Source organism: Lepeophtheirus salmonis, chromosome 5, assembly GCF_016086655.4.
Source record: "Lepeophtheirus salmonis chromosome 5, UVic_Lsal_1.4, whole genome shotgun sequence".
In the NCBI taxonomy this organism is placed as follows: Eukaryota; Metazoa; Arthropoda; class Copepoda; order Siphonostomatoida; family Caligidae; genus Lepeophtheirus; species Lepeophtheirus salmonis.
This window is the reverse complement of record NC_052135.2, coordinates 15,227,933-15,297,881: the sequence shown is the minus strand read 5'-3', so window position 1 is coordinate 15,297,881 and position 69,949 is coordinate 15,227,933. Positions and strand designations below refer to the sequence as shown.

General features: G+C 31.4%; 4 protein-coding genes and 1 long non-coding RNA gene across 13 annotated transcripts; 2 read left to right on the top strand and 3 right to left on the bottom strand.

Moving 5' to 3' along the window:
- Positions 1-11,027: 11,027 nt before the first annotated feature.
- On the bottom strand, positions 11,028-13,278 carry LOC139905354 (uncharacterized). The gene is made up of 2 exons (XR_011780019.1): positions 12,294-13,278; positions 11,028-12,234 (listed from the first exon to the last, which is right to left on the bottom strand). It is a non-coding gene; the product is annotated as an uncharacterized lncRNA (long non-coding RNA).
- A 131-nt stretch (positions 13,279-13,409) lies between these two features.
- LOC121117878 (uncharacterized) lies at positions 13,410-16,727 on the top strand. Of its 5 annotated transcripts, none has more exons than XM_040712396.2 (5): positions 13,410-13,604; positions 13,903-14,037; positions 15,547-15,761; positions 16,109-16,250; positions 16,460-16,727. In XM_040712396.2, exons 1-5 carry the CDS (start codon positions 13,452-13,454, stop codon positions 16,658-16,660), a joined length of 846 nt encoding a protein of 281 aa, XP_040568330.1. In that variant the 5' UTR covers positions 13,410-13,451; the 3' UTR covers positions 16,661-16,727. The 5 variants fall into 5 exon arrangements, with proteins under 5 accessions (XP_040568330.1, XP_040568331.1, XP_040568332.1 ...); XM_040712397.2 differs by lacking the exon at positions 13,903-14,037 and adding an exon at positions 15,025-15,060 and having other exon boundaries at positions 13,412-13,604; XM_071888310.1 differs by having other exon boundaries at positions 13,437-13,604; positions 13,903-15,060.
- LOC121117877 (mitochondrial nicotinamide adenine dinucleotide transporter SLC25A51) lies at positions 16,282-18,505 on the bottom strand. The gene is made up of 2 exons (XM_040712395.2): positions 17,550-18,505; positions 16,282-17,300 (listed from the first exon to the last, which is right to left on the bottom strand). Exons 1-2 carry the CDS (start codon positions 17,894-17,896, stop codon positions 16,718-16,720), a joined length of 930 nt encoding a protein of 309 aa, XP_040568329.1. The 5' UTR covers positions 17,897-18,505; the 3' UTR covers positions 16,282-16,717.
- Positions 18,506-19,538: 1,033 nt separating this feature from the next.
- ctrip (E3 ubiquitin-protein ligase ctrip) lies at positions 19,539-26,698 on the top strand. Its single transcript, XM_040713341.2, has 4 exons — positions 19,539-20,340; positions 21,013-21,825; positions 21,889-22,144; positions 22,199-26,698. The coding sequence occupies exons 1-4, from the start codon at positions 19,913-19,915 to the stop codon at positions 25,874-25,876; spliced, it is 5,175 nt and encodes a 1,724-aa protein (XP_040569275.1). The 5' UTR covers positions 19,539-19,912; the 3' UTR covers positions 25,877-26,698.
- Positions 25,529-50,016, bottom strand: LOC121118757 (protein turtle). Of its 5 annotated transcripts, none has more exons than XM_040713342.2 (6): positions 49,824-50,016; positions 38,877-38,999; positions 32,093-32,202; positions 27,223-27,657; positions 26,792-27,014; positions 25,529-26,506 (listed from the first exon to the last, which is right to left on the bottom strand). In XM_040713342.2, the coding sequence occupies exons 1-6, from the start codon at positions 49,876-49,878 to the stop codon at positions 26,403-26,405; spliced, it is 1,050 nt and encodes a 349-aa protein (XP_040569276.1). In that variant the 5' UTR covers positions 49,879-50,016; the 3' UTR covers positions 25,529-26,402. The 5 variants fall into 5 exon arrangements, with proteins under 5 accessions (XP_040569276.1, XP_040569279.1, XP_040569277.1 ...); XM_040713345.2 differs by having other exon boundaries at positions 38,916-38,999; XM_040713343.2 differs by having other exon boundaries at positions 38,877-38,996.
- Positions 50,017-69,949: the final 19,933 nt, after the last annotated feature.

The following is a 69,949-nucleotide window of genomic DNA, read 5'->3' as shown; positions in this document are numbered from 1 at the left end:
CAATAAGGACGAGTTTTCGCCCGTTTCTTAACCTTGGACGAAACGTTGTTTCACCTCAACACACCAAAAGCCAAGCAGCAGTAAAAATAGTGGGTTTCTACTGACAAATCGACGCTGAATAAGCCCAAGATGGTTTGGTCATTCAATAAATTCATGGCGACCGTTTTTTAGATGCATGCAGTATAATCAAAGTTGATAATTCTGTAGAGAAAAACGCGTGCAAGGAGAAGGGGGGGAGGGAGAAAGACTTATGGTATCATTGTTTAAAATACTGATGTGATTATCATATGTCTTCTTTATTATGATTTTTGAGGGTATAACAAATTTAATGAAGATATACTACGTATAATTGACTTAGACGTTTTTTATCCGTTACAGTAGATTTTATAAAGTAACACTCCATGAAATTGTAATTCATTATGAACCATATTCTTTAAATAATAACTAATGAAACGACAAAGTAGAGTATTTCGAAATATATTTGCAGTTCTATGTTTAAAAAGAAGGCTTAAATTAAATATAATCTACATAGTAAAAAATAAACCATCATACATTTATGTTAAATATACAAAATTAAACAATTAGAATCATATAACTAATAATAACAATAAATTATAAATACAGAATATTGAAATAATAGATTGATCCAAATAATATTTTCTTGTTCTGACATGAGTTCAGTTAAATAAGTCATAACTTTAAGTTGCTAAACACAAGCCAAACGTGGAGTTAAATCAAAAAGATAATCACCCCTCTTCTTCTTGTGGAAGTCGCTATATACAATTGTGCACATGATAGATATATCTCAACAGATGAGTTCTAAATAATTATTAATAATAAAGTAAATGTCAAAATCATAAAATTAGACACTAAATATACTAATAAAAAAATGTTGGAATTAAATCCATCGTAAAGATTTAGAGCAAAAGCTAATTATTTAGTAATGTCCGGCGATATTACTCCTTATTAAGGGCATCAAAAAAAGATTTCACCCCCGCCCCCGTTATTCATGCTTGTGTAACAACAAACTATTGTCATGAAGGATACACACAATTGCTAATTATAATGCTTCACCCAATGCAACTACCCCCGTTGTTGTGACCATTTAAGCATTTGTCTATGCCTTTTGTGAGTTTTTTGAACACCATTTCTTGGGATTATCAACCATAGCTAATTCTGTAGTCATAAAAAAGTAATTTTTATTGACTATGTAATATTGGAAAGCCTAATGATAATCTTTAAGTGAAGAAACTAATGTCAGACAAACTAGTTGCGAACCATCCAAAGCTACTACTCCCGTTGTCGTGACCATTTAAGCACTTCTTTTTGCCATTTAATGAGGTGTGTATCATAATTCTTGATAATTTTAGCTAAAATAGAATAATATTTTATGATTAGATTTTAAAAAAAAATGAATACTTACTGTTAGATGGTACAAAATTTCAGAGTTCCATTTTGTGATTTGGTGTGGATGACTCTAAACATGCTGAAAATTATCTTAACTTCACAATTTACATTGGAGGTATTTCTATAAATGACATCATTACCAACATCCTCCATTAATTAATGATGGTTCCTGGGAATGGGAAAAATTTACCCGTGTATTTCTCCATAAATTTTTTGAACGTAGGAGGATGAGCAATGGATAAGGTTATATTACATGCAATAAGCATCCTTGTGAGATCAAAGTTAAAGTCTGATTTGATGCATTCATTCTTAACTTGATTTTATAGATGAATATCCATACTCTTTTTATGTAATTCTAGACAGGGACTAAAGGCACATTTATATCGATAAATCCGACAAGCCATGTGTTTCTCATCTGATAAGTATTTTACAAATTACTGGGCCTCCATTTTCAGAAATCCAGAAAGAAGGCGACGTTATTTTAGGCATTTTATTCAGTTCTCTATCTACTATCAGCATCTAATATTATACTAATATTGAATAATAAAGGCGGGAATGATAAAGTTCTTGATAGAGGATGTATATTATTTAATCAATGATGCCATAAGTATTTCTTCTCTTCTCCTCGCACGCTTTTGTATTCTTAACAAAATTATTAACCTCAAAAATTATAATAAAGCAGGCAACTGATAATCACATCAGTATTTTTAAAAATGACACCATAAGTCTTTCTCCCCCCCCAACTCTCCTTGCACGCGTTTTTCTCTACATAATTATCAACTTTGTAGCATTAAGGTAAATATTATTTTCTTCTTTTCTGTTACTCTCTCCTTTTATTCGGCAGACACGTTGCCCTTCTAGTTCTTTAAATACATTGATGTAAATCTGGGTTTTTTAGCTGGCCTTTTAATTTGTAATTGGTAGTATAAAGAAGAAATTTTCTTTTCCTTAGCAGTTGTCATTATTATTTCATTCCTGAGTATTGAACATCCTTTCCTAAATAGATTCAATTATATTCAAACCCTGCCTGAAAAGTTCCTTGAAGTCATCTCCTCGGATTCTGATTAACGCTCTTGCCATAAAGCACCAAGTAAGCCGTGCAAGAGTCCCTAGGGACATAAAAACTCACATGAGGATGAAGTCATACCACCTCACCAAAAGACACATCTTTAAAGACAAAATGAAGGCCACACGGGGCGCCCACGTAAGAAAATTGCTAAACAATGTTGGTATGACGGTAACCAAATAATCTTTTATTCGGATGAGAAACAACGAAATATGAAAGATTCCATTTTATCCAGAACGACAAGTGGTTGCGCACAGAGAGACCTAATACCCCCCACGTCTTTAAAACCAAGTTTCCAGCCGACATCCTAACCCTTCAAGTTCATTGGGAGCAACGTCAGTGTCATGTCCCACATCTTTTTTTAGTAAAAGGAGAGGGTGAGTGCCGACAGGTACTGTGAACTCCTGTCTGACCTAGTGATTTCTTGAATGAAAGCGGGGACCAATGTTGTCGAGTTTCTGATTCAACAAGACTCAGCCCCTCTCACAAGGTCTGTAAGACCCAAAACTTGTTTAAAGGAGATAAGGTTTAACTTTGACAAGCTTACTCACCCTATATGAACCCCACGAATTACTTATTTTTGTGGGAGTTCGAGAGGAAGGTCTCTGCCAATTCACACAACAGCATCGACTCCTTGAAGGCCCCCATCATCAAGTACTGGAACAAAGTCTCCCCCACAGACGTGGTCAAGGCCTGCAAATCCTGTAGGCCTCGTATCGAGCGAATGATTGGCAAAAATAGCAAACACATTCAATGATTTTTGTCTGTATTATTAAAACTTGTGAATAAAATTTCAAACCTCTACTTGGTTCCCTTATTGATCAAGATGTAGCTAAATGTAGTGCATATTTACCTGAACGAAGCTGTATGTTGAATAAGAAAAGGGAATTAATATAAGTAACATATTTCTTGGCATATTAAGATAATTTTTTTTATCAACTATTTAATTATAAACTGCGAGACTTTTTAATAATTTCATTTATTTACAATTAGAGCTAAATTATAATATAGTATGTATTTGTATACACATAATTAAAATACATAAAAATGGAGGATAGCTTTTTAATTTGTACAATTAATATGCTTATAATTTTTTTATGCTTTTCTCTTTACATAAATAAATTAAATGCAAATCCTCATTTTGCTGAAATTGATCAAGTAGGTTCTTAAAGCTCAAGAAAGGGTGCTGGTAACAATTTTTTTCCCCATTAAGGCCCTGGTGATCTTAAAGTACAATTTTTCTAAGAACAAATTTTTTGACAAACAAAAGACTCCTTCATATAAAACAAAAAATAAAGACCATTTAATTCTAAGAATTATTCTTCCTGCATCTTGGTTGTATCTTTGCACAAGTTTTTTAAACGGAGATTATAAGGTTTAAAGAAGAAAAAAGGAAGAGAGAATAAGACAAAGGATTATTATTATTATTTTTTAAAAACAATAATATGAAAGTTGAGCGACGACAGTTGAACTTTAATATTTTTTCTTCTCTAAACCTTTAAAAAAAGTTCAGAATTCATGTTATTTTTTATTGTCCACGGCAATGCCGGGCAAACCTACTCTAATATAAATGAATAATGTTATGTGAACAACTTCTCCACAATTTACATAGAAGAAATTCCATAAGGGAAAAGAAGACAATTTATAAAAAACAACAACATCTGCCTCTCTCTTCTATCCTTTTCCTTCCCTGGACCTTTTTTAACTTCTGTGACGATGTATAAAGTTGTAAATCTTAAGAATGTTTAGTGTCCGAGTTATTTTGAGGTTGACAACCTGAACAATGCTTTTTTTTTCTATAGCTTTTTTCATTGTTCTTTCATTTCTGAAGAGAGAACATATAAGTATAAAGTGCTACCAAGGGTAAGTAATTGTGGAGAGAAACGCAGATTAGAATTGAGTTTCGAAAATGGAGTAATTCCTAACTATGTCCTTGATCGATACGGAGAGGACTTGAATTTATTTGCTTCAGCTCACAGCTGCTCGGAGCTTATTCGGTCTGAAAATCTTAGACTGGTCTCAAAGAAAAATTGGTTCTGGATTTTTTCCAAAGAAAAATTTGATGAGGATTGGTCTCATTTAAAATTTGGTATAGACCAATTCTATTGATGAACTGTGTATTACGTCATGTATGATTTAAAAATGTGAACATAATCACAATAACGTCATATTACGTTATTGGACCATTTAATATTCAGATCGAAAAAGTCAGTTCACGACTGGAAAACTACTTATTTTCGGTCTACAGTCTGAGATCGCAGTCTGAACTGACATATCCTTTCAAATCGTTATAGAAAAATTGCCCATACACCAAGTCTCAAAACCAATATGTACATATTACATTGTATTTCTACACTAAGTATGGAATAATGATTATAAATAATATATTTAAAAGTTTTATTGTAAGCAATAAGTAGGATTATTTGCCCATAAAATTCCTGGCAATGAGTACCATTCGTTATACATTCGAAACTTGCAAACTTGTCCCCATTTACACTTTTCCTGTTCATTTGTGATTAAAAAAAAAAAACGAAGTTGTTTCAACTCTACTTATACAATCAAGATAACCTCATCAAAATACTTAGAGAGGAGGAATATCCTCAGGGATGGAGATATTATCTAAAATGTGGTGAGCGTAAAAAACCATACTTTCCATTAGCACACTTCAAGCAGTTGGGCATCTCCAGAACTACCGTCCGCAAGTCCGAAACGTTGGAGAGGAAGAAGGATTCTATCAAAAAGGCTAAACTGGATCCGGAGGAGTTGAAGAAAACAGCCGAGGCCAATCCCATGAAATCAATGAGGGCTCATGCAAGAGATTTAGGGGTTTCACAACAGGCTGTCCAGAGAGCTATAAAAAAGTGAGTGGAAAGAGACTTGTGAGGGTGGAGAGTCCACTTTTGACACCAACAATGAGAAAAACCATCTCCTCCGTTGGAAAAATCTTTTAAAATAAGTTTTGAATAAGTCTTTTGAGTTCTTTCGAACGTTTTTTTGATACTTTTGGCCCCCTATATCTCTGATGCCAACCCGTTTCGACTACTTCTTTTCTTTTCTTTTAAAAAAACAACAACATAAAACACCGTTTGAGCTAAGCATGGCTTTAAAAGTGTTATGGGGACACGGCTCTATAAAGCAAATAACATAAAATTAAAATAAATAAATAAAAAATAATAATAATTTAGAAAAAGCCAATTTTGAACGAAAAAAAAACCGTATTTTCTTTGATCAGCGTACCAGTTTCATAAAGAAGTAACTCCTCCGTGATTTCTAAATGCCTACATATTATGCGTCTAACTGAATTCGATGAAAATTTCTGCAAGGAAGTGAACAAAATTCTTCAAGGATTCCTTGATCTCAGCACAAAATGTAACATCTGGATGAAGAGAATATTGTCTTTGAAGAGGTGGGGAGGAATTAATATTTTCCGAGACATATGGAAAGCTATGATAGTAAAAGGGGTTGTTGGGTAAAATGCTTAAAAAGAAAGGACTTATGGAACCACTGTGTCATAGATAACACCCAAAAATGAAGAGAAGTGTCATTAAGGCATGAAGTCGATTTTTCAAAAACTAAGTGCAGTTGGTTATATAAATAGACTTATTGCTAATACAAAAGAAACTTTCTAATTGCTTGAACTATCTTGTGGACTAAATGCACCCCTAGCTGATGTATTTAAAGAACTGAATCCTTCGCTTCTGAGAAATGACGTGGAAGTTCATGGATACCTGGAGAGATTGCATCACAATCTTCTGGCTACATTGGCTTTTAAAATGCATTTCAGACTACCTTGTTTAAATGAGTCATGTAAAAACTTTGAGTGTTAAATCGATTCGAAGATTATGGTTGCAATCGTCATTGGACGTGGTAAAGTCGGTATTAAATGGCAGGAGAATTTATGTTTCCGATCCTCAGGCTTGTATGAGCTACACCAATCATCTCCATACTCCACCTGATAAATGGTTCACGTATGGAGTAGTGACATGAACAATGGAGGTATTCGGATGTCTATCAGATAACCCTAATTACTATTTCTGCAATTAGGAAAGAGAGACAGATTCACTCCTTCTGTGGGAGTGAAGCTGTTTTAAAACCTTTTTACTCTACTCTTGGAGAGCTGGTAGACCTTGGAGACTCAGTGAGCAGAAATGATTTTTTCACACTAACTTCCAATGACAAAGTATATCGTCATGCAGGAATCGTGAAAACTCAATCCTGCATCTACACCATGAAAACATCCAGCTCCAAGCTTGACAGTGGTGTGATAAAATATTTTAAGAAACTATATAAGCATTTTAAATAAAATTAAGTTTAGATCCTCAAGATTTTAATGATTTTTTGTTTGTGTTTTATATATTGTTTATTACTCTATTGTATCATTCTGTAATATATTTCCAGTATTTCGAAAACTTTGAAATAAATTCTGGTTATGAAAAAAAGAAAAAAAACCGTATTTTCTTTGTTAAGCCCGGGACTATTAAATACGTCACAAAAATGGCATGCTTATCGACTTTTTTTTTTTTCATTAAACTGTGTCTTTGAATTACATTGTCTCTAGATATATTAAATAATCCAACAGGGCCGAATGAGCGGATTTAGCATTATAATTAAAATAATGCAAAAAAGAAAGCTTTTCATGCGAATGAATAATACTAATGAATTACTTTAATATTATAAGATTGACTTAGCTTTAAATCATAAAACGTCTAAAAACCATTAAATGGGAAATTTTATGTATGTGAACAAATACAACCTCTCATATTTCCCAAGCCGATATATTTACCTATATAGATCGTTCAAATAAGGGGTTTACGAACTATAATCGAATACCATAGGGTCTTCAAGATGATTTTGTATCAAATTCACCTTGAAAAGGAACTCAGAGCTGGATTGAGTTACAACAAGGTTGTGCTCCGTTCTGGTTCAGCGGATCTATTGGTCCCGGTCTCGATTCTTTATTTCAACGGTTTCAGTCTCTATTCAGCTTTATGGGTCTGGTTTCTTCTTTATACAGGCTCATTTTGGTGACAGGCACTTAAAATAAGGGGAATAACATATAATGGAGCAACTCCAATATCGATTCTCAATTCTACCCTGAATCCAAAGAGGACTTACCCTTAGAACTCCGCAACAAATCATCGTTGTTACTCCTCGTGTTTTGCGTACTTGCGACTACTTTATATTTAGATGTGCTCTCTTGAAGAATAAAGTATAGTTTAAGTATAGTTTTTTTTTACTTCATTACAGTTTTCGGAAAATAAAAAACCAGTTCAGTTTGCAACTACAAAAAGTCCCGCACTCATCTTGGTCACATTTTTTGCAACTATTGGAATGAAAGGTTCAAATCCCTCAGATAATATGGTTTAATATAGAAAATCAACAAAAAAATTCACAAAAGATAAATCCATTTTTCCTGAATTTATTTATTCTCAAAAATTATATACATATGTATAAACAACTACCAAAAGTGTAGAAATAAACGAATATATTTGATCAATCCTAAAAACTTGACTTGGCAATGAATAAACTAATTGAAGTTGACAATTTAAAAAAGACTATTTTATGATGTATTATTGATGTTTTCTCCATTTCTTACAACCCAAATATCATTTTCATTATCTAATCAATAATAAATAGAATGATTGATTGATAGCAAACTTATACATATGAATAGTTTGATTCGAACTCGAGTTTTTATATCAAGACTTGAGATTGGACATAGGCTAGTCAGCTATTAATAGACAAAATGTATACTTTTTTACCTTGTATCTCGCAACCTCTCATAATAATAATATATGTATATTAAAAAAACAAAACAGAAAAAGGGACAAAACCTGTTCGTAGTTAGCTAATTCTTCCACTATGGAATCATTATTCAATAACTGTCAATAATTGTTCACAGCGTAACAAGAGAAAATTCAACAAACAATGTTAAGAATAAACCAAAGGAAAACTGGGACCCTAATCTTTTAATTAAATTACTAGAACTTTTTCATTAAGCTCACTAAGTTTTTCCAAAAATGTGATTGAAAATGGTTTCAAGACTTTTTTTAATCTCGGTTGGTAGGTACTATTGACAATTTGCAAATACATACAATAAAATCTCTGCATAGTAATAGTCTTAGTCACTCCTGTAACTTCGACCCCACAGTAATAAAATATTGTGTATCTATTTGACACATTTATATTTTATACAATTCCAATTACTATTGAGTCACTCCGCATTAAATCGCCCAAAAACGATCATTTTTAAACCAATCATTTCAAAATTTAATGAAATTAAATACACATGTACATGTAAACTCAAAATTTATATATCTTTTTTTATCAAATTATTCTTGTAGTCCATAACAAATTATTAAGATAACATTTGATCCATGAGGTCAAATATTAGGTCATGACTCCAAAATGAATTAATGTTAAAAAAGGTTTGTAATAATTTTTTTTTAAATTATATTGTTACTTTAAAAAAATACTTTATTTGTTCAAATTGAACCACACATTTAGAAACTATGAATATTTGAAACTCGGTGTGCACTCTGGACATGAGCTGATATAAAAATATTACCCAATCCGATATAATTGTTCTTTTTCTGATCTTGCATCATATAAATACCAGAGAAAATATTGAAATTTCTATGAATTTTCTACTATGCCTCAATTGAATATTGTGAAAAAAATATTGGGTTTCCAATTTCGATTTGATATATCAGCTCACGTCTAGTGGTCCACAGTTTTTCTACAGTTGAAAAAATTAACTAATTCCTTTGCCAAAAATATAGATTTGAAGTTTTCAGTTTTCAGTTTTCTTTATTTTTACTAAAGTCAACAAATAATGTGTTTTCAAGGAGAAATTTTTGAATGATTTGATGTCTAATCACCGTATGACACTATTTTAGTATGAAAGAAAATATAAACTTGCTATTGAGTAAAAAAACCAAAAATGGCATTATAGTCCGAAAAGGGTGTGTTTTTTTTTGTGGACAATAAGAGGTTGTTTTTGGTAATTAACATTTTTTTGTAGGTGGATTTTCCACTAAAAAAAGCTGATTTGGATATTTTTAAGACATCTTCATATGAATATTTTATCTATCTTCCAATTTGACCATTTTTTATTCATAAACTCAGACTTCGACGAAGTAACGTTTTTGTTGTTGGTTTGTAAGAAGGATTAAACAAAAAGTTACTGACTGATTTTGGTAAAACTTTTTTTAATTTTATTAATTTTTATGTCCTTAGGATTTTTTTGATGTTTCTTCACTGGTACATAAAATATTTTCAAAACAAAACAAAGTATAAGTAAACATTCTATTATTACAAATACTCCATCTTACGTAGGAATTGTCTTTGAAGTCTAGATAGAATAAGTATATTCCCGGCGTGTATACATTTGAGCAACATTAATTTCAGCAAATCTCATCTTATTAGAATTCATTTGAGCAAGTATTTATTTTTGCGAGCCTCTTTTCAGCGTCGTTCATTTCAGCGACATTTTCATATAGTAAACCAAGAGTAGCTATAGACTATTATATATATTGGTTGTGCTCGGTTCAGGTTCAGCAGTTCTATCGGCCCCAGTTCTGTCATTTGAACGGTTTTGGTTTCCGTTCAGCTTTATAGGTCTCGTTTTTTAGACAGGCTCAGTTAAGTAGCATGCACTTAAAACAAAGGGCGTCACTAGAAAATTTGGGCCCAGGAAAAATATTAGACAATGCTGCAGCTACCTTATACGCAGAGTGCCCCAAGTTCCAACAGGAGTCCTGAAAACTAAGGTTGCTTAAGACAGTGGTTTTTAAAGTGGGGCCGTGAGTGAAGGCTTTAAGATGGAGAATTAAGGATTGCTGCAGTCTACAGATACATAGTACACATGTTTTTTTTTTTTTTTATAAAGGGGGTCCCAGCTAAAAATGCATTAGTATAGAGGGACCTTGCCATAGTAAAGTTTGGAAACTGTGGCTTAAGAAATATTATAGTTATCATATTATAGGGCCCCGACAAGCTTAGTAGCGGACCTGGATTCATAATTAATCTATCCCACCCCTTCCCTCTTTTATTTGCACAGTCACATCTGGTGTAAATAAATAACATCCATTGATACCTACTCTTATCATCGTTAAACGAAACAAAATATTTACCATGATTTGACAATCCACATTGAACAAGGCATCATAAATGGTGGAGGTAGAATAAACTCCTCTACTCCTCAGCCGTTGAATTTATCTGACCAGTGTTACTTAGTTATATCAATAAACATAGGACTTGAGGTGTTTTATAAAAGATATTTCCTTTATGTCTTCTTTTATTATCCTAAATTGGGGGTAATGGTCCAAGCTATATCTAGGGTTGTAAACCCTAAACATTTTTTAGCGTAGGAATTTTTTGTAGTTGGAAGTTGAACAGTGTTTTCTATTTTCTGAACCTGTTAGTATCATTATTCCTTATTCTATTCCCAAGAAAATAACATTTAAGAGCAGTAAGTATGATCTATCACGGAATCATATTTGCATTCAAGAACTTTCCGTATTAGAGAATTTCCGCTAGCGGGAATTCGAGGTTGCAAGACCAAATATATTTTGCAAAACAAAGGTACAGATTTTTTTACATTTTATTTTATTTACTGAAGAAATGCATAAATGCTTATAAATTATAGTACATAAGGTGCCATCAATTGGCCATGGTAAACTATTAATCATTTTCTAAGGCCAAGAGAAAAATAAGAGCCAATACTGGTTTGCTTAGGTTTAAACTTTTGGTTTGCAATGAGTGATGTCTTGGTATCATACAGTTTGTTAGCTATCTCGAGGAAGTCAGCCCTTTCATCTTTAGGGAGATTGCATGACTCATTGGGATATAGCAATATCTTTGATGCCATCTCCATCAGCTCTTTGATGGATGGGGGTTCTTCACTGGCTCTTCTTTAGTAAACTCTTCATGATGACATGTTGAATGATTCATGCATCTATAGGTTGCAGATAGGAAGTTGTATTTGGGAGGAAGAACACCATCTTTACATTGGAGAGTGTTATCGGTGGATGAGCTCCACTGTTGTACATAAATAGCAAGATGTTTCTATTTTGGAAGACCATTTTGTTGTTCAGGGACTTCAACCAACGCATAAATATATCAGTGGTCATACAAGGTTTTGTTGTCTATATACTTAACCTTCATCTGACTTCTGGAACGTTGAGTGAAGCATCTTGGATTTTGACTTTTTCCTATCACTAAAGGTCGCAGCTTCTCACATAACTTGGAAACTGCCAACAGAACTGGGATGCAATCTTTGGCCATTTTCCCATTCTTTGCACCTTCGTTTTTGCGGACATAAAACTTGCTTGGAAGTGTTCAGAAAAAAAGTCAAGTATCGTCATAATTGAGCACATCTTTAGCTGGATAACCTTTCAATTCTTCAATATTTTCTGGTTGAACTTCCACCCCTTCACCACACAAAACAGCACTGCTGAGTTGATCCCTTGAGATAAATTTCTGCAGCCATCCTTGAAACGCTTCAAAGTTATTCAAATCCATAGACAAAGGAAAAGTAGCTCCGTTTTCCCCGATGAGAGGTCCAATCAGTTGGAATTTTTTTGAACGGCAGGGCATAAACCATTACATTACTCATTTATTCACTGCAGAGTATTTGGAACGTCAATCAACGAGAAGTTTACAATTACTAGATAGAGTACCAGAATGATAACCACAGAGGAGTTTCTCTTTATTTTTCAGCGTTTCATATACTTGAGTTTTGCCAACACCGAGAATCTCTTGAATTTATGTAATCTTAAGATAATATAAAAAACATTCGTATTCTTTATTTAACTACCTATGAATTGTGTGCTGTACAAACCATGGACTCTCTTCGTTCAGTTTGATGCACTTCAATCGCTGTTTCACCGTCAAGACAATCCTCTTTCGTGTATTCATTAACGACATTTTTCTAAATTCTGAACAATTTTCTAAATAAACTTTATGTGTTCACTTCATATAAATATGTATGAAACAAAACAACAAGCGCATGGGTTGTTGTATCATGTTATGTGGATTAACTAGTTGATCCAAAAATAGAAATATAACTATGTCTTTGTCTTGTTTATGCATCTCATGTGGTGGTTCTATCCATACATATCATGAACTTAAAATTACTCTTCTAGCAAGACTTCATTTCCGTAATTCGAATGTGTTTATGACATTTGTGTACCTCAAAAGCTTTCCAGATTACGGAATTTCCGGTGTATGGAATTAAAATTGATATAAAAAAGAAGTGAAATAATATAATGCAAGAGAGACTCTTCCAGGTATCGGATTATCCGTTTGAGAGAATTCTGTAGTTTGGAAGATTTAATGTATAATCACAAGTTCTCTCATAAATAGCAGAGAGTAACGTTAAAGCAAAGGAGTTATAAATTACTCATAATTTATGACTGAGTCATAAGTATAATAGGCTAGCAGTTGATTCAATGTCAGTGAACTCACATGGTTAGTTGATCGAGATAGTTTTTCAGAATTAAACTAGGTATTGTTTGTTAATAGTTGGAACTGCATATATCACAGTTCCGTTATAAAACATTATGAGTTATGACTTATCTATATATTTCGCTAAATAATATAATAATTATTCAGCGTGCAATGATTCCATACCCATGTCAAGTTGTCCTAAAGGAGGCATCAGGGGTGTCGGATGGATTTTTTTTGAGGGAGGGGGGCTACCACAGAAATTTCATTATGGAACCTAATCACAACACAAATAAAATATGTGCTTTAAAAAAAAGTGAGGGCTAGGGGTTAACACTACATGGTGCACCTCCTGCAGACACCCCAAATGTATAAACGATCTTGTATTTCAAGGTTTTTTTTATTACAAATTTTCTATAAAAATTAATAGAAAGCTTCTACATTGTCACATTGGAAAAATAAAAAAAGAAGAGGACTAGTTTGTTTAATCAATTTTTTCAATAGAAATATATCCAGTCCCAAAAACAATATGGCGGATGCCAAGTTCAAATTGGATGATATTTTAAATAAACAAAAGGCCCCTCCTCAGATATTAGACTTGGTAAATTTGGACATTCAAACGGAGGAAGAATACCAAGCCATTATTGAAAAAATACCGGATTATAAAATACGCCCCGAAAAAGTAAGGGAATAAAAATTGTAATGTGGTCACCCCTTAAAAAGAATTTTAAGTAAATAACGTAATGATAGTTGGGAAATCAAATACAACTGTTACTTTAAAAATACCTTTCATTTAATGATAATTATTCGTTGTTAAAGCTCATAAACGGTATATGTAAGTGATAAAATTAGGTATAAATTGTTAGATGAAAGGATTACATGTGCATGTACCGAAAGGATCATGAAATCATTCCACTGATATTTGAAAAGAGTTGTCCATGATATTATCAATGAACTCTTCTATTATATCATTTGCAAAGCCTGAGGAAATTCATCAGCAAATTGAGGCTCTCTCCAAATCTTTACGAGAATATAAATTGATGAGGAAGAAGTTAGATGAAGCAGAAAAATCCAAAACTAACTCAACAAATTTTGATCATCAACATGAACCATTTGTAACTAGTCTTCTTTTTTTACATAAAAAACAGTCCCTGTTTTCATATTCTATTTCGCATATTTTATTTATTTATTGCATTATAATCAAAGATATCTGAGGGTATCTTAATGGTTCACTCTTGACTTCATATTGTTTCTATTGTAAATGTCAAGACTTAATCATTCAGATCACTGTTATATTTTTCTAAATAATGATGTAGATTAATTTAACAAATATAACTACAAGGATACAACATATTAAAGATTTAAAACGGCCATTAATTTATTAATAATATCTCGTACCTACAAATGCATAATATAATAATGAAATAAATTATCGTCTACACACAATTATAAATTCCTTTCTCTCTATGAAACATAAATATATTTCCTGGAATTTGAGTGAACTTATTAGATATGACTTTCATCTAAAATTGAGTACACTCTACATTTCAGGTACAAATTTTGTTTTTGGAAGAATTCATTAATTTTTAACAAATTTAAATAGTTGATTCTTGTTCTTAAAAATACTTCTGAACAAGGAACTTTCGAGTTGACAGCTCTTTGTAAAAAAACTTTTTTACATAATATATAAGAAATATCCATTTAATATTTACTTCATGCATGGCTTTTTTTTTTGTGTGTGTGTATTTCTAAAGAACAATATGAGAGATAAACACAAACTGATGATTGTGTTCATTAAGGGATACTCTATACGGTAATGACTCCATCCATTCCTTTTTAAATTTGTTTTATTCCATCCATAAACCTAATAAAACAGTTCCATATCTTTATCTGTTCCAGAAAAAGAAGAAAATACTACATAATTAATTCCACATGCTGACTGACCTACTTAATTATGTTTTATAGTACAAATTCATTCATAAATTCATCGATGGATATATGCAAATTTTTACTGAGAGCATGTATCTCATCTCTGTATTTATTAGCTTTAATTTATTGCACTTATGACTCCAATTATTTTTATTCATTTTTCTATGCTTCAGCCACAGGATGTTCAACACACGCTTGCATTGGAAAAGGTATACAATATTAATATAAATAACTAGCTTTTTATTTGACTTTTAAGACAAACAAAAATAACTTTTTCTCTACCTCAAACTAAACCATTTCTTACAATCAAATCTTTAATGAGAAGCTGAATGGAGTATTGTAATTTAAATGAAGATCAAAAACAACTTATTTAATATAATAGAAACTTGTGTAGGTAAATGTTAATAAATATTTTTGTAAAATGGCACGGGTAGATATATGAACTTAACTATTCTGATAAAAATAGCACTTTCGTACTTTTTAATTTAAACTAATATGTCCTAAATACCCACTTTTCATTTCACCCAGACAACCAAAGAAAAGTTAACATTTTATTTTTAATAAGATTAGAAAATGATTTATTCATCCAAGAAACTTTGTTGGATGTGCATGACATGCTTAGGATTTATGACTATATGCATTTGCCTATATTTTTGTCAAGCCTAGGTTATGTACAACATTGTTTTCTTTCATAGGAGATGATTAATGATGCAAATCTATTATTTTCTGACGAATCAAGACGTTCTGTAGGAAAAAAGACTATACCAGAAACGCCGTATCTTTTCGCGGACCCTTGTCCAATATCAATGAAAAATGTAAAAATCTCAGATTTATCCTCCGTTGATATTAATTGGAAAATGTTGACTCTCGCCAGACCCAAAACAAAGACAGATGAAGAGATATTTTCGAGGTGAGTATATAATGATTCACATTTACTTAAGAAACCGCGTACACCCATTTGAGCATGCAATACCTATCGATGTGAAAATTGTTAAAACCCTTGTGAGGATACATAAAAGTATATGTTGGTATCCTGCAAGATATTAGTGCTCCTAATTAATTATTTACCCCTATTTTTAAAATTCAAAAGTATTAGTTAGCAAGGAGTACTATAGTTTATTTAGTGATCTTTGAGTGGATAATATGTCGCTTCACAATATTACAGACATACATTTTTCATTTTAATTGACACCTAGGCGAATTTGGACAATTTTCTCATCTCTAGCATTACCCATGTTAATATTACTGCTCTTTTAGATTAGTCCAACTAGATAAATGGAGACTACAAACAAGAGCAAGGGAGCAGGAACAAGACTTAGCAAGAGGGGGTAAGAACCCTTTCATAGTTGTAAAACAACCAAGCTCATCTAAAGGTGGAGTCACTGAGACAAGTATTAAAGTAAGTTCAAGGATTATTTAATTTGTATAAATTTAAATCAGTCTACTGCATGTATATTTATTTATAATAATAATAAAGTTAAGAGAAAACCAGCTTACATTTCAAGAATTTTATAAGTCAATTATATATAGTCGAAGTCGAAATTCAATTAATACAATTGGATATGATGATTAAAAATACATAATATCATTAAACAATGTCTAATATAGGTTTGTAGCGAATGTGCTGAAGAATTTTGCAGTGGAACATGCAAGGAATTTCAATATGACGCATACCAGAGAATTATAATTCCTGAAAAAGAAGCGGAAGTCGGAAGCTCTGGAAAGACATCAAAGAAGAAGAAATCTTCACATAAAAAGAAAAGGAGTAAAACACGACCAACGACACTAAAACCAACTAAATCCCATTAATTCACACATGTATACATATGTAGTAAAAAATCGATCATAACAATAATAAAGTCTATTTTAAAATTTTTGAATCGGAAATAAAATTAACAACTTTGACTGGACGAATTCGAAAGATACGTTAATAATGCCCCAAGAGATAAATGACCTCGTATAATTGAGATGAACACCTTTAAACATGCCCACGAATCCTCTTTCTTTAAGAAGTTGTCGAAAAACGGTTGAAAAACTTAAAAAAGTTCCACCGATCTTCGATTGCATATGAGTTTTTGTTACGTTTACTGGATAAAAAATAGTACTAATGATCCCTCCCAGAAATGCTCCAGATACGAAATCGCTGACAAACTTGGGTATTGAAGATGGCGAATCACATTTGAAGCAGGTCAGGTCTTGCAATTTTTCCCGGAAAGTAAAGAAAAAAACGTTGGAAGGTCCATTTCTTATGAGAATACCTGTGAGTCCTCTATAGTATTCTTTAAGTCCGAATTCACGTCCCAAAGTGACTAGTGCGTCTGGAGTGTGTTTAAAGTGAGCATTGTATTTCGAATTTTGTAAGAGAACTTGAACTCTCTCTAATGGGGTCAATACGGCTTCGATGCATCCGGCGCATAAAGCTGCAGTAGGCGAAGCTATTGGATAAGACCTGAAACAAAATGAATGAGGTCAGTAGTTTTTAAATCAATTCTGTCGTGTTTCACTGGACTTTAAATCAAAAAGGGGATAATGACTGACTGATTTATTTTGCATTTTGGAAAAACAAAAGAAAGGTTAAAACTAATGTTTACTACTAGGGAAAAGATGAAAGAAGGGAAGGAGACACTTGAGATGGAGGATGCATTTATTTGTAATATTAAGTATTATTTAAAATAACAATAATAATACTAGTTCTAACCTCTGTTTTAAATATTCCCTTATTTGAAAATAACTACCAAACATAATGGATCCTCCTGCACTTTTCTGTATAAGAGGGGGACCCACTCCTCTGTAAAGAGTAGAAACACCTTCTCCACGAAGCTGTTCAAAGGCCTCCTTCATGGATATTCCATACAGAACTTGACGAAAAATGGTTTTATTGATAGGAAAAGTCGCGAAAATGTTCACTACGCATGCCGTCCATCCACTCACATACTCATGCCACTTTCCAGACGTCATCACTCTTCTCCTGTCTTCCTTCATTTGGCTCATTCTGGATATGGAACTGGGTACTTTTTCCTCATTCCTCACTTTGGAATCCTGCATAGCATTACTCAGTAAATTAATAGTAACTACTAACTAGTAGAAGCGTAAGAATATATAAATAATGTCAGTCCAATGACATATAAATGATAGATAGTAGTGTTGGATCGGTCCTCCCCTCCTTTGAGTCTTTTTTTTATTTATCGGTTCGATCTTTCATACTATTCAATTATTAACAATCCTAACTCCTAAAGACCGATACATCGATCCTTCTGCCCTGGCTATACTTTAATTTTCTTCTCTCCTAGCTAGGATTGAAGAATATAAGAATAAAGAAAATAATGATTGATTGCTAGAACGTATAATAATAATTAATACGTTCTAGTCACACATCTCCAATTTTGAACTTAAGGTATTTTGTTTTTAGAGGTTATGTACAAGAATTTCGATGAAATTTCAGGGACTGAAATGACGTAGTTAGTAGTAAATTCGTAATTTCAGCTGTTTTAGTTTCCATAAAAGACTAACACGGATCGGTCCTTGGACTGAAAAATTTAATTAGGACCGGACTACAGTCTGTTTAGACCGATCCAACACTAATAATCCGAGACAAAATGTTTTTTATGTCGATGGTTGTAATACAATATTGAGAAGCACAAGCTCTCATCACGCAACCTTTTTTGATGAAAAATTCCTGTTGTTAAAATAATATGAAGTTAGTTCAGTCATATAATATAATTCATAACTATAATAATTGTTGTAGTTTTATATCAACTTCTCTTGATATTTTAATAAACTTTTCCATTTTAGAGTAGTTTTTGAAAAATATTTATTGATTAATAAATTATGGAATGCATACAACTGAAAATCAAAGGAGATATATGTTATCTAAATGCTATCTTAAATAAATGTTTAAAAAATTATTGAATAAATTAATTATTTTGACGAATTTTAACAAAACCTCTACTAATATACCAAAAACAATAGCTAAGCCAAAAACCCATGTAAAAACCCTTGTCAGTTCTATATATTTCTTTGTCTATGATGTCAGTCTGTGAATTACGTCACAAATCGCACTTACATTTACTGTCACTACATTGGCTTAATAACTTTGTACCTAGCTAGCTTGATCCAGAGGGTCCATCGAAAAAGACTCACCCATTCATGTTTTTGACTTGCGAATATGCATATTAAAATTTGTTGATTCATGAGTTTATAGTCCCAGACTCATTTTTACTTATGTTAGTTGTCTTTTCCAATATCCGATCCCTCCTTTGTTCATATCTATGTAAATGTAATTATATTTAAATATGATGTATAACTTTCATAAGCCCCCTATCATATAACTTTTACTACATGTCACTATGCTCAAGATCGACCATATGATTTTGTATTTTTATAGCTAAAAGAACATAACAAAGTATCTGACAGATTTTTGACGTCAACGAATTTGTTGAGTGTATTGACAATTCTTTCTGTGCGAGGAAGAGTTAAATAAATCACGTGACGCAGACAAGAAACTCAGGATGGGGGAGCTGGAAAAGAGAGAGAAACAAATGATCAAAGGATCGAAGAAAGAACAGAGAGATAGAAGGAGAGAGATGGGGAGGGAGGGAGAGGGAGAAAGAAAGAGACGAGCAGAAGAAAGAAAACAAGTGGGGAAAAGAAAGAAAGACAGAAAAAGTGTGCGTGAAATATAAGAGTTAAGACTGTGAGCTGGTGGAAGGGCAGTGAGGAGATTGAAGAAGCATGTTAATGTATGTTTATGTAGGAGGAGAGGGTGGACGGCGGGACTGCACGCACACTCCACAGCATTAATAGAATAAATAAAAATATTAATGGAGTAGAGAAGAAAGAAAGAAGCGAAGAGAAGAAGAAAGAAAGAAGAGAGTGAGTGAGTGAGTGAGGAGGGAGGGAGGGAGCGAGTGAGAGAGCGTGCGAGCTGTGGATGGATGAAGGCTGCTGTCTCTTGATCTACGGGAACCTTTTGTTACTTACTTTAGAGAATTTCGTTCTTTTTCTAATTCCAATAATTAATTAATTTTCAAAACGGGGTCAATTTGTTCATCATCGAGTGTAATGGGTGATTCTTCTTCGTCTTCAGAGGACGTTGGTGGCGGTGGGGGAGGCGGTGGCGGAGGGGGCACGAGTGGTGGAACGGAGTCCGAGGAGCAAGATATGGGTCGACTTCAAGCCATGCTTGAAGCTCGAGGATTTCCTCCTCATCTGGCAGGGGTTTTGGGGCCGAGAATGCACCACTTTATGCTGAATCGAGGTGGCGGTGGAACCTCTTCTTCAGCTTCTGCCAAGGCGCATGGCCTTTTGGGGGGTCTTCAAGCCACGGGCGATGAATCCAGGCAGCTACAGGCTGTTATAGAAATGTGTCAATTACTTGTCATGGGCAATGAGGATACTCTTTCAGGTTTCCCCATTCGACAAATTGTTCCAGCTCTCATTGCTCTTCTCAAAATGGAACATAACTTCGATCTTATGAATAATGCTTGCAGGCAAGTATCTCATACTTGACTTCACTTGCGCACTTGCGATCCGCTTTACAATTTCATTACAGAACTACCTCATTCTTTAAATCACCAGAAACCTTTCAAATCTTTGATAGTATCCTGTAATGCCTTCAAAAAAAAAAAAAAAAAAAGACTCAAAGAAACTAGCTAGATTTGTACTTTATGTATCATTTTTTTTAATGCCATAACATAATGAGCCTTTTAATTATGACTAATAAGATGTTCCGCATTCGGAAGCAACAATTAAAAGTTCTTTGTTTTACTACGTAACAAAATTATTTTTTAATTTGATATCCTTCAATCTATTCTTAATAGTATTGACTGGTCATGTTTATTATAATTTATTTAGTATTTTATTTGTAAGTGAAGGACATATTTAATTATTCCATAACATTGTAATTTATTCCTACACAAATACGTTAATCAGTAAATCAGTGCATAAGTCCTAATTATGATCATTTTACAAAATATTTTTCAATTAACTATTTGAAAATTGAATACAATTATGTAACCTATTTATGTATAATTTATGAACAAAAACATTTTTTAACTTTGGTTTGATGGATTTTTTTCTGCTAGTTAGACAATTGTTATTATTAATAATTTGTTTAAGTAATGTATCTATAATCAAATAAAACATATCTTTATCCATTTCAGAGCTTTAACTTATATGATGGAAGCTCTACCTCGCTCTTCATCAGTAATAGTAGATGCAATCCCAACTTTTTTAGAAAAATTACAAGTAATACAATGTATGGATGTTGCAGAGCAATCTCTTACTGCTCTGGAAATGCTCTCTAAAAAACACAATAAAGCTATCTTACACGCAAAAGGAGTTTCTTCTTGTCTCACATATTTGGACTTTTTTAGCATAGGAGCTCAGAGAAATGCTCTCGCAATTACTTCAAATTGCTGTCAAAATCTACTACCCGAAGAATTTGTCCATATCCGGGATTCACTTGATATTTTAAGTTCTAGACTCATTCATGACGATAAAAAAAGTGCTGAAATGGCATGTTTGGCTCTTTCAAGATTAGCAGAGAGTTATAAGAATGATAAAAATAAACTCAAAGAAATTGCAACTCCGGAAGTAATTTATAACCTTCAAAGAATACTTGTGTCTGACCCTCCTATCGTCAGTCCTAATACGTTTGTGACAGTTTTGCATATACTTGTTGTGATGTCTTCACATGGTTCTGAAGTTGGATTGCTTCTTTTACGTCAAAAGATTGGGTCGACATTGAGACAACTTCTTATAAATGACGAAATGGAACTTTTGTCTAGGAATCCTCAAGAACTTTATGAAATTACAAGTCTGATAGCAGAATTGATGCCGCCGTTGCCTGCAGATGGAATCTTTGCAGTTGACGCTCTTTTAACTAGACCCGGGGCTTACATTCGAGATCCTGTTCTCTGGCAGTGGCAAGATGACAGGGGTATCTGGCACACATATGGTTATAACGATTGCAGGTAATCACATTAGCAAAGTGGTTATTTTTTATAATATTGTTAATATTTTTGTATTAATTGTAGGGTTATTGAAGCGGCACATGTTGCTGGTGAAGAAGAGGTCACTCTAGCTTCAAATGGAAATACTTTTGTTCTAAATTTGAACTCAATGCATGAAATTAAAGAAGAAAGTGGAACTGCTCGACCAATTCAACGAAAATTTACAAGCCAGCTTCAAAATGAACATGAATCAGATCAAGTCATCGCTACAAAACTAAAAATCGAACACTTAGATTTAACCTCTGATCTAACACGTCAGCTTTTCCCTGTTTTATTAGATGTAATTAATTAAGTTTTAAGATTTTTCAGCTTTCTAAATTGCGTATATTTTTAGGTTTATTCAACTTCGGCTGGACCCGGAGTCAGACACAGCTGTATTCAAGCTAAATTGCGCATGATAGTACACGCACCCACAGAACTATTGAGTGAAGTATTATCAATTTCAACAGTTTCGAGCCAAGTTGCAGGAATGCTGTCATCAGGAGATCTCAAAATTATTATTGGAGCATTACAAATATCTGAAATCCTTCTTCAGAAAATTCCGGAGGAATTTGGAGTACACTTTAGAAGGGAGGGAGTATTACATCAAGTTCAAAAGCTCACGGATCCTGATAATCCAATGACGCTTAGCCAAGGTGGTTTAGAAAATACAATTGTGGGAGCTTCAGCAATATGGACGCCTCAAAGTAGAACTTGGACCATTGCTGGTTCTTCGTCGTCATCCTCTCTTCCTAACGTTTTTGCGGATCAACTTCGTGTACCAAAACGACGGGATGAATCATCACCGGACATAACACCACAATCTATAAGATTAAGTGATGTATTGAAAAGAAAAAGGGCCTCAAAACGTCCATCAGGAAGTAGGAAAGGTCGCCATTCTGATCCATCTAACTACGACGGCCCCAGCACATCTTCTTCAGGACACTCGTCTACAAGAAATAATCAGAATCTCAATAATTCTTGGAATAATGAGTTTCAAGCCAGTGGAAGTGATCCTCCTAGCACTCCCTCAAGACGTTCAAGACTTGCTGATAAAACTTCGTCGCTCTTATCTCAGTTACATCCTGCGAGATGGGGCCGATCTACATCCACGTCGTCACCCACCCTTGGTTCTGGTTCAACGGGAGAAGCTCAAAGAAAGGAAGGTATAGTTTCTAATAGTGGTTACAAGTCTGTGAGCAGTCCAGCCACAATGGCTCATGGACGAGAAAAAGCAAAAAGATGGGTGAGAGAAAGGGCAACTAAATTTTTAGAATCTTATTTTAAAGAGAGCTTGGGATCAAGACATCCTGCTCTTACTATTTTGCGACGATTAAGTGTCCAAGTTGATCATCTAACTCGTAAGCCCAAAGATGGAGAAAGATCTCTCAAAGAAATATTTTCTGTATTACACGAAAATGATATATCTCCTTTTGAAGTTTCTCAAAGTGGACTCGTAGGGTCCTTACTAAAATATTTGACTACTAAACAAGATAACACAGAAATCAATCATGAACATCGTATACGTACATTTTTATATGTATTCTTTGGATGCCCAAAAAACCCAGAAGATTCTATTCCTGACCCAGAGATTGTCTCTCGGTCTCGTAAATTCATTCAGAAATTGAATGCGTGTTTAAATCATCTTGAGCAATTTCCCATTAAAATGCATGACATGACGACTGGTTCTTCTGGTGTTAAATCTGCAGGATCAACATTACGATTCTTTAAGACTCATCATTTGAAATGTAATCTGCAGAGACATCCAGATTGTACAACTCTTAAGTCATGGAAAGGAGGTTTAGTAAAAATTGATCCTTTAGCTCTTGTACAAGCAATAGAGCGCTACTTAATTAGCCGTGGATACGGATATCATCAAGATAAAGACTCTGGAGGTTCTGATGATGATGAGATGAGTGATGAAGGTGCAGATGATACGCTTCCCTCAACAAGTAGGGGTACTTCATCATCTTCAACAACAGCTGGAGGCTCTTCATCCTCAACAAGTTCTGATAATCATCGTCTGGAGTTTTTGATAGGAGATCATAAACTTCCTTATGAAATGACAGTATATCAATCAATTCAACAATTTGGTGGATCTCCTCCTCCTCAATTTGATCCGGTTGGAGATTTAGATATGTCAGGGAATTTATGTGGAAGTCCGAGTATTTGGGCTAGAATTCATACCATTTATTATAGGCCTGCATCTGATGATGGTAAAAATAAGTCTGAGCCTGGGAAGAAAGGTGCAAGTGGAGGTAAAGGATCCAAACAAAGTAAACGGAAAGTTATTCCTGATGAATTATGGAATGAAGGAATTCCTCCTGAACACCCTAGTCCCCTTTATACATTCTTAGTTGATAAGCTTCCAAAAATTACAACTGATCCTTCTTCAGATGTTCTCTGCTTACTTCGTGTCCTTCATGTACTGAATAGGTATTGGTGGACTCTATATCCAAATGCATCATCTGTCCAAGAAATTAGAAGCATGCCACTTATACCACAACAAGACTTTATTAATCCTAAGTTAACTGCTAAAGTGAATCGCCAGTTACAGGATCCTATAATTATAATGACCTCTAATCTACCCAATTGGCTTAAAGATATAGCTAGTTCTTGTCCCTTTTTGTTCCCTTTTGAAACCAGGCAATTGTTGTTTTATGTTACATCTTTTGATAGAGACAGAGCATTATTACGCTTGTTAGATTCGATCCCTGAGCTGGGAGCTACCGATGCAGGCCAAGAGAGAGTGACTCCAGACCTGGATCGAAAGAAAAGAGTCATCTCTAGAGACGATAATTTACTCAAACAATCAGAACAGGTTATGAATGAACTAGCTCCTTCAAGGTCATTACTAGAAATACAATATGAAAACGAAGTTGGTACAGGATTAGGGCCTACACTGGAATTTTACACTCTTGTCTCAAAAGAGTTACAGAAAGCGGATTTGGGGCTGTGGAAAGGGGAAACTGTGAAAATTAGTAATGAAGATGTCATGGACTCTAACGAAGACAATGAACGAAATGATAAAAGTTCTTGTATCGAATATATTCACTCTAGTGTTGGATTATACCCCAACCCTATGGCCCGAAATGTCAAATCTAGTCAAAGGAGTAAAATTAAAAACAAGTTCACTTTCTTGGGAAAATTTATCGCTAAAGCAGTTTTGGATAATCGCATGATAGATATGCCTTTCAGCCAACCGTTTTACCAATGGTTACTTAGGGAGGAATCAACTTTAGGAATATCAGATTTAAGAAATGTCGATCCGACAATTGCGTCTACAATATCATCCTTGGAAGGGATTGCTCGCAAAAAAAGAAAACTCGAACAAGATCCTCAAATTTCTCCCGACGAAAAACTTGAACAAATCAAGTCATTAACTATGGATGGATGTCCAATTGAGGACCTTGGACTAGATTTTACACTCCCAGGATATCCTAATATAGACTTGCGTAAAGGGGGTAAAGACATACCCGTCAATATAGATAACTTACATCAATATGTCGGACTTGTTTCTCATTGGTTATTAATTGAAGGAATATCGTTTCAAATGGAAGCTTTACGAGACGGTTTTGAATCAGTTTTCCCTATTTCCACACTACAGATGTTTTATCCTGAAGAATTGGAGCAAATCTTCTGCGGTACTGGACAAGGAAATTTTAATAAATGGGACTATAAAACCCTCGTAGAATCTACAAAACCAGATCATGGCTTTAACTCAGAGTCTCCTGCATTAAAATATCTCTTAGAGGTACTGGAGTCCTACAACATTGATGAACAAAGGCAATTCTTACAGTTTGTTACAGGATGTCCTAGACTTCCAGTGGGTGGTTTTAAGGCTCTTAATCCCCCATTAACAATCGTCAAGAAATCATTTGATAATGCAGACGCAGACCCTGATGATTATTTACCTTCTGTAATGACGTGTGTCAATTACTTAAAACTTCCTGATTATTCTAGTAAAAAGATTATGCGAGAAAAACTACGAATTGCAGCGATGGAAGGCCAATATTGTTTCCATCTCTCCTAGTTCTTTATATTGATGTTAAAATAGTAACGAAAAAATGATAAAATGATAAAAAAAATGAAACGTCTGTGATTATTTTCAACTTTCAAGATGTACAAGAATAAGATTACTGATTTTCCCTAACTTAATTATGCTGTGTGTTATATTTATATTTACTATACTAGATAAATGTAGGCATACAATGAAACAAAGAAAGTTATTAATTTTGCAAATATTAACAACTTTACTGAATCTTAATAACTTTTCTTATGCTTGTTTTGTCTTTTGATACTTATTCATTAACTAAACTTTGAATCATGTTTTTCTCACCTTTTGTTATATAATCGTCTTATAAAAGTTAAGTTCATGGGTTAAAACGTATTGATGAAGTATGCACTTATTTTTTTTCTTGTTTCCTTACAGAAATAGTAGGATAGAAATAGTAACTCAACTTTTTTGGGGTATTTATTTTCGAATATTGTATATTTGCTAGAAAATTCATGTAGAATTGAAGAATAACTGCTTGTACAATATTTAATATTTGATTTGTCTATAGATAATTAAATAAAAAAAGCTGGAATACGAGTAGAGCATTGACAAGAGAGGAAGGTAGATGATAGAAAATTCTTGATCCCTTCGAATACGCAGCATATCCTGAAAGAAATACTTTAATCAATTGAAATGATAATTGTTACTATCAATTTATTAGTGTACTTGAACTGACGATTTAACTTATTATTATATAAAAAAGTTAATATTTCGTGAATATGAATTAAATGTTTGGATCTTATTTTATAAAGTGGATAACAATATTTTTGTATAAAATAAAATAGCGTCTTCAGAAAACGTTTAGAGTGTATGTACTTAAATAAACAAAAAAATGAATTTCCAACCTTGAGGGGAAGGAAGGGGAGGCATAGTAATGAAAAACATTCTTACCGCGAGTTGCCTTTGTTTTGAGTGGTTCTCCATCCGGGTGTATTTGTCCATTCTGCGGTATAATGTGATTTCTTTGTTGTTCAGATCTTTTAAATAGTATTTCTTCCTCTGTGCTATCATTTTGAGTCCTAGAGTTGATGGATGATGTGTCCTTTTCCGTGTCAAATTTTAAGATTGGAGAGAATTTACTAATGCCATAAACGTTCCTACTTCTTATCCGTGCCTATAAACAAATCTAATTATTATCTAAGAAGGAAATATCAACTTCAACAAAAAAACTTTTTCTTTAAATATACCATAAATGAATAATAATGTAATTAGTACCCCCCTCCTACAGATGAAAAAAAAAAGTTATTCTCTTTTAGCATGAATATTATGCAGGGGTATATATACATAAATCAAAATTAAATACGCTCAAGTGAGGATTTTACTTGATAAGTAGTTCCATGGAGTAAACCATTCAGTGTGTAAGATTGAGATTTATCAAACACTTTTTTGTTTTGAGCAGGTATATTCATAATGATCCAGGGTCCCTCCTCCCCTTCTCGTGTTAGATCCCGAAACTCGAGTTCATAATTGATGATAGGTGTTGAGCAGTTTACTTTCCAATTAAGTGTTACAGAGTTTGGAGAGTTGAACACTGGTGGCTCCAGAAGAGCTGGGTGAGCAATGCCAGAAACTTCTATTTGAGTTTGTAACTCATCCCCTGTTGAGGTATAATAAGTACAGGAATAAAGGCCATAGTCTTTACTTCGAAAGTTCTGTATTTTGAGTCCGTAAAGATGCTTGGATTTTGAGACGATGTGAGCGTGAACTCTTGATGATTTTTTATGCGATAGTGTCTCTCCGTTCTTGCTCCATCGAACCTTTAATAAGAATGAAATTAACGAATATTAATATGGAGGGGTTTTATTTTATGGAAATGAGTATATCCTCTTTTAACCCAAATTTTGTAATATCTTTACATCCAGGGCCGTAACTGAGATTTTTGATTGTGGCTTTTTAACGGAATGTTTCCCAATAATTTAAAGATCATATTAAAGGTTAAAATTAACAAAAAGTTCAGTTCCTTCGTATTGTTTATTCTTATGTGTGTTTTTAAGGGTGATCTGTTATTTAATCTGCATTTCTTCTGCATATTGATGAAAAGACCATTTGAAAATTACATTTTTTCAAAGGGCTTAAGACACCTCAATTTTAAAATCTATGAGCTCCAATTTTTAGGTTTCATAGGAGTTGTTTTTGTTAACTGATACAGAAGAATATAATTCTTTCCTTCATTTTAGTGGAAATCAATATCCTAAGTAGTAATGTTTGGGGTAAGGCGAATTACTTTTTCTTGAATTTCAAGAAATTTCCTTTTGGTTTCTTGGCATATACCAATGTATTTATACTCGTATTGTCGAGCATATATTCGATGAACCAAGTAGTAATTTGTACTATAGGATATTTATAGATTAAAAGAAAATCTGTGATGACTTAATTGCCCCTGTCTTTTGCGCATATAAGTATGATTTCTCACTTTTTTTGCAATTGATGAAACTAAGACAATTGTTCGGGTAATGGCTAATAGTATTAGCTAAAGGGACTATAAAGAAAGAGGAGACAAGACTGTTGAAATAATAACCATGAATGCAAATTATATTCACTCATTCACATACTCTTGATTAGAAGAAGGACTATTGATATGACTTTTGTACAACGCAAGGGGAAAAAACTGTAATTTTTTTCCAAAAATCCCATTACTAACAATGATGTGAGTCAAAAGATGAACATTGCGGAAGCAGCCCATTTCAAACCCTTTGGTTTTAAGGTTGTTTCTTTCCATCGATATGTGTGTCGCCTCTTTCCTTTTCTAGTCTTTTTAGTATTAATAGGAACAGAGGGCATTCAAATTTAAAAAAATAAAAATTCAATCATGCTTAAAATATGAAATTTCCATAAGAAAATTAGGACTAAAACTGAAATTAATATGAAACATTTTCGTACTATTAAGAGGTTTGACGAATTTGAATTTACAGTGTACTTTGTTGTAGCTGTGAATGTTTCTGTTTCTTTTCTCCTAATCAATGTTCTGAACGTTGATTGTTTGAATTGGAATTATCTCTTTTTAAGCTGTTAACAATTATAGAATAATAATCCATACTTTGGATTAATTGCTAAGTACCAACTGATTTAGGGTCTTTTTCGGTTTCTTTTCGTAGGAAAGGTTGAGTGATAAAATATAATTAATGACGTGGAGAGTGTTCGTCTTATTGAGTCAAATATGTACAAATTTAATGTACAAGTATGTTGTACATCTATTTACATGCGAAGTATACACATTTGATTAAAGAAGGGATGTGTGTAAAGAAAAAACTAAGTGTAGCGTTTAGAAAAGGAAAAACGTTTGACGCGTGTGCTTTTTCTTCTTTTTTGTTCATTATTTAATTATCGTAATATAAGATCATCATGTAATCGGGCTTGCCAGAAATTTAAATTTGATGTACCGTACCAACTACTGGGCAAGACGGACATAATTTGACGGCATAGAGTATAACAGCGGTACAATAACAGTCACGGAAGGATATATGTAGCTACTCTGGGTAACAGTTATACTCTTTGACGTCACTATTAAAAAGCGTGTTGGAAGTCAACTATCAGTCGGAAAAGCGTTATGGCTTGACCTTGCATTTTTATAAACCTTGAAATGTAGAAGGTTCTTCCCTATATACAAGTAATTCATTTTCTCCCCTCCAAAATCATAAAACAGGGAGCTGATATTAACAAAAGTCTTAATTTAGATGTACCATCTCTAAATACAATAAAGAAACTTCCAAATATATATTATCTTTTTATGGAATAAAAAATGTTTCTATAAATTATGCCCTGGTTGTTATTTGAGAGATTAATTTTTTTTCTTAAATGTATAAATACATTTAGTATATGTTCCAACTCTTACAAGAAAAGGGACTTAACAGATAAGAATATCCTTTAAAGCCATAGTAAGAGTTGTAAAATATGTCCATGTTTAATTGAACTCTACTAAATATATAGTATTTATAAGCATTAATGCTTGATAATGGAGATCTGGAGTGGCAGGGGGAATCGTTACTTTTATTCAATTTATGTAATTGTGGTTGTTATTTGTTTCTTATTTCACTCCTATGCAATGAATATCATTTCCAAATCTCAAACTATGTACGTATGTACATACGTACTTTAGTGGTAGTTACAAATTCATTTTTATAAAGGAAAATAATTATTCCAACAGTTTCTTTGTTCTGTCAGACGTGGCTTTCTTTTCTTCCTTTTTACAACATGACTACCGCAGTTTGCATGTTTTGAAATTATTTATAAAGAAAAAGACCCATAAAAATTTCCATAGACAAAATTCGTTGAGATATTATGCTTTATTTGGCAGTGGTACGAAGAAGTAGGGCCGTGATTACGGATAAAGGGAGTACTAAAACTGACTATAACTATAAATATAGTAGTTGTTATCAAAAAAATGAAATGATGTGAAAAATTTTGACACCTAATAACACATTTTTTATTTTTTTTTTTGCAAAATTAGGAATACATTTTTAAAATTTTATCAAAAAGTAAACAATCCTAATCACGACCCTCCATGGACAAATGTCATAATTCATAAATAGGAAAAGCTTAGAGATATTAAATTATTCGAATGATTTGATGATCGAATAAAAACGGAGCTCTTTTATTTTTTAATACATTTCTTATTTTTGTTACAAATGACTTTTTTTTAAATTTAGAAATGACCATTTATTATTATTTTTCAAATGACTTTCATAATTTGATTATTCAAAATATTAAATTCTATATCCACGTAGCGAATAGAATAAATTTAGAAACACCAGTATTCGAATATTAATAAATTAATTAGAATCACTAGTTAAGCCTCCATTATTGTGTATTTCGTTTGGTCATAACGATGATACATGTAGATCTGAATATTTTCTCAGATGGTAAACACTGTAAATAGTTTATGAACCACTCTGTTGTAGGGAATTTCATTTAGTATACATGTATAAGGTTATAATATGTGGTCAATCAACACGAGCACAAGCTAGAATGATTTTTCTCAAAAATGAGTGTGGATTACCAGGGGCGTCCAAACGAATATATATATATATATTTTTTGGGGAGGGGGAGGACTTGGTTCTCAGAATTTTTTGAAAAAAATCCAAAAACTCAAAAATCTACAGCTTTTCACAAAAATTCAATTATTTTGAAAAAAATTTTAAAAAGTCCACAGCTGTTCACAAAAAATTAAAAAAAAAATTTAGATGAATACAAATTTAAATGTTATATTTTTTGGAGAACATTTTCAAAAATCTACAGCTGCTCACAAAAAAATTTAATTTTGCAAAAAAAGTTTCAAAAATTAAATTATAAATATTAATTTTTTTGAAAAAATTTCATATACTAAATTTTGTTTGAAAAAAAAATCCAAAATCCATAGCTATTCAAAGAAAATTTAAATTTATTGGAAAAAAAATTGAATTTTTTTTTTTTTTTTTTTTTAAGAATTAGATTTGATTGAAATTTGAATTATTTTTAAGGAGGATGCAAACCCTCCAGCCCTCCCCTGCGGATGCCCCTGATTACATTAGGAGTCTTTGCCGAATTATAGTCAATTTTTATCAATAAATTATCCCTTTTGAGGTGCTGCAAATTTCACTGAAAGTAGCGATCGCCAAAAGTAAAGAATAGAAATTGATAGATTTTATTTGAAAGGGATTAGGGGGACAAGTTAAGTATACTAAATAAAATAAACGTTCTGAACCTTGGGGTCATCAATTCTATACCCATGCACACCCCATCCTCTGTTGGCTTCTTTTTAGTCGTCCGCTGGACGACTAATATATGCTTTTGATTTCTTAATTCGTTTATACATATTTTTTGAGCTAGTAGACCTCAAGCCTTTGGGGAATCTTAAATTAGCCCTCAACTTTAAAAAAGTTGTTGACCCCTGTTTTAAACTATACTTAAAACTCTTGGGTATATTAAATCATCTTACAAATTTGAATATAATCCCTACAATTGACTTAAATATCCCTGTATATATATATATATGAAGTAAAAAAACTTATGGGGATTTTCTGGGTTCCTTAAGTTTGTTGTATATTATTTTTATATTGACAAAGCACAAATAGGTTGTATGTTACTTGGAAAAGTATTTAAATAATTATTGAAGTTTAAGGGGTTGTGTCAAACCTACTACCTTTAAAAGTTATGCACTGAATTCATTTTATAAATAACTATGAAAATAAAAATATGTAAATGATCTAAACTCACTGTGTACTGACAGTTATCTGCCACCCCACAAACACGACAAAAGAGCTCTACTGTAGATTTCCTCCCAGCGTGGATCCAATTCTTGGGTGAATAAATTCCAGCAATGTTATCTAAAAGGAAGAAAATAACAGGTGATAAAAATGTAAAAATAATTTATGATTATTCAAGGAGAGGATCACTTGATTTAGTTTGTAGCCCCGTCCTCCATGTTGCTAGTAAGTAGATTCCACTATTGAAGGATTGATAATATTAATTAATAATTATCACAGATTTCATTTTTTATATTTATTTTATTTCCCCCTTCTATCTAGTGTGATAGTGCTGAAGCACAATAATAATGAAAATTTAACTTATTATTATATTTTAGATATGTAATATGTATGAAAATAGATAGACAGATACGGAACATTTGATGAAAGCAATTTCTCTTTTCCTTCCATAATTTACTTTTTTCTTTTAAAAAATGACGAAGAAAAATTAGTTTTATATTTAAAATCGTTTTATACATCATATACTTATTTCATATTATTACAACTAATGTATCATTTCACAAAAAAAAAAAAAAAAAAAAAATTGTAATAATCATCAAGATTTCACATCTTTGTCAAATGTTTTTTTTTTTTAAAGAAAAAATGTATATTATGTACACTTTGAGCCAAAATACGTACGTAATAAGTGCTTATATATGAAATATTAGTGATGGACTTCGGTCTGGAAACCCTAGACCGATCTGAGACCCATATAAATTTTGTAAGACCAAGCTAATTAGGTTCAAGGTCGGAATGGAACGGCTTTGTAGTAAAAATCAGTGTTTATCCACAAAAAGAAAAATGACGTTTTGTAAATTTTACTTCTGGTCCAAGATTGAAATTTCAATTAGAAAAAATTACTTAGAACCAAACCGAAAAAAAATAATTCTCGGATTGTGTTCCAATATTAATAAATTGAACATGCGAATAGTTATATCTCTGATTGCGAGTAATTTCATAAACGAGTTAATTTGAAAAACAAGGAATTGGTGGCAAGTTTTTCTTGCTTTAATTACTTTTTTAAAAAAGGGTAACAACTCTCACTTTCGACCTGTAGGACACAGAGGCGTAATTGAAAGTCCATGATTGGCAAGATTAACCAAGAGCTATTTTTTTTATCGAGGTGAAAGTTGTTTTTTCCCCCTAAGTAAATTTTGAATAATTTTTTGTTTTAACACAAAATTTGACGCAAAAATTTGGATTACATATTTTGAAAATGTTTTTCAAATTTTGCAAAAAAAAAAACTTAAAATTTCGACAAAATAGTTATTTAGAATCTTTTCCCCCATTTTTAATAATATTTTTAGAAGATAATTACAATATTTGACCATTTTGCAAAAAACATGTCTTTTACATAAAATATTAGAAAGTATTTCGATAAGGGGAGAGTGCACTCTCGTGATTAATTATATTCCATACTTTAGAACCAAATCATCAACTTGTCAATTAATAAGGGAGTAACCACATTTCTTTTATCTCAATCCACTTTTTATGGACTGAACAATCCCAATGCATATTTCTTATTTCGTAACTCCGCCTTCCAAGTGCAATTATATATTATCAAATTGCATTCATTTAATCTGTTTATGCTTCAATTGAGGTCTCAAGGAATTACGATTATTAAATGTACACAGTAGATTTAATGTAACATACATACATTATAATGTAAACTGTATTTGTGTTTTTAAATGTACATATAATTAGAAGCAAATGTTGATTGTGTGTTTTTATTTATTTGCCTTTTAAAGAAATGATTCCCTTGACACAAGACTGTTTTAGTTACTTTTGCTATCCCTATCTATGTAGATGCTTCATAAACATCTGCCCCATTAAACTTTTAGGTTATAATGAAGCTTCTTCTGTTTATTTTAAGCTCATTAAAAAAGTATAAATAGAATGATATAAAAAATGTGGATAGACCCATAGCTGGTTTCATGTCCAAGAGGAGAATGAATCCCTAAATCCCTAATGGATATAATCCATCGCATGATGATTGAAAGATGTTTTGAAATATTATGTAAAAAGGAAAATAGATTTTATATATTTTTCTTAAAAAGAATAAAACCATTTTTCAGGTTTGATGGTTTTATTTCTTCTCTTCTTATTTCTTTTGTCCCAGGAGAGCTCCCTATGTATAGGATAAGTATATACTTTCATCTATGATCTTTTTAGATAGATACACACAAACCTCTACGAATAATGAAAAACTAAAAGTTGTAAGAATGAAAATTCTTATAATTTATTTATACATGATATACAGTATACATAGACCTAAATAAAACAAATCCCAATGAGAGAGACATGAGGACATACCATTTCTTGAGTAATCATTAAACTCATTTTTCAATACATATGCAAAGAAGAAAGTTTATAAATGATATTATGATACTTTTCTCTTTAATTTAATTATTTGTGGAATTCCTCATCATGCAATGATCTTTTTTCAAATTAGATTATACGTAAATGGGACGAGGAGGCCTCAAGCCTAAGGGTTTTTTTCAACTCCACCCAACTCAACTCCAAAAGGATATGTACATGTAGAACCTATGGTCATATTTTTTATAAACATATTAGTGTTAAGTCTCGGTCCAAGACAGAGTTTTTGTTTCGGTTCGGTTAAAGTGATTCTTTCAAGAAGGTGATCTAAGACTGTAGACCGAAATTTCATCGTTCTTAAATCATTGATTGATTTTTTTGGTCTCAATTTTGGGCCAATTTTCTCCCCGTTCAGGCTGATTTATGAGTTGTACAAATATTATGATTCATACAACACCTTTAACTTCATTTGACGCTATTGTTCACATCTTCACAATTTTGAAACACAGATGACGTCATCAACAATTCATGATATGGAATAGGTCTAAGACCGAATTTTAAATGAGACCGATACAGATGGATTTTTTTGTGGGATCCATCTAAGCCAAACTTCTTTGAAGGACTGAATTATTTCGGACCACTAAAAATCATAACGTTATGAGACCGTTCAGGGATTTTCAGACCGAAACCCAACACTAGTATATATCTACATCTTAATACCTCATTTATTTATTTAACAGAATGGGAATATTTCCACTGAAAATTGAGTCATTAGTATTCAATGAGGAATCTTATAAATGTGAATATTGTATGTAAATAATCGCACTTATATCTCCTGGTTGATGTACATATACTCACATAACATAGGTACGTAATATATTTTTACTGACTGGATTTTACAAATTATCATTGATGATAATAATATTTGAATCCCGATGTGTATTATACCTACCATTTAAAATATATTTACATACATTTACACAACCAGAATTGCTTTTCTCAGCCAAAATATCTGTATATGTACAAAATATGAGTATATATTGTGATTTTTAAGGAAAAGATTATGTGCATGTATAATTAAGTTAGGTAAAGAAGTAATATGTATTTATGGAGAGATAACTTCATGCAGGGTACGGATGTATTGTACATAATATACGCAAGATCATTGTTTGCATTTCTTAATTTTATTTTAACACATAACTCTATGTATTTTTGTAATAGCAATATTCCTGAGATTCATTTCCCATCAGTACTAAAATGTAAATGTCATACATACCTTTATCTGAATTCCAATACAATATTTCCTGAGATATATTACACAGGGGAACAATTAGGGGGGGGGGAAGTGGAGGGATTTTGTACAAAATGAATTCAAACCAACAACAACAACAAAAAAAAGGAATTTATCTTTGAGCACAGAATCCAAAACTGATCTCCGTTTTTCTCTCAGTCATCTGAATTCTAAAATATCTGGAATTATAGTAATTCGGGACTATTATTGTTCAGAGTCATTTTTACCCTTAAAATAATGCCCGAATTAAAAGTAGGATTGATAAAACTTATGTAAAAGTGTTTTTATGATTAAAAGGAGTTTTTATTGATTCTCTATCTTTCTCTGAACAAGTTATATTTTCATTTTTAGGGTCAAAAGGGGTTTTAGACCTTTATAACTTATTCATAATATATAGAGATGAGGAATATCATAGATTGGATTAAAGAAAAATATTCAATGTATAATTTAAAAAAATATGCATTTCCAAGGATTTTTGTTCCATTTCGTATTTCTTAAGTGATCCAATTTTTTATGGAGTGTATTAGCAAATAGTCAACAAGTTAGAAGTATCTTTCTTCGATTACCTCCATCCTCCTTTTACGGGGCATGACGTCATCAAATTGACATTGAAATGGGGAAATATTGACTATTTGCTAGTACACCCCATAAAAAACGGGATCACTTAAAAAATACCAAATGTAACAAAAATCCTTGGAAATACATATTTTTTATATATCTCTTTTTTTCTTTCATTGAGCTATGATATTCCTTATGACTATGTATCATGAAAAAGTTATAAGGGTCTAAAGAAGAGTGTCGTTTGTCATCATTTTTCAGCCTAGAAAAGGAAAATATATCTAGTTCAGAATAAGATAGAGAATCAATAAAAACACTTTTTAATCATAAAAACCCTTTTACATAAGTTTTATTAATCCTACTTTTAATTTAAGGATTATTTCAAGGGTAAAAAGGACTCTGAACAATTACTAGTCCCGAATTACTATAATTTCAGATATTTTAGAACTCAGAGGACTGAGAGAAAAACGGAGATCAGTTTTGGACTCTATGTTCAAAGATAAATTCCTTTTTTGGCTTGAATTCATTTGTACAAAATGAGTGCTCCCCTGTGTTATGCATATAAGCATTGGCGTTGGGAAACCCTTTTTTATGGTGGGCGGGATGTTCCAACTTTGCCTGAATATTTGTATGCCTAGCTTTTTTTAAAACATATTTATAACGTTTCTAAAGGAAAAAGATCTCTGGGATGACTTTTTTCCCTCCGGCTCTTTCAACATAATTTAGAAAAATATTTCTCGAATTACATTTCTTTTAGCAAATAATATATTTCAAAAAAGTTCCTTCTTTTCTATTTTTATAAAATATCTTTTATATGTTTTTCTATTTAGAGTTGTAAATTAGAAGCATTTTCGATATGAAAAAAAAGAAGGCGAAAATTAACATAGTAACCCGGACATTTCTAAGAATATTTGTGAAGATAAAAGCTCTAAAGCAGACGTTATGTATAAATATGTTCGGAATGTTTTAAGCAAGCATGTGGTGCACTAGTGGAGAACCCCCTACTTTCCATCCCATCCATCAGATATGATAATTGGTTATTTATAAAATGATGTATTTGAATTAAATCACTGATCAAATGCATTATGTAGCTCTAATATTATTTGATTTACATTGCCTCATGGAGAGAAGTTAAATATGTTTGTTGGGTTAGTTGGGGGATCTCTCCCCCCTCCCCTCTCTTTCTTTCTCATTTTCAAATAAATTAGTCTAATTTTTCATTGGAAGGTCGATTGTATGTACGAGTATGTTTAATATCCCTACCTTATAAGGCAATGATGATCAGCTTATAGCACCTATTAAGAATTCAAAAATTTATTTATTTAAAGATTGTAACTCTACAGGAAGGTTGAGTTATAACTCATAACATATGTAAGTGTCTCATACTGTTTAGAGGAATATTTTCTAATACCAAAAAATTAATTAGAGTTTTATGAGAATTTTTTCAAGTTTTGATGGGAAAAATTATATACATAATGATACCTATATAAGCATCAAGTTATAAGCTATAAAATAAACTTTTAATATACAATATACATATTTTGAAGAAAGGAAACTAACTAAGTAACTAAAGAAGAAGAAAAAAATAACTGCATAAAATTAAACTTATTCCATGCATAAAAAAACTAATTTCCAGAGACGTCCGCAGGGGGTGTGCTGTAAGGGCCTCCCCCAATTTAACGGTAACCCAATTGGAATAGCCCTCCCCCAATTTAAATAATTTTTGCTTTTTACCAGAATTTTTTTCGTCATTCGGAGAAATTATGTAGAAAAGGCAAAAATATTTACAATCCAAACTTTTTTTCGTAAATTGCTTCGGATTTTGGATTTTTTTTTCCAAAAAATTAATTTTTTGTGAATAAGTATAGAGTTTTGAAAATTTTTGTGAATAAGTATTGATTTTTAAATTTTTTTTTCGAAAAAAATTTAATATTATAATTTTTTGTACAGAAAATTAAATTTTCTGTAAACAAATGTAGATTTTTAATTTTTATTGCATAAAGGTTAATATTTGAATTTTTTTCCGAAGAATTTAATATTTGAAATTTGTGTTCAAAAGAACGGCTATGAATTTTTGAAATTTTTCACGAAAAAAATTAATTTTTAAAAATTTAGGTACCAAAAAATTTAACTTTCTGTGAATAGCTATAGATTTTGAAATTTTTTCCAAAAGAATAGCTATGGGGTTTTGAAATATTTTTTGAAAACATTTATTTTTTGAAAATTTTGGTTCCAAAAAATTAAATTTTCTATGAATAACTATAGATTTTGGATTTTTTAATATTTGAAATTATATTTCTGAAATATTTTTTTGGAAAAAATTTAATTTCTTCTGAATAGCTGTAGAGTTTTGAAATTTTTTTCCAAAAAATTTAATATTTGAAATTTAAATGTTGATTTTCTTTTCCAAAAAAAAATAATTTTCAGTGAAAAGCTATGGATTTTTGAATTTTTTTTCAAAAAAAATTAATATTTGATCTTTTTTTTCATAAGAACTCCAAAAAACAAAGCTCCCCCAAAAAAAAATAAATAAATATATATATACATATATAACCCTGCAGACGCTCCTGTTTTCACACATGGAACGTACATGAGTATCGAGGGTCCAAGTTGAGAAATGATGCTGTACCTTGTCCCACGCAGAGTTCATCAAAGACCTCCTTTCCTCGATGACGATGATGTCTTTTCTCTCCGTAAACCCCAGAAAGTCCTACTAAGGAAAATTAAATGTGAATTGAATGATGAAATAGTTTGTTCTATAATTTCTCAAGCTCCTTGAATCCCTTGTACTTTGCGAGAGATTACAGAAATAATACATGGTTAAACATATTTTAAAAAAACCAAAACAATTTATGTAATAGACTTATGAATAATTATTGATCACATCAACCTAAAATATGAATGACTCATTTAATAATACCCTAATACTGATAATTGAACGAAAAAGTGATAATATTTTACTAATTAACTAATATTTGGGATAAATATATATTTAAATACATTTTTGTGGTTCAGTCCTAATGTCCTAGCTATACTTTAATTGTCTTCACTCATAGCTAGGATTGAAGAATATAAGAACCAAGAAAATAATTAATGATAGCTTGAACGTATTATGATACATTCTAGTCACACATCTCCAACATGTATCTTGTCTCTTATGAATTATGATGTAACTTCAGCGACTCAATTGACGTAGTTAGTTGTAACTAACGTCCTTTATGCTGTTGCATTTTCTACAAAAGACCGATAAGGATCGGTCCTAGGACCGACAAATTTTGTTAGGACCTGACTGATGGGAATATAGTCTTTTTAATTATTTAGACTGATCCAACACTACTCTGCAGTGATGAATAGGTTAGGAATAACTAGTATTGTGTCAGTCTTTATTTAGGACTGAAGACTACAGTCCCCTCCAGTTCAGTCTTGATCTCGTCCCTTTCAGTCCTGCATATCAGTCCATAAAAACTTATAAAGTTCGGTTCTTGATGACGTCACTCAACTTCATATATTCTCTTTTCTAATCAGTTCTAGAACTGACAGTCTGAAGATCGAGAGTTATAAAGACCGGTTCCAAGATCAGTTTTAAGACTGGATTGAACTACTTCGATTTAATAAGGTCTGAAATAAGACTAGGAATATATTGGATGTCTCAACATAAAAGTAGGCTCGGATAAAAAAACAGAAATTGAGAAAACATTGTTGTTCTTTTTCTAGATATTTAACTTCATTAGAAAATATCATATGATTTTTTACAGACCATTATGCCCTTTTATATCAGGAAAATAAATTTGCGGTAAAGGGTTATTTTAGGCAAGGTTTTGAGCCTTTTCATGATGCTCCTCATTTTTAATTTAAGGACAAGGAAGTTGCCTATTTTTTTAAAATTTAAAGTCAATTGTTTTATGTGTTTAAGATTGTATATTGAATTTTGATCACACTTAATAAAGCAGTTCAAACCTCGGTTTCCACCCAAAAAAAATTAATATAATTTAAAGAGCAGAACTTGATCGATTACTTTAGCTTACTTATCGATTTTCACAAAAACAACTTCAGTCTGAATTTAAATTGACACATCAGATATATTGTGGGTTATTATATATATTATCAACCCAAGTGCCATAATTAAGATTCAATTAAAAATTAATATTATTTAGTTAGTTTATAGATATGCCGGGAAAAGCTTATTCCTTAAAGCTATTAGTTAGAGCGTTACTACAATATAATTAACCCAACATTTTCAAAGAAAAACTTTTACATGGAAAAACAAAGGAACTGAAGCACATAGGTACATATGTAGATATAAGTTGACACACTTAATTGCCTATATACAAGGTGAATACATATGTATTGTATAGTGTACTTTATTTCAAGTTTACATAGTATATTTTTCATTAGTTTCTTACTCCTTGCTGTTTTTTTTTTACACTTTTCAAATACGTAATGAGGAACAAATAGCATCAATTAAGGACATGTTCTTTAATACATTCGTCAATACTTTCAAACGAACTTTGAACATAGTAAAGAAAAGGTTGTATTCAATATGAGAGGAGGGGAGATAATTAAAAATCAAAATCAACCATCTAAACTATATTTGATATTCTCGAGTATCTCAACTCATTCCTGAAATTTGAAGACAGAGTTTATAATTGATCAATCTGTATGAAATATTGGTAATCATGTATGTTGTAAAAAAATGGACATTTGTCCTTTTCTTAGTTTGAGTTCAATATTGCTTTTGTGGTAACTCACCACATAAATACAGGGTGAGACCTCAAAAGAAAATCGTAAAAGCCGTTTCCAATTCTACATATTTTTATCTTGTCCCATTTTTATGGCAAACTTTTGCATCAAAAGTTGGTAATTCAACAATTTTCTACACTTTTTATTCAATTAATCCCCCTCCATTTTGAATGATGGCTTCAATACGGGGACGAATGGAAACATAGCTCGCCTTAATGAAGTCGGAGGACAAGTTATTCCGCACCTCCATAATTACAGCCTTCAGGGGATTGACATTCAAATGAGAAGTCATGTTTGTCTTTCCCTCCAAGATAGCAAAACAGCAAAGTCCAGGGGCTCATGTCAGGTGAGGATGAAGGCCAAAAGGTAGCTATGCATCTTGTTGCCGTCGGACGTCACGACGCCGAGGACTATGAGCTGAGCTGGATGTTTGGTCTTGTAGGTTTCCTCTACCTGATTTCTTGATTCAGCCAAGAAGCGAGCATTTCTCCTATCCAGAAAAGCGTCCACTGGGAAGATATTCTTGTCTGTGATCGACTCGTCCGCAGAGAAAATCGCACACCCTCTTCCGTTTTGCTCGGATATTTTTGATCGCACAAAACCAAATAGAAATCAAATTGTAGCTTTTTGACATTTCTTTCGAATGGTGCCAAGTAGCAAATTATCAAACTTTTAGAACTGAGGCTAAACAGCCTCGAAGAAGATTCTAATTTTTGAGTCATCACTCTGTATATTAAGGTAACTAATGTTACAACTATCACCCCTTTTTATCTAATTTCTATCTAGAAAAAATGTTTATGTATGTATCACAATCAGCTAGATATACTAACAAAATCAGCTAAAAAACCCAGTTAATTTCAACAAAAAACAGCTGAATAATCGGCTATTTTTTTAATTTTATTAGTCTATTATCATATCTTATATGAAGTAGTGTTTTTCAGGATACATTTTATTCCTTAACTTGGTTTTTATTAAATTCATTTGGCTGAATATTTTTTACAATTGAGGGTAGATACCCTTGAAGGGGATTCTAATTTAGGAGTCCTTACCATGTAGATATGATCATTAGTCTCGAGACTCGGTCCTAGACCAAATTATTTTTCGGTTAAGTCCTTAGTAATTTTTTTTTGATCAAAATTCAAACCGTGTAGCTTTGGCAATCGGCCAAAGCACGACATTTTTTCGGTTCGATCTTAATTGTTTCTTTCTAAACCGATTAGGATCGATATTTCGTTCCATAACGCGATTTCAGGCGATAAACCGAAATATTGTCGTTTTTAAAATCGTGAACTGATTTTTTCAACCTCAATATAAACACCAAATCCTTATTTATGAATTTTTGGAAATATAATTTATGAAATACATTTAACTTTATAAGACATTTATTATGCCATTGTTTTCAATTTTGAAACACAAGTGACGTAAACAACAATTCATGTTATAGAATCGGTCGAGACCGAACTTATGTATATGAGTCCATCCTGAATTTTTATTTAATGAGGATCTATATTGATTTTTTCTTTCGGCCCTTATTTGATTCTTTAAAGGACTTATTATTTTGGTCCACTAAAATTAATAAATATCTCAAGGCTGAACCCCAATAATGATCAAGATCGATTTATTTATTTATTTTGTAGACCTGTCCAAATAGAAGTTGGGCCAAATTAGTACAAATTATAAATGTCTCAGATCGGTTTTGGATACGTAGACCAAACCCCAACACTAACACATACTTGTACAATCCCTTTATTGAGAAACCTCAAGGTATGAACTTATGCCTGTAAATAAATTTTAAATCGAATATAAATCTGTTAAATAGTTTGTACATTTATTTGATTAATATATTTACATTATTATATGTATACAACAAATGCCCTCTTACATAGAAATACAAAGGAGATATTATTAATTATTATAATCTTTATCGTAGGCTTGACTACTTCAGCTTTCTTCTTTATTAAGCATCAATGAATAATGATTCATGATGTAATCATTATTGGATCTTAAATGAGATTTTAATAGAATGAAAGGTGGTCAAAAATTCAAAGGGGAAAATATAAAAAATAACTGAGTTGAGACTGTACAATATGTGTTGGCCCATCAATATAAAAGCAAGCTACCATGGGTTTTCTCAAAATTGAGTGTGTATTACATCTGATAGATTATCGTCTATTTCCATTTACAAATGATTCCTTTTGGAGGGGCTGTAAATTGTACTAAAAGTACTCAAAATTCATCGCCACAATAAAAAATTATGATCAATTGATATATTTTATTTGAAGGCCATATCAGGGCCAAATTAAGCCTCATAAATCAAATAAAGTTTTTAAGCTATGGTTACAATTCTTGGTTATCTTAACTCATCCCACAAATTTGAATATAAAGTATGTAACTGACTAAAATATCAGTTTGTAAGTAAAATAATTAGAATTTTCTCAAATTAATTGATTTTTGTTCAAGATTGATTTTATGTTGAAATTAAATTGATTTAAAATAATCGAGAAATTAATGTTTTAATGCAGTGATTTACTTTTATTCCATCAATAATCTACTAATAGAAAAATAACCTCTAGTTGGTCAAATGTTTGTTCCATGTATAAATTATTTCTTGACATAGGTAAGTTAAATGAAGTTGAAACGCAATTTCTGTGCGGAAATTCCAAAGATGTCTACTTACATAAATCTGACTTTTTCATATTTATGTATACAGAATAAATATACTATATATATCTACCCACAAAATGAATTGGAAAGAAAAAAAAATACACACAGAACCTTTGAGAAAATAATATTTTACTTATATTTATTTATTCACATTCATTTCATTGGAATCGATGATTCTTTTATACAAAAGTCTCACAGTTTTAGTTGACATAGTTAGGTAGATATTTGAAAGATTTTTTCATTATGTAATCATCAACTTAAAGGAAAAGAAAATAGTAAAAAAATACTCTTCGAATATTTTCTAACTTAGCCCTCATAATCACGTCGTTACTATATAGAGTTGGGGGGTTGCCCAGGAAATTAGGTCCAACATTGGTATGGACCTATCTGGTAGAAAATTTAGTTTCAATCCGGTATCACATCATTACAATTTTATAGAAAATAAATTTGAGGAAAAAAACTGATTTTAGAAAAGAGATTTTACTTTATGTACAAGCTGATCTGAACCGAAATATCAGTCAAGAAAAAATCACTTAAGAACAAAGAAAAAAAAATCGGTCTCGGAGCGATTCCTAAAACTAGACTTTACCTGTATTGTATATAGTATTTTTTATCTAAAAGCGAACAAAAAATGGCCACAAAAAAGTTGGTGGCCATAAGCCAAATTTTCCCAAACATGGAATTATTTTTCAATAATTGTTTACAGCTAAATTACAAGAGCTAATTCGAATTCATTTAATCAATCTTTAGAACACTGGAGGACAAAAAAGTGTCATTACGACTACTAGCTTGTACAAATATTGATCACGTAGTCTTCTTTTCAACAATTGGATTTAATATTTAAAAAAATTTTTCCAAAAATTTTAATTTCAAAAGTTCACATTTGTTCACAGAAAATTATATTTTTTGGAATTATAATTCAAATATTAAATTTTTTTGTTCTACTATATTATTTTTTAATCAAAATCCAAAACTCTTTATAATTTTTTTTTTTTTTTTTTTTTTTGGGGGGGGGGTAGGGTACTAAAGTATTTTCTGCCCACCCCCTGCGAACGTCCCTAAATCCATGCATATACTTATCTCTAGAAGAATGATTTATTTCGCTAATAGGTACATACATAAACTAAAATCGATTTTTTAAGCGTTTTCTTTCAGATATTTATGTACAATCTATGTGCATAAAATTAATATACATTTATAGATTGTTGTAATTGGTAATTTCACACTCATTGTCAGATCCATAAAAATTAGGTAGAAGGGGATGGAAAATAAAAAATTGGAAAAAATCTTCATATTTGTATAAGAAGAATGAGTATTAAGAGTAGCCAACGTTGTTTTATTTTTATTTTACTTTGTGCTTCCTTGCCTCTTTACACAAACACTTTTTTTATCGCCTCGATAAATGGCATACTTGAAGTAAATTTATTAAAGTAATTTATCTGACGAAAAATATATTTGTATAAATAAAAATATGTATGTATTTTTACATTCTTATAAAGTGGAGAGGAAAATGTTGGTATTAGAGTTGGGTTTCTTTAGATTTTCAATAGATGTGATGTGTCAACACCCAGGGGCGTCACCAGGATTATATTTTTGACCGAGCTTGGTTTTTGGACGTTTTGAAAAAAATCCAAAAATTATTATTTTTTTAAAATTTCATTCATAAATTCACAAAAAATTACATTTTTTGAGAATTTTTTTTCTAAAACCCATATTTATTAACAAAAAATTTAAAATCAAATATTATTGTTTCTGAAAAAAATTCAAAAATCCACACCTACACACAAAAAATTTCAAAAACTAAATTTCAAATGTTAATTTTTTTCAAAAAAAAATTCAATAATCCACAGCTTTTCACAAAAAATTAAATATATGGAAAAAAAAATTCAAAAATTCAAAGCTATTCACAAAAAAATTTCCAATATTATTTTTTTTGCTCTAAATATAAACGAACCATTATTTAATTTACTTATTTGGGTCAATAAGATACTTTATTATTTGAGATATCTAGGAATATGTGCTATCGTCTGGAGTATTCATTTGATATATGAGGCTTTGTTTAGTTCCAATATGGTCTTTTAAATAATTAATCGATAATTTTTATGATTTTTAAGTTGTGTTTGCAGCGCCTCCGAATGATTTATCAAAGTAATTTATTACTAGAAACGAGAGATAATTACATTCAAAATACAAATATAATCAACCACCTTTTGAGAAAAATAATACCCGCTTGTTTTTATGTTGTCGAGTCACATATGTATATAGACTTTGACATTACAACCAATTACCGATTACAAACTAAAAGAGAAGAAAAAGCATGTAGAAAAAAAAATTTTTTTTTGAAAAGACCAACAACATTTTGTCTTTTCTGTCAAAGAAATATCAAAAGTTTATGAAGGTAAAAAAGATATGAAGAATTTATCTTTTTCTTCCTTTTTTTGATGGGCCACACGATCACACACAGCCTTGTTAATATACGATCCATCATCTCACATTTTTTTTTTCTTCCAGAAACGATAATTTAGGATTTTATACCTACATATAATTAACCTATTGAACTCATAATTGACTCATCAAAGCAACTACAACCCAAACAAACATTTAATTCAATCACAATGGATTTATGTATGTTATGTACAAGTTGCAACTTGTATTAGCAGATTGTAGTAATAGTTTAATTATTTAATTACCAACTATTAATTGATTTCATTTTGATCTATTAGAATTACTTGGTTATTATGTAATCATAAATAGTATCATTGTGGGCATTTGAACTAGTCAGAGGACGATTAATCGGAAACCGAAATCGGAGAATCGGGTTTTTTCTGGAATTGAGATGGGCATTGGGAAAATAATGTTTAATTTGTGATTCCGATTCTTATTTATTACTATTAATTAACTATTTATTAATTTTCTAAATTATAAAAATAATTACCCCCCCTCCTATATTTGAATTTTTTATTAAAAAAAAATAATATTTGAAATTTTATTTAATTTTTGAAATTTTTTTTTCCAAAAAAATTAATTTTCTGTGAAGTACTATGTATTTTTTAAATTTTTTACAAAATGTTTTTCTTTTTGCAAGTAGCTGGGAATTTTTAATTTTCTTTTGAAAAAATTTAACATTTGAAATTTTTTTGTAACCAGCTGTGGATTTTGGAAATATATCTCCCAAAAAATTAAATTTTTGTAAAATATTGTCAATTGTGTAATTCTTTTACAAAAAATTAATTTTTTTGTGAATACTTGTGAGCTTTGAAAAATTTTTGGATATCAAATTTTAAAACAATATAAATTTTCGAGTTTTTTTCAAAACAATTTTTTTTTAAATCGTCCCATCACTAGTTTGAACTTTATAATGTGCCACAGAATACTTTTCCATTATTGATCTTCAATAAAAAAGTCACAAATTGCATTAAGGAAGGGGTTCTCAACCAGGGCTCTGCAGTGAACCACCGAAGGCTCTACGATATCATCAAAAATATATTTTATCAAAAAAGTCATCAAAAAGTTTTTTACTGATAAAAGGGTAATTAAAATAAAGTTGTAAGCCCAAATATTTGGGCAACTAAGTTACTTCCCCCTTCCCTCTTTTTGAAATTTTTCTCAGAAAAATTTAACATTTGAAATTTTTTTTACAAAATTTTTTTAATTTAATTATATATGAATAACTCTGAATTTTTGAACTTTTTTTTACCAAAAATTGTAATTTTTGCTTGTTTGTTTTTTTCAAAAAAAATCCTGCGGACGCCCCTGATTGTATCTTAGTCTTTCAAGTTAATCATTCTTTCCATCATTAGAATCCCTCTTATTCAATGCATTTTCCCCGATTGTCTATGTCTTTTTTATATAATATTTGTTCTTCTTTGTCTTCTTCCTTGCAGAGAGAGCCCCCCTCCCCCCCAAAAAAAAAAAAAAATCAAAATCAAAATTCAATAGAGATGCATCAAATAGATGTGAGGTAGTAGTTAAGTTCTACATGAAAGAACAAAAAAAGTCATCAAAAAGGACTTGTTTAAATCTAAGGATTTTTGATATGTAAAAAAATACAAAAGCTGATAATGAACATGGTAACCCTGACATTTTGAATAATGTTTAAGAGGATAACAGCTTAGCTACCATTACTTTTTATTAAATTGGTTGCAATTAGTGATGTGCCGTGAGCTGAATTTTACTACATGAGTATTTTCGAGTTTCTAAAAAAACACTCGAGGAATTACAAGCTTTACTCTGCTTGAAAACGCTTTACTTGCCTAAATACTCGATACAAGTGCTCAGACACTTGTACGTGTCCTAAAGACCTCGTCAGTCAAAAAAATCATATTTTTTAATGAATTATTGAAACTTGTCATTTAAAAATTTGTGTAGTTCTCTAAAGGACTCTCTATTTGTAATTGAATATATTATATATGTATATATATAACAGGATCTTATAATAACAATAATACTAGAATACCAGGAGGACGATAACACATTTAACATAAGGTACAAAAGACAACCCTAAAGCATTTTTGTAATTTATGTTCCACAGATTAATCTAAAAATTAGTTTAGATTATTTTAATCCTGGTCATAAGCTTAATTCAATAAGTTTATATAGTCAATAAATCAAAATTTACTATAGTCTGGTTATAATTTGTAACAAATATGTTTTTAGTGATACTGACGCCTATTAATATGAATGCATATTAATGATAACATATAGAAAAATAAAACTTTTTTGACGGCTAAGTAATTCCAAGCACTCCCGCTAGTCTTAAAAAAATCAAACAAAGATTATTTTTAAAACAAACTGAGATTATGAGTACACATTGTTGAAAAGGTGACACATTTCAACCTGTGGCAAAACTTAATTTCGAAATTTGGCAAAGAAGAAAGGTGAGCCTAGGAAAATTTACATGTTATAATGGGGTCGAAAAAGAAAAAAAAAGAATCCCAAGTTTTGACGAGTTAAGGAATCGGGTAAGAAAAAAAGTCCAAACCCACTATTAAAGAAACTAAAAAGGAAAAAGGAGACAAGATGGTTGAAATAAAAACAATGTATATGAATTATGTTCCGGATTCACGTAACATCAATAAAAAAATATAGAATATAAATACTCTTTGTAGATGATTAGGGTTATGTATTTTTGTTTTAAAATAACTTTTATAATTTTTTTGAGCCTAATTATGAATCAAATACTATAAACTAGGGTTTTAATTAATGGTTTATGTTTCTAGTTAAATCTAAAGGAAAATTTATAACCTCGTCCGAAGCGTTGACTTCTACTAATTTACATTAGATGAATATTAGTCGAAAGACGTAAAAACAATGAACTCTGCAAGAGATGTTCATAGGGCATATACAAAATGTTAGACGAATCAGAATTAGAGATAAGAAAAAACATTCTTGATTGATATACATAATTCCTCTTTCCCTTATAGTCTCTTTAACCAGTACTAAGTACACCTTATCTGCGATAAGGATCAATTCCATCTCCCTATATAATTAATAAAATGGTGGACCACACAGAATTATTCATAATTTAATTACGATCAAAGATGTTTCAAAGCGTTCACTTTAAATATAAGTATTTATGATTCATATGCCTAAGGGACTTCCCTCCAAAAAAAATTATCTTATGTTGAAATGTTGTGTTTTTTTTTTAATGCAGATTATTTTAGTTTCACTCCTCTTTACCTATGCAGGGCTGTTACTATGTTTTTTTTAGGAGGAGGGGGTGGACTGGGCTTTTATTTATACATTGCAAATTTTAGAAAAGTGAGATAATACAAAAAAATTCAAAAGAAAGTCAATATTTTATATACTATAAATGGTTCATTTCAAATTTGTGACAACAAATATCCAAAAATTGACACGAAAAATGTTTTCTTTTCAATAAATTTGACAGCAAGACTTTGAGGATGTAGCATAATGTATTCAAGGGTCTGGTCCTATTTTCCATCACATAAAAAAACAGAAAAACCCCAAAAAACTGCATTTGAATTGACGTTTTTTTCTTAATTAATGATTTTTATCTTCATTATTTCATGAGTAATAAAGATGCCTTTTGATATGGATCTCCCCCCTCTCTCTCTCTTTCTTGTAGCCATTTTAAAATCCCTTTTATAAAAAAATTTAGAAAAAATCTTACCCATTAATAAAAATAAATAATTCTTCATTTGGAATAAGTACGCCGCCCACATCATATGTATATTATTTGACTTGTTTAGCCTCTTTGTATATATCAATGATACTAATGATTACTCTCCAATGTTGCTCAGCACTTGACTCAATGTCGGATAATCTTTGACTGCTTTGATGATGGCTGAAGCTCAACTACTACTGCTACGCTATTGAACTGCGTGCGGGAATAATCAAAAACTACTCAAAAGGAGGGAAAAATTATATATATATATAGTACTAAGGAAATAAATTGTTCTTTCGGTGAAGTTTCTTTCTTTATCTTTTCCTCCGAGCTTTTGCTCTGTGCTGTTTGCTTTTTTATTTAGAGGTTAAAATATTTTGTAGTACTATGTACACTGTACAACCATTTGTATAATATATGTGGCCCGTCAATACAAAAGCAAGTTATAATGATTTTTCTCAAAATGGAGTCTGAATGATCTAATTATCGTCCATTCCGATGAACAAGTTATTCTTTTTTGACATATTAAGTAGCCAAAACTAATTGTTACAATAAAAAATTAGCCATTGATTAATTCTATTTAAAAGGCCATATTGCGGACAATATAAGTCAATTAAATCAAATAATCTAAACTATAGCTAAAATTGTTGTTCATCTTAACTCATCCCACAAATTTGAATAGAGAGCTTATAATTGACTCAAATATGTTAATGAAATATTGGGTTGTATACTACATAGTATTAAAATAATTTATGTGTGTGTCGATTTCCGTTCGTCCCGCTTGGAAAAACAATGATAAAAACATCAAAAAAAAAAAAATCTCAGACAGATACAGGCTTTTAGACATAAAATAAAAGTTGTATAGAATTCTGAGATACGCACCTGATCAGACCGGATTCCTGGGCTCTGGAAGGCAAGTTTTTTTTCGCTACTAAGTGGATTTTTTCATAAAACAAGATCGATTTCCCGTACCTAAATTATTTTAGTTTCAAAAGTGAACCAAAAAAATTCAAAAAACTAATTATTTTACAAACGGAAAAAGGGGAGAACGCATATTGAATACGAATTAAAAAAGGGAATTAGGAAAATGAACAAAGAAGAAGATTAGCGAGTTAGTATGCATCTTCATAATGGTTGAAGAAGGAGCATGCCAAGTTAGCAATGGACATGACAATAAATAAATCACAGGGTCAAACATTTAAAAAAATTGCTTTATATTTACCAAAATCAGTATTTTCACATGGTCAATTATATGTTGCACAATTTTAAGACTGTCAAAAGGGGGTGTAGGTTTGATTATATTTACATCAAATATTCAGAAAGCCACAAAAAATGATGGAGGTTTTACAATAGAAATTTACCTATCATATATTTATTGTAGATCGTTTTAGTCTAAAATTTTAACATACACAAACTAAATGTAAACAAAATCTTTTCACTTTTTCATTGGCTGTCCTTAAGATAGCGTATATGCGCTAGTGTATATATAAAGTAAAATAATAAATTGGTATTTCATGCTTTTCTTGATTTTTGTTCGAGATTGTTTTTATATTGACACACCACATATGTTTTAACACGGGATAAGAAGTATATCAAAATGGCTCACATTCAATAATTTTGAATGTGACTTTAAATATGATTATGAGTCAAGAGTTATTGGTAAAATGAAAAAAAAAAAAATTCAATGTCCTCTTATGGTGACAAGAAATATGTATGTAAGGCCTTTTTTTCCACTTCAAAGTACCTTCTTTTTTTTTGGTTCCTCCTTGACTAAAATATATAACATATATTTATACCGATATTGGTAAACCAGGATGGTATTTATTTTCATACTCTGTTTACATTGATTACCTAATTAATTATTCTTCATCATTCCTGACAACTCTGAATAGGGGCCTCATGCATTTAAAATATTTAAAGTATGTGCGAATAAAAAGTAAGTGAGATCCCTTAATGTCCATTTACAATAGGTTTTAGCTTCGTTGCACAGTTATATGAGATTCACAAATAGTCATAATATGTATGTAAATTTACTTTAAATTTTGTTCCTTTTAAAAAATAAGTATTTTATTTGACAACAATTTATTTTATTTTTTTGAAACTTTTGCAAATACAGTCAAATCTGGAAAAAGGAAACTTATCTTCAGTATATCTGGATTTTTCTTATATCCGAAGTATATAAAAAGTACAATTTTTGGAAACTTATGTACTATTTCGAAGCAACCCGAGTTTGATTAGATCCTGTTTTTGACAGATCATCTATGAGCTTATCTTTCAGCAAAAAGGGATTTCTAGGGGCAAAAAAAAAATATATATATTGTAAAAAATGTTGGCGCTAGCTTACAATTTGTACCTATAAAAAAGGAAAAACCTCCATTGGGATTCTTCATTCTCATAAAATTCCTATGAAGTGGATACCAAAAAAGGGGAAGAAAAAGTTGATTGTATGCGGATTTTTTTACAATTTGTTTCTTTTACGGAAAGTATTTTATGTATTTAAAAAAAACTGGTATCTGAGAGAACGTTGACTATAAGGGTATTTTTCTTATAACCGGATTTGACTGTTTACCGAATATCAAATTTTGTACAAAAATTGGCAACCTAATCTTGGCCCCACAGGTCTGATATCAACGTATCTAGTCACAAGAATCAGAATGGCCAACGCATTACTGTTCCTTAATATGAAATGGAAGGGGGGTCCACATGATTATATTTTAGGAAGGAGTTAACTTTTGTAATTAAAAAAAAAAAAAAAAAAACTATATCAAAAAAATTTTCAAATTAAATTTCAAATTTTATTTTTTTTAGAAAAATATTTTAAAAATCCACATCTATTCACAAATTTTTTTTTTCCAAAAAGTGAAATTTTCTGTGAATGACTATTAAGTCTTTTTGAAATTTTTCTAGAAAAAATTTAATATTTGAAATTTTTTTCAAAAAAATTAATTTTTTGTGACCTCCTGTAATTTTTTTTTCCAAAAAAAAAAAAAAACCAAGACCCTGGAAAAAGAAAAAAAAGATATAATCTGGGACGCTTAAGTTTAGGTTTAGAGCAACAATTTTAGATTATTCCTTGCATCGCATGGGATTTGTAATGCTCTTATAATTTAAAGTAAAGCACAAAATTGAATTATGTTATTTTAATATATGTAGTTAGTTATTTACCTTTTGTCCGGAGCAAGAAATAATTATAATTCAAGCCCCATTCTTTAATGGGTATTATTATGCAAATTAAATTGGAAAAAATGAGGAATTGAATGATTTTAATGGGCTGTTGTCAATTGTTCAAAAGAATTTGAGTTAAACGATAAGGGTTGGTGTGGAAGATGTGATGGAAGTTTTAAGTTAATATATTTTGTATTTGGGGATGAAGGCATTGTTCTCTCTAAGGAATACAATTTCAAGGTTGTGTCCTTATCGGTCTAGCTTTCAAGCGACTCCAGTTATTGAACCGCTAGAACAAGAACCGACAAATTCGAACCGAGGCCACAATATATTGCTTATTGATCTCGGTTCTTGTGCTTTTGTTCCTATATAGAATATATGTAGAAAATACAATTGTTATATTTTATAAAAATAAATTAACTTTAATCAATAAGTCAATTTTCTGAGTTTTTTTTTTTTTTTTTTTTGAATTTCCGCGTTTTTCAATGACTTTTTACGTCGTCAGGGTGATAAAGTTGTATCTGAGTTCCAAATACCTAAGAGCTACTTATAGATCTGTAAAAGGGTTTTTAGGCACCAGATGGTGTAAATAAAGGGGAGAAGGGCGCGGTAGATTATGGATCCAGGTCTGCTACTAAGATTGACGGGTCCCTATAATATGATGACTATAATAATTCTTAATCCAGGTTTTCAGTTTTTCCCAAACTTTCCTATGCCAAGATCCCCTTCACTAATATATTTTTAGCTGAGGCCCCCTTTATACGAAATATGTGTACTATGTATGCGTAGACTGAAAGCAATCCTCAATTTCATCTTCCTGCACCCCCACCCCCTAGCCTCCCCTCACGACCCCACATTGAAAACCATTGTCTTAAGTAACCTTAGCTTTCGGGCCCCTGCTGGAACTTGGGGCACTACGCACTCTGCGTATAAGGTGGCAGTCGCCCTGTTTATATCTAAAATCATTTCCTGGGCCCGAATTTTCTAGCTAAGCCCCTTGTTTTAAGTGCCTCATTACCAAATTGTGCCTTTATAAAAAAGAACCTAGACCAATACCGAAACCGTTGAAATGAAAGAACCAGAACCGATAGAACTGCTAAAGGTGAACCGGGAACAACCTTGGTCAAATCTTTGAAATCAATTTGTTTGTTTTTTTGTTTTGTATGAAGATTTTCTTAATGTGTTGGTAAGTATGTATATGGGGCCAGGAGGATTCAAAGGAATAAGGTCTGTAAAAGGGTTGAACGTTACTTCCAAGGAGAAGCCAATACCATAAGTAGTAACTAATAAATAATTCATTTGAAATTTCATCTATTTGCTACGTCGTTCATTTAAAGTAATATAATATTATATAGATGATAGATGAAGTCAATTATCAAATTGAGGAAGTATAAAATTAAAAGTTGAAATAAGAAATAAACTTTGGAAAGAAAAAAAAAAAGTCAACTTATTGTTGTGAAAGTTCTTACGTGGATCGGTGACCTCATTTCTGAATTTTTTATATTGTATATGAAATATGTATCTACAAGAGTTGCTTTTGTGACTTTTTATTCCTTGGTGACTGGGTCATCCAAAGAAGTAATACACATAGGACTTAAACAAAATCCTGAGCCATTAATTTTAATCCAATCATCAGGGGTATGTTTTTATTTCCACCTTTTGGTTGACTCTGTTCTTGACAAAGACATTCCAATTACATTCTAATATATGGAAATGAAATTGCAGCAAAAATCGTCAAACACAACGAGCAAAAAAAGGGATAGGCGCTAATTATATATTATATGTATGAATATAGAGTCATGCTATTATTATATCTATGTTTAATCATTGTATCAATTAATCAAAAATCCATCATGAAATTATGTTCATTCGTTATTCAAAAAATGAATGTAAAATGTTTGTAAAAATTCAAATCATGATGATGGTTACTTATATTCGCATATTATCCAATACATGAGTTAAACCAAATCAAATATGATTAAAATTCTTACTACAGAATATTAAATCTATTACCCATTTATTTGAATTTACTCACAAGGTAATAAATTCTTTTTGACTCTGTAATTTTTAAACCTTTTAGTAATTCGATTTTTTTTTTTTTTTAAATAATAGCGCAGAATTGGTTTCAATGCAGGGATATCCATAGGGGGTGGGCTGGAGCCCCTATAAATGAAGGATTTTTTGCTTTTAACTAGAATTTTTTCCCCAAAAAATTTAATTTTTCTAATTTTTTACACAAAAATATAATTTTCTGTGTATAGCTGAGGATTTTTGATTTTTTTTTTCAAAAACATAACTCTTTATAAATAGCTGTGGATTTTAGATTTTTTTTCCCAAAAAAATCAATATTTAATTTTTTTTTTTGTGAATAGCGGTAAATTTTTGATACTTTTTCAAGAATATATGTAGAAAAAATTCATAGATTTAATATTCTTGTCAAAAGCTGTGGATTTTTGAACTCTTAAAAACTAATTTGATCTGCGGACGCTCCTGTATTGAGGGCAAAACCTTCTAAAAAAGACTTAAGAGAAATTTGGTATCATTTATTCGCATTTGCTCGATTTGACATTAACCTTTTTGTAATTCGCATTTGTTTTTTTTTTAAATAATGGTTTGAAATTTGTCAAAATCCCCGGTTAAATGGATTGTTGAAATTTTATTTATTTTTGTATAAATATATGTATATAAAAAATCTGAAGATTCCAAAAAAAAAAACTCCCTATATAATCTGCAATGGATGATGTAGGATATGGGATCAATTAGTAGAAGAAAAAAGAAAAGAGGTAAAACCTTACTCAAAAAACTTAAGAGAAATTCAATAGCATTTTACAATTTGTTTGCTCTAATGTATTTAAGGACAATGTACATACTAGTACTGGGGTTCGGTTTGGAAATCCTAGACCGGTCTGAGAACGTTATATTTTTTGCTTTGACCGAATTAGTTCGGTCCAACAAAAAGCTCGGTATGGACCAGTCTCATATAAAAATTCGGTCTAGTTCGGTCCCAAAAAACCGACTAGACCGATTTTACAGATGAATTGATGATTACATAACATCGTATGTTTGTTTTCTTGTACAATAATGTTATGCAAAGTTGAAACAGAGATAGCTTGTATTAATTTCGATTCCGCCGTTTCTTATATATGTACAGTATTTGTTCTAGAACTTATCTTCTACTTTAGAGATTTTTTGAAAAAAAATAAATGACAATTGATCTAGAAAAAAAATTGTCTCTTAATAAGACCGAAAAAAATCAGTCCATAAATTGAGACTTTAAAAAAATCGGCCCATAAAGTGAGACTTAATCAAAATTGGTTCATCAATTGAGACCAAAATAAATCGGTCCATGGTCTGAGACTGCGGTCTGGACCGAAAAATCGGTCCAAATCGGTCTAGATAAAATCACGTAAGACTGAACTGAAAAAAAAAATCGTTGCTGCACCGAGTCTCAACACTAGTACATATTTGCTAAACTTCCTTGCTACTCTGGTTCTTTATGTTCCTTGTCAAAGTATTGCATAATTCTGAAGAGTTCCTCGATAGATTTGTAAAAGATATGACCTGTCGGTAAGCTAAAAAAGAAAATATAAATAAACATGGTAATCTTTACAATTTGAAGAATGTATTGGATGATAGACATGCTTAACCAAGGGCGTCCGCAGGGAGTGAGCGGGTGGTGCTCTAGCCCTCCCAGCCAAATTTCCAAAAAAATATTTCTTCATATTCTTTCTCCGAAAAATTTAATTCTTCAAAATATTTTAGCTTTTTAAAATTTAATTTTTGAAATTTTTAACTCAGAAATTAATTTTTTTGTGAACAGCTGTGGATTTTTGAATTTTTTTCCAAAAAATTTAATTGTTTCTTCTGCTTATAGATTTTGGAATTTTGTTTTTTCAAATTATCATTTGCTGTGGATTTTTGAAAGTATTTAAAAAAAATTTAAACTTCATTTTTGAAATTTTTTCCAAAAAATTTAATGGTTGAAATTTCTATTTTAAAATTTTATTCCCAAAAAATTAATTTTTGAATTTTTTTCTGATAAATATAATTTTTTGTCAAAAGCCGTGAATTTTTGAAATTTTTTTAAAAATGTTTTTAGTTTTTAGATTAAAAAAAATAATCCCAAAACCCAGCCCCTGTTAACTGTTATGACGTTCCATTTTCATTCAATTAGCTGAGAGATGAAGGAAATAAACAGAAGTCCAACTCTGTGTCTTGCAAGGACATCGGCAGGAATTACCCTGTTATCGATCATCAATTCTTCTCCAAGTCCAATATCACCCTAATAACTAGCGTCGTAAATCCTAAGCATTTGTTAGTTTTTGTTCTTGCTGACAACTAGTGATTGGACTTTCCAAAAAAATACAGATTCCGATTCCACTAAAAATTTCCAATACGGATTATGATTCTTATAATAGTTAAAAAATCCCGTTTTGCTATAAATTCCTAAGAATTACAATTGATAAAATAAATCCCCTTCCTTTATTTAATTAACATAAATAGTATTTACATTCAATAAAGGAACGCGATTCCTTTGCCGCAGAGCTTTTTTAAAAGCAAATATTCCCAGGGAAAGTAATCCAAAGGAACATTTTGCAAAGGCGAGCTTTACAAAGCTTATTCCCCTGAAATAGCAATATTTGCAAAGGCCGCATGTGCTTAGAAAACTTTTGTTCACATTTAGAATCTGTTCAATTTGTTTTTTCTCCGTTTTCTAGCATTATTTATCATAAATTATTTTATTACAGTATTTATAAAATATAAACAAATATCTACTAACAAATTGACATAGTGGTTTTTTATTTTTTCAACATTTTTTTTTTATGACTAAGAACAGTAATAAATAAGAATCGGAATCGGAAATTAAACATTATTTTCCTGATTCTGGAAAAAACAACCGATTCTCCGATTTCTATTAATTATCCAATCATTACAGGCAACCTGAATAGTGTTTTTTATTTTATATTCTAAAGCAGTTATCATTATTTTTTCATTCTTGTGGAGAAAACGTGTAAGACTAAAGTGTAACTGCGTGTTTGTGTGTGTAGAATTGAGCATAAAAAACGGAGTATTTTATTTCCATGATGCAAAGTGAGACTAGTGTTTATTTTTTACATCTCACAGCAAATTTAATGAAACGTTATGATAACTAAGCTGCTTTTCTCTCAAACCCTTTACAAACTGTGCAATATGGAGAAAATAGTGATATGAATTTATCTTCATTTTTAATTAAAAATTAATATTCAGTTTTTATCTCACAAATGTGTTTGTACTCAGTCCAAGATCGAATTTTTATCAGGTATAATTAAATAATTTTTTAAAGACTGATTTGGACCAAATTTTTTGTGCCAGATCTTAGACTGTGGAGCAAAATTTAATCATTTTCAAATCGTAGACCAATTTCTCAGTCTCAATATAAAGAACAATTTTTTTCCGTTTGATCTTTGGACCGATTTTCTCCATTGTCCGGATTTATGAGTTCTACAAATATAATTTATGCAATACTTCATATGATGTTATTGTGCCGTTGTTCTCAATTTTGAAAAAAAATGTGACGTCATCAACAATTCATCTATAGAATCGGTTTATAACGAAGTTTAAATGACACCAATTTTTTTGGGACCAATCTAAACCAAATTGTTCTTTGGGACCGTTCCAGAACGAACTTCTTCAAAAAACTATGTTAGTTGTTTCCATAAAAATCAAACGGTCTCAGATCGGTCTAGGATTTTCAAAGCGATACCCAAAACTAGTAGCTCCAATACCCTTTATCAGTGGTTCTCAAACTTGTGGAGGTTTACCCCGTCACCGTGTAATCTTGCTACGACATAAATATACGTTGTATTGTGTTATCAGCTGTCTATTTGTCTGCTGCTTCTTTTCTTCTACGCAGAGTTCTGAAGGTTGATTGGTTGAATTAGCATCAGTTCTTTTTATTTTGGGAAAAATTCCCATCAAATTATTCATATTCCATATTCGGGAAGAGGAATTGACTAACTACCAACTGATTTTAGGCCTTTTTTTTGTTTCCTTTTGGAAGAAGGATTTCGGGATACAGTAATGGTAACGACATTCTATATTAATAAATGACGTTCCTTCATGTAGCATTAGATGGAGCTCACGTACCACACTTTAGAACTACTGGCCTATAGGTAGAGATGCGGTTTTTTATGAGGGAACGAGACATATAATACACCTAATTTCAGACCTTTGTTAATACGAGTTGTTTTTTTAAGACTTTGGAGGGAGAAAATTAATTATTGCTATAAAGAGGAGAACCTTCTACATTTAAAATAGCAATAGCAGGGGGGAAATATTATAATTAAATTTAAATCCATATTTATTTATTTTATTATGTCTTTTTAAATCAATTTACACCAAAGATCGGCAATAATTCTTCTTTTAGAGGGAGATGTTCACACACACACACACGATTATTAAATAATGAACAAGAAAGAAGAACAAGCACACGCATCAACCATTTTTCCTTTTCTAATCGTTAAACTTAGGTTTTTCTTTAGACACAACCCCTCTTTACCTATAGGATACAAAAAGGTCAAGATTTATTCAACACTTCTAGAGACATCCCAAATCGTCATTTTAAAAAGGGCAAACTATTTATTAAAGTTGTATTTATTCACAATCTTGAACTTTACTATACTTGATCTTATTTCTTCTTTTTCAAGCACCATATAAGAAAGTATAGTTATAATAATCATCACAATTCACTATTGGGATGAAAAGTTCAAGTTTGAATCACGAATCAAAAGTTAAAATATTCTAATTTAGAATAAAATGTATACACACACCTACATATAACTAAATACAAGTAAAAAAACCATACCTCATAATGTAGAAAACAATTTTCCTTTTAATAAAATTGCTTTAATCGTATAATTGCGTAAATTAAATGAACCCAATTATATTTTGATTTATTGCTCTTCTACACGATCGAGAGAGGATTTGTGCTTCTTGGATCTACTTCTTTTTTTTTAGAACATTGATCAACATTTTTCAAGAATATATACATATACTACCTATAAATAATTGAGAACTCACCAAGTTTGGCCATAGGTAGTTGTTGAAAGGTTCATCTTCATTAACGTTAGAGTAAATAATTGTATTTACAACTCAGCAATCAACCAAAAAAAGAAGGAACTTCTTCAATTATTCGTTTGTTTATTTTTGAAGAGCCATCAACAAATTATAGAATAGGAATAAAATCTATTTAGTATCTTGGATTTATGTATTTTGTTGAAAGACTAGATATACTACTTAAAGAAAAATATTCTGAATTTGATGTTTGAGGTTTGAATTGATTATTACACTGGGGAACACTTTTTTGTACGAAATAATTGAAGACAATAATCGAATGTATCTATGAGTGCAAAATGTATAATTAATTTCAGTCATCTGAATTCTGAAAAATATGGGATTATAGTAATTTGGGGCTATTATTGTTCAGAGTCATTTTTTACCCTTAAAGCAATCCCCAAATTAAAAGTAGGATTAATAAAACGTATGTAAAAAGGTTTTTTATGATTAAAAAGTGTTTTTATTGATTCACTATTATGTTTCTGAAATCGATATATTTCCATTTTTCGTCAGAAAATTGATGAAAATTGACACTCTTACTAAGACCCTTATAACTTATTCATAATACATAGTGATGAGGAATATCAGAGCTTATTATGTTAGAAAAATATTAAAATTATAATTTAAAAAAAGATCTGTTTAAGAAATTATCATCTCCAAGGATTTTTGTACCATTGTGTATTTTTAACAGATCCCATTTTGAAATTATAAAATTCTCTCCTCATCGTAAATAAATCGCTTTATTGTTTCGATCCTGGTATCTCATTCCTAAGGAAGGTGTCCACTCTACTCCCTCATGATGTCTGGTAGTTTCTCTTGGATGAATTCTCTTTCTGTTGTCTCTCCTTGAATTTGGAATCCAAATTCCAACATTTCTTGAGATGTATGATCAAGTTAGAAGTATCTTCCTTCAATTGCCTCGATTCTCCTTTTATGGGTCATGACGTCATGAAATTGGCATTGAAGTTGGGGGAAAAATGATGATAATGTTGTATATTTGCTTGTACACCCCCATAAAAAACACGATCACTTAAAAAATACAAAATGAAAAAAAAAAAATCCTTGGAGATGTATGTTTTTTAAATATTCTTTTTTTTAAATTATACGTTGAATATTTTTCTTTAATATAAGCTCTGATATTGTTCATCCCTATGTTTCATGAATAAGTACTAAGGGTCTAAAGAAGAGTGTCGTTTTTCATCATTTTTCAGTCTAAAAATGGAAATATATCGAATTTTGATTATTGTATTCAATTCATTTTTACAAAATTTCCTCCCTAATTGTTCCCCGGTGTTATCTTACTTCGTTAACTTTACAGTATATTGCAACCATTCCTCAAAAAAGAATTATAAAGAAAAGGCCCAATATCGGTTGGTGGATAGCCAATTTTTCTCAACTGTGGGATACTTACATAATAATTATTGGACGGGAATCGATCAAAGCTTACCAAGAGCTAATTCAAATGAAACCAATCAACTTTCAAACAGACATTTATTTATTTTGGGCCTTATTTAAGAACTAAAAAATATGTTTTACATACCATTCTGATTAATATACACTAAGTATTTACCTATATATTAATGATACTCCAGGAGAGTTCTTTAGTACTGAAATCTGCATTACATTTAAACACCTAATATTCAAAAAGTTGTGTTACAATTTTATATTCCGACTATGAATATGTGTTATAAATTATTATACTCATAATCTATTATTCGGTAATAAATTTTTGGAGAGAAAAGTTTAAATTATATAGAATATAGCTTGAAACAATAATCATCAGAATCCCTTTGACTTATAACTGGTAAAAAACATTTCATTCCTAATATTTTCCAACTAAATCTAGGTATTTACTTTCAGTTTTAATTAGTCTTTATATCTTGAGACGGGTTAACATCAGGACCGACCTTAACCATAACCTCACAGAAGCCAGCGGATACATTACATAAAACAGAAGATACTTTTTTTTTTTATACATATGCCTCTAGATAATATACATATTTATATGGTAGTGCTAGATGCCATGCCCTACTCATCTATCCATGATGATACGAATGAATAAGACGTTTTAATTTCCAATTTAGAGCTCCAGGGGTTCATTGAGTATCACTGTGATTCAATCATCAAATCCTGAGCTTATTCATAATGAATAAACATTTTTTTTTAAATATTCCTTTAACTGGTCAGATGGAGTTGCACTGATTAAGTATAAGTAAACATTATACATTTAGTCCCTCATAACTAGGAATCTCCTTTGAAGTTCATATACATTCGGGAGGCCGTTTTTGGACTTTTTGGGAAAATGATGAAGGGCAAGCTATAAACGGATCATGCTTCTGCTGAAAAACATTTTCCAAAATTTCAGCTCTGAAAAATAATTTTTTTAGCCGACACTCAATTGAACTTTCCTATGTTTTAACTTTTTTTGAAATGTTGTTTATTATTATATCAAAAAAATGTTCAACATCAAAATATTAGTTATATTTTTATGGGTTATTGCTAATCATATTGATAAGTAAATTTTTATCAAATATTTTTTATTTGAGTAACAAATCGAATCGCGAACGATAAAAATTTTTAAGCCAGAAATTAATCCGAAAACGAATATTTTTCTGACTTTATATTTGTATACCTGTATTTGTTTGGACGAGAATAATCATTGTGGCCTTTTAACAATAATTAGTATAGTCAGTGCTTTTTTATAAGGGGGCACTTTCACTAGGCCTCCTGTTTTTTTTTGTAAAATATAGGAAAACCTTTTAACTCTGCCTTTATACCCTGTATTGATATTTCGACCATCACATGAAATAGCTACAATGGAATTACAGGGAATCTTATATTACGGTTGAATACTTTACAACCTCGGATTGGCCAGTGTCTCTGGGTAGTGTGAGATTGTTAAAAATCCCCGTCAATTCATCCAATACACTCAAGTAGCCCTTCTAACACCACAAAATAGTTCAAAGCCCTCGGACTGTGCAGGTTCTTGAGGGTACCACTGGATCTTAAAAACCACCGCCGAAGCATCAAATACATCTAAGGAACCCCTCTGATATCAAGAAATAGTTCTAAACCATCAGGTTGCACGGGGTACTTGAGGGTACTCCTGGATCCTTAATACCTCCAAAGCATCACATACATCCAAGGAAACCCTCTAATACCAAAAAAAATAGTGTAAGCCAAACACGAGGGTAGTGAGGTTTTTAGCAATCCCACAATATCCCAGGCCAATCCGAGGGCAGAGGGTATTCAACCCTATTTTAAGGGGGCCTAAGCTTTTTATTCACCTCTCCTTACCAATTCTATCGGTCAATCAAGATTGGACTTAATTAAAAAAAAATTGCTAGTAAATTGAATTCAAATAATATTACTTACACTTGAAGATACTCTCTTGGGAGATGGAACAAACAAATATGTTTAGATATTTGTCATAAATAATATTAAGCAAATTCATGAAGTTTGAACAAAATACGGGCAATTTTCTCCAGAGTAATTTTTCTCCATGGCAATATTCCCAAGATCAATTTTCCTAATACCCATTACATTTATTCGGTTAAGTCCAGTCATATAACCGGTTCTATCGGTCCTTAAGACTGTCAGTCTTAGGGCAGGTCCTTAAGACAGTCAGTCTTTATAATTTTTCATAAAAATATTGATTGTTTATAGAACCCAAATAAGATATATGAGATATTTATTAAGATCATTGCACATATTTGGTAAAAAATATTCCTATTTTAATATTATATAATACAAACATAATATATTTATTGAATTATGGAATTTATTCTATTATTTTAGTCTGGGGAAAAAGTAATTTCGTATTTCCCTCCTTTTTTTTAACTAAATATATTTTCTTCATTATTGGTATCATCAAATCATGCGATAACAAGTTGTCAAGGTGTAGTGGAGGTGAATGATGTACCACGCACTGACAGGTCTGTCGTAAAAATATCGCTAAAATCATGGAAAATATCCAGATAGACCGTCATGTTAACAGTTGCAGCATCGCCAAAGAGCTGAACATCCATCATAAAACCGAACCGGTTTGAGCCATTTGCAGAAGGCTGGATACAAAAAGAAACTCGAATAAGAGAGAAATCGTGTTTCATCAAGAAAACACCAGACCGCACACATCCCAGTTTTTTACCAATAGAGATGTCGCTACTGGTCAGCCAGTAACTTCATATTCACATTCCTTCTTTTTATCTATAGTTTATTCCTTTTGATCAGCTTTTGTTCGTTCGTTAATAAGTTATGTCCACTATAATATTCTGAAAAATAAAGTAATACATAAACCAATTCCTTTGTTTCATATCATTCTTCTTCGTCGAAATTAGGAGTTTAGTTTATGCTATTTCTCCAGAAAAAGCGAATTTGGTGCAACAGCAACAAGAGACAAGGGCGTTTACGAAAAGAGCATTATGAAGTTGGATTCTCCTTGGCAACAACTTATAAAACAGAACAGGACATATTTTGCTAAAATTGGATGATTGTAGCACTTCTTATAAAGCATTGAGATAAAACGAAAAATACGAAAATAATTTTTCCCTGACATAATATAACAGAAAAATAAACACTCAATGACGTCATGAGGGATGGATTTTACCTTCTTTAAGGACCAACACGCGAGACTGGACTTTATAAAACCTGGCTGGATTGCGGTACTCAGTCCTATGTAAGGACCGACACTATACTATTTGTTGGTATTATGACTAATTATTCTTCACTATTTTCACCATAATTATTTAAAACTTTTTTTTTTTTTTTTGAATTCAATCCAATGGAGTTGAAAAACGTGAAGTAATATTTTTTGTATGACAACCTGTAAAATATCAGAAAGAGTACATTCTTCTTTTCTAAAGCGCTCCCTGGATACTATTTTTCAGGGTTACCTAATGATGCATGAAAAATGTCCTCTCGTTATGTAAAAATAAAAGAGACCAAAAATGAACGCGATAATCCTGAAAATTGGATAACGTAGGGAAAAGAGTAGCTTAGCTGTCATTATGTTTTATTAGATCAGCTGCAAGCAGTTGTGCGAGGAAGGAAATAAAGAAAATATATAGACTGAAAATACTCCGAGGTCGATTCTCAATTATACTCCGAGTCGAACAAGGACTTACACTAATAACTCCCGATATAAGTTGACTTTCAGCCTTACAAACAATGTATCATCACTCAAAGCAGACTCTAAGTCGTTATTTTTTGCTTTTAGCCTTCATATTCTATCGTATTACATATTACATAGTAATTATCTATTGAAGTTTTTACAAATATATTTTTAAAGGACTTAATATACAGTTTGTGCACATAATTGCTGATATAATTACGAATATGGATTGCTGGTACATTGTTGCACAATAAAACCAAATTTGCTAAATTTATGTTGAATAAATGTTCCTAGGAGAATTTCCTAAAACACGTTCGTCTCTCACTCTTTTACCTCGAGGGCACTCGCCGTTAAGCTTCTTTGACGTTCTTTTTTTTTTACTGTTCCATTACTATTTGAATATACTAGAAGATACGTCTTGAACAAAGACATCCCCGAATGGCTTAGTTACATACGTATATAGTTTTAAGAATCATACTATTGTTTGCATTTCGGATTTACTTGATGAGCCAGACTATTTACCGTATAAGATTTATTTAATAACTTTTGACGGTGAAAGTGCTGGGCGTCAAGTATGTGTCACGGCAAACATGTTGGAGGCAAGCATGTGTGATGGCAAAGAAGGTTGATGGTGAGGGTGCTCGAGGAAAAAGAGTGAGAGGCGAACGTGTTTGAGGCAAAGCTGTCTGTCACCGAGTAAATATATGATTTTACACATAAGGTTGTATTGGGACTTATGAAATTCGAGCTCAAAAACATGATACTTACATATTTTACACCGTTACCTCTCTACAACAAAAATATACTCCATTTTTGTTGTCAGCTCTCGATATTTCTGCTTTTTTCCCCCCACATAATCAGTGTTCTGAACACTTTAAGAATGCAGGATATTTATTCATTCAATAAAGCTAACAGAGTGATAAAAGATCACCCAAAAAGATCCGTACCAATTTCGTTTAAGCTTATTTCTAAAAAGAACCAAATACATAATAATTTTGAACAAAGTCAAAAATGGTTCATGAATTAGAGGTTTACTGTCATTTACATTTCTCAACAGAAATGATTGGATAACACCAATTCCTTTTTTTTAAAGATCCTCCTTCACAAGCACTATGAAAGTTATATATCGATCAAAGTGTTTGAATGCCATCCCACTCAATAATTTTTGTTCAAAAATCCCTCCTCAGAAGCTTACAGGGTTGAGATAAAATCCGATAAGAGCCTTAGTTGCATCTGCCAGACTTATTCCATTTGATTTTAAACGCCACTCAAGTGAGTGATTACATTTAATAATGACGTTATTCATCTTTTAATGTCTAGTATATGAAAGTGTCGCTGAAATCAAAAACCCCCAAAAAAAGCTCGCCCAAATAAATAATTGCTCAAATAAATGTTTCTAAGAAAACACTCGCTAAAATTAACATTACTCAAATGAACGGACACGATTTTGTAGTATATATAATTATATTTTGTTAACTAGGTTTAGTAATTAAATTTATTTGCTAAACAACAAGCAAAATAATTTCCAAACAAAAAAAAAAAAATCTTACGGACCTAATAAAAGAAGTAGTTATTAGATTTTTATTTTTTTAAACTGCTTTGTAACAAGTCGTCATTTTAGTATATGAGGAACAATTATACTACCACTGACGTAAAAAATAATAGTATTACTGCATCATATAAGTCGTTAATAATTATCTAACAGTAAGACAAATGTAGTCCAATTTACATATTTTACGTATTACATGTAGGTATGTAAAAAAATATGCCCTAATAATAAATATTAGAGCATATTTAATACAATAATTAGGGTCTTGCTAGTCAGATTTATGAGAGTTCCAATATTATGTACTTACTATTAGCAAAGGTACAATCAAATAAAATTTTATTATGTATATTTTATAAAGAGAGAGTGTTTTCACATAACGTCAGCCTTGTTGATCTTGTCCATTCAGGGGCGTATGCAAGGAGTGGGATGGAGGGGCTGTACGCTGATCTGAAAACGTGAAATGATAGCTTCTTGGCTGAATCAAGAGCTCATACCAAGGGAACATTCAGGTCTAAACATCCAACTCAGGTCATTTCTCCGGGGCATCTATGTGCTTATCCAAGACGGTGCCCCGGCTCACACGTCCAAGAAGGTGCAGCATTTCTGCAGGGAGAACATGGCTGCCTTCTTTCCTTCTTCCTCACCCGACGTGAACCCCCTGGACTTAGCAGTTTGCTGCGTCTTGTAGGACAAGACAAACAAGACTTATCAACCGAATGTCGATCCCCTGAAGGTCGTGCTCACAATGGTATGGAACAACTTGTCCTTGGACTTCATCAATACCAGCTGTGCTTCTGTTCGTCCTCGTATTGAAGCAATCATTCATAATGGAGGTGGACATATTGAATAATAAATGTAGAAAATTGTTGAATTTTTTCCAAATTTTGCTTCAAAAAATGCCAAATAAAAAAGGCACAAAATAAAAATATGTTGAAGTGAAAACGGCTTTTAAAATTTTCTAATTTTTGAATCCTGAACCTGTAATCCTGTGGAAGCCCTTACCGTTACGTGGATTCCAAATATCGGATTTACCTGAACAAACCAGTTCATGAAGTATGTTTCCTTCTCTAAGAACGACCGGGCCACAAACCTACGGACATTTTGTACAAGATAATAATTTATCCCGAGTACGTGCCCATTGAGCTACGTAGTTTTTATAGTAATCTCAGTCAGCGGATATGTCGTCTATCAAAGTTGATAATATATACAGTTCTTTTTGATTTACACTCTCGAGGATTGCGATAATTTTCATATCCCTAATGATGAAGGTTCTCCTCTATACAGCAATAATATATTTATTCTCTCCAAAAGCATAAAACAGGCAGCTGATGTTAAAAAGGGTCTTTATTCAGAAGTGTCAGAAGTCTCGCTCCAGTCTTTTTCCTTGCTCTCTTCTAAATCCTCATCCGTATGTATCAATAATTCCATAAAGATGATTCAAGTAATAGATCCAATGGAGAAGGAATATATTCATACTAAAGTTGTAAACGTAAATAAAAATATATTGTTTCAGAGATTCTGGGAGAGGAGAGAGAGAGTTCCCAGTGTGCCTTTTCTGTCCTATAACATCGACTATATATTGAATTTTATTAGAAAATCTGAAGTCTAAAGAAACAACGAGGATTTGCTCGAGGGTTATAAGTATAATGCCTAGTTAGACTGGGAGTAGAATTGAGGATCAACATCAGAGTAATTCCAACCTAAATGTCTTTGCTATATAGAGAACGGAATTTGTGTATATTTTTCCTCTCCCACAGCTGCTTGCAGTTGATCTAATAAAGCTTCATGACATCTAAGCTGATCCCGAATATTCTTTTAATTGAGTCATATCTAAGAGTATCGTAATCAATGACACACAAGTATAAAATAAAACAAATTCAGAAGTTCTTGCATAATATTTAATTTACATACTTGTGTGAAAGAGAATTGACTTGAACCAAAGTCATAGTTTGGGAAGTTAATGAGCCAATTCTTACTTACTTTCTTTCACTTTTTTCCATGATTAATTTATTCATTTGCTTTTAAACTTCATTAGACGATGCTTAGTTCGTTAAATCTTACCTAAATATTTCCTCTGTTTTTCATTACTTATTTTAATTAGAGAGAGAAATTGAATTAAACATATTTTGTTTGCTTTTTCAATCCATGAGCCTTGTACAATGTATATGCATTACTAATGATACCAATAGTGTGTATAATGGGCATCTTTAAAAAAAAAAACGAAAATCAATATGGCAACCCTGATATTTTGAAAAATGTTTTGGAGGAGAGATAGAATAACGTTTCATTAGATCAGCTACTATCAGCTGTGACAGGAGGGAGTGGGAGAAGAAAATTAACAAAGATATTATCAATAATGACTCTGATATCGAACCTCAATTCTACTCGGGTTCCAACAAGGACTTACAATTATAACTACCTAGAAAATTCTTAAGTTTACTCTGCGTCTTTTATGACCACACGCAAATTTCCAGTCAGGTTTTGAATATTAATTCAATTAGTAGAAAAATAAGTTAACTACTCTGGAATTAAATAATAATGATAACTGCTAAGGAAAAGAAAATGCATTTTTCGGATTACATTATTTAAAAGGGTCCGCTATAAAATTCACACGATTTACATCCCTATACATTGTATTGTCCTGATTTTCTATTGAGGACAACCAAAGAATCAGTCATTTTGCAAACTTTAAAGACTTTTAGGCTATTTTTGGCGTGGTACAATTATTTCAACTACAAGACTATTATTTCCTGTATAAATTTGTTATTATTACACTCAGGTATTCTAAGCGACTTTTTTGTCCAAAATGAGAAAAAAAAAGAGCGTTAAAATTTTGAATAATTATTACCCTTGGGGAGTCTTGTTATATGGAGTCATATCATCTTCCCCATCACTAATTACACTATGCAACAAAATAAAGGTCTTGGAGCGCCTGCAGGCTGAACCCACATTGATTATTGTTATTTAAGCCGCAGAATACGACAATTACAATCAAAACTATCAACCTGGTATTTATTGCATGGTGTTCTACGTCTAACCTTTTGATAAATTTTCTGTTATCAGAATCTGTCTCACTCACATATCCAATCATGTAATCATAACCATGATTGCATCATATACATAGTTTTATCTTCAAACAGAGAGCCTAATAGAGCGGGGTTTTTCTAGAAAATTTTATCAAAGAATAGTCTAAATCTCCTATAAAATTTATTT

Excerpts from the sequence above, each read along its gene's own strand:
- LOC121117878 (XM_040712396.2), top strand. The coding sequence starts at position 13,452 with ATGGCGGATGCCAAGTTCAAATTGGATGATATTTTAAATAAACAAAAG. Across the intron at positions 13,605-13,902 it reads ATAAAATACGCCCCGAAAAA|CCTGAGGAAATTCATCAGCA; the intron begins GTAAGGGAATAA and ends TCATTTGCAAAG. Across the intron at positions 15,762-16,108 it reads GATGAAGAGATATTTTCGAG|ATTAGTCCAACTAGATAAAT; the intron begins GTGAGTATATAA and ends CTGCTCTTTTAG.
- LOC121117877 (XM_040712395.2), bottom strand. The coding sequence starts at position 17,896 with ATGCAGGATTCCAAAGTGAGGAATGAGGAAAAAGTACCCAGTTCCATA. Across the intron at positions 17,301-17,549 it reads AGGGAATATTTAAAACAGAG|GTCTTATCCAATAGCTTCGC; the intron begins GTTAGAACTAGT and ends ATTTTGTTTCAG.
- ctrip (XM_040713341.2), top strand. The coding sequence starts at position 19,913 with ATGGGTGATTCTTCTTCGTCTTCAGAGGACGTTGGTGGCGGTGGGGGA. Across the intron at positions 20,341-21,012 it reads CTTATGAATAATGCTTGCAG|AGCTTTAACTTATATGATGG; the intron begins GCAAGTATCTCA and ends TATCCATTTCAG. Across the intron at positions 22,145-22,198 it reads TTTTCCCTGTTTTATTAGAT|GTTTATTCAACTTCGGCTGG; the intron begins GTAATTAATTAA and ends GTATATTTTTAG.
- LOC121118757 (XM_040713342.2), bottom strand. The coding sequence starts at position 49,878 with ATGATGTGGGCGGCGTACTTATTCCAAATGAAGAATTATTTATTTTTA. Across the intron at positions 39,000-49,823 it reads TTATTTATTTTTATTAATGG|TAGGACTTTCTGGGGTTTAC; the intron begins GTAAGATTTTTT and ends AATTTTCCTTAG. Across the intron at positions 32,203-38,876 it reads CTTGGACCCTCGATACTCAT|ATAACATTGCTGGAATTTAT; the intron begins GTACGTTCCATG and ends TCTTCCTTTTAG.